General features: G+C 35.8%; 3 protein-coding genes, 1 long non-coding RNA gene and 2 pseudogenes across 4 annotated transcripts; 1 reads left to right on the top strand and 5 right to left on the bottom strand.

The window, feature by feature from the left end:
• Window positions 1-6545: 6545 nt before the first annotated feature.
• On the bottom strand, window positions 6546-11892 carry LOC108982564. The gene is made up of 4 exons (XM_018953974.2): window positions 11562-11892; window positions 8368-8833; window positions 7012-7089; window positions 6546-6920 (listed from the first exon to the last, which is right to left on the bottom strand). Exons 1-4 carry the CDS (start codon window positions 11890-11892, stop codon window positions 6812-6814), a joined length of 984 nt encoding a protein of 327 aa, XP_018809519.1. The 3' UTR covers window positions 6546-6811.
• Window positions 11893-19236: 7344 nt separating this feature from the next.
• On the top strand, window positions 19237-22410 carry LOC118348459 (annotated as a pseudogene).
• Window positions 22411-23134: 724 nt separating this feature from the next.
• LOC109018935 (putative disease resistance protein At3g14460) lies at window positions 23135-27930 on the bottom strand. The gene is made up of 2 exons (XM_019001128.2): window positions 24582-27930; window positions 23135-23405 (listed from the first exon to the last, which is right to left on the bottom strand). Exon 1 carries the CDS (start codon window positions 27834-27836, stop codon window positions 24612-24614), a length of 3225 nt encoding a protein of 1074 aa, XP_018856673.2. The 5' UTR covers window positions 27837-27930; the 3' UTR covers window positions 23135-23405; window positions 24582-24611.
• A 10399-nt stretch (window positions 27931-38329) lies between these two features.
• Window positions 38330-40222, bottom strand: LOC109018994. Its single transcript, XR_002000684.2, has 2 exons — window positions 39164-40222; window positions 38330-38881 (listed from the first exon to the last, which is right to left on the bottom strand). It is a non-coding gene; the product is annotated as an uncharacterized LOC109018994 (long non-coding RNA).
• An 8204-nt stretch (window positions 40223-48426) lies between these two features.
• LOC118348458 lies at window positions 48427-50000 on the bottom strand (annotated as a pseudogene).
• Window positions 50001-55743: 5743 nt separating this feature from the next.
• LOC109019589 (DDT domain-containing protein PTM-like) lies at window positions 55744-71435 on the bottom strand. The gene is made up of 11 exons (XM_019001914.2): window positions 69376-71435; window positions 68651-69265; window positions 66647-67805; window positions 65266-65554; window positions 65044-65168; window positions 63795-64255; window positions 60825-60853; window positions 59400-60011; window positions 58968-59179; window positions 57970-58298; window positions 55744-56550 (listed from the first exon to the last, which is right to left on the bottom strand). Exons 1-10 carry the CDS (start codon window positions 71073-71075, stop codon window positions 58284-58286), a joined length of 5217 nt encoding a protein of 1738 aa, XP_018857459.2. The 5' UTR covers window positions 71076-71435; the 3' UTR covers window positions 55744-56550; window positions 57970-58283.
• Between the last annotated feature and the right edge of the window lie 654 nt (window positions 71436-72089).

Genomic DNA, 72089 nt, shown 5'->3' with positions numbered 1-72089 from the left:
ACTACGTGCCTGCAATTTGGAAGTGTATCCAGGTGGATGCCGTTCAGGTCTAATTTGGATCATAACATAATTCTCAACCTTAAATTCAACATGTCGTTTATGCTAATCAGCTCGAAGTTTATATGATGCATTATTGGCCTCAAGCTGTTTATTGATCTCTATCTCTATATGCGAATCTTGAAGATGTTGAACAAATGTCACAGTTGACACAGACACACTAGCATGTGGGGACATGGGAATAAGGTCTAAAGGCTTCCTAGGCTTATAGCCATGAACAACTTCAAATGAACTCATACCTATAGACCGATTCACATAACTATTATATGCAATCTAAGCTGTAGGGAGGATCAAATCCCAATTCCTAAGATTTTTCTGGACTAGACATCTTAATAAGTTGCCAAGACTGCAGTTAACAACTTCAATTTGACCATCCGTCTAAGGGTGGTAAGCGGTGGAGAATTTCATTTTAGTGCCAACCATATGCCATAGGGTTCTCCAAAAATGACTAGTGAAACGAACATCCCTATCTGAAACAATAGTGTTAGGAAGACTATACAACTTGACAATCTCATTAAAGTATAACCTAGCGACCTTAGACACATTTGGAGTCTTGCGACAAGGGATAAAGTGAGTCATTTTCGAAAAACAGTCCACAACAACAAAAATAGAATCATGCTTCTTTGGAGTGTGTGGAAGTCCCAACACAACATCCATATTGACGCCTTGCCAAGGACAACTAGGGACGGAAAGGGGTGTGTAGAGACCAGTATTTTGCTGCTTCTGTTTGGCCAACTGATAAGTGTTACAGGTGCTAACTATCTTAACCACATCTTTCTTCAAGCTAGGCCAATAAAATTGACGTTCAATCTCTTCTATGGTCTTATCACGTCCAAAATGTCCAACCAATCCCCCGCCATGAATTTTCCAAACTATAAAGTCCCAGACTGATGTCCAAGGGATGCACAACTTATTGGTTATAAAAAGATAACCAGCCTCCAGACGGAAACCATCAGTAGTATCTGACTGCCCACTTTGCAATGCGAGAAAAATATCCCTAAAATCAGGACAAAACTCGTACTCTTCCTTAAGTCTTTCAAAACCTATGACCTTGATATTCGTGATTGACAAAAGGGAGATGCAGCAGCTCAAGGCATCAGCTGCTTGGTTCTCAATACCCTTCCTATGTTTCAAACAACAGAATAGGCCTGCAAATGCTCGACCCAACGACCATGCCTAGAATTCAACCGTTTCTCGGAGTTAAGGTAGCGGAGGGCCTCATGGTCCGAATAAAGCACAAACTCCTAGGGCAACAAATAATGGCACCAATAGCGCAAAGCCTGCACAACTGCATACAACTCCTTATCATAAGTAGAGTACCGTTGTTTGGCATCATTTAACTTCTCACTGAAATAAGCAACAGGATGACGTTCCTGGCTAAGGACTCCACCTATTCCTAGCTCTGAGGCATCACACTCGACCTCAAAAACTTTGGAAAAATTGGGAAGTCGCATGACAAGATCTTCCGTCATTCGCTTCTTGACTAACTTAAAAGCCTTAGCCGCTTCCGGTGTCCTACGAAACTCTCCTCTCTTCATGCACTCCATGATAGGAGCCATAATTGTGCTAAACCCCTTGATGAAGTGACGATAAAAGGTACCTAGGCCATGAAAACTCCTGACATCATGTATAGTCTTGGGCTCTGGCCAACCAACAATGGCCTGAATCTTTGTGGGGTCAGCAGATACTCCTATAGAGGATACGATGAATCCTAAGAAGACAACTCGATTGGTAAAGAAAGAACATTTCTTCACATTAGCATACAGACTTGTTTCACGAAGGGTAGAATAAACATGTGTGAGATGATCTAGATGTTGCTCTCTAGTCTTATTGTAAACAAGAATATCATCAAAGTAGACGACGAGAAACTTACCCATGAAAGGCCGAAGAGCTTGTGTCATCACTCTCATAAAAGTACTCGGGGCATTGGTTAGAAAAAAAAGGCATGACCAATCACTCATAAAGACCATCCTTCGTCTTAAAGGCAGTTTTCAACTCATCACCTGTGCGAATCCTAATTTGGTTATACCCACTCTTTAAATCAATCTTAGAAAACATTGTGGCACCAAACATCATATCCAACAGAGAAGAAAAGAACTAAGAAAAGACAAGAGAAGAATAGAAATCAGAAGATAAGAGAGGAAGAAGAAAGCAAAGAGAAGGGGTTGGAAGGAGGCAGTTGTAAGCGCTCAATTCTCAATTCTTCAAAACTAATCTTCAGTGTTTCATTACAAGCATTTAAATAGAAAAAATAACAAAACCCTAAGTAAACCTTAAAAAGTCTATAGGCTAAAGCCCAAGCCTAAGCCCATTAAAATAAATAAAACATAAGTAAAATAATCAAAATAACAATAATAAAAGATGTGCTGATCAAGTTGCCCAACTTTCTTATTTTGAGATGATTACTCTTCTGTGGTCATATTTATTTTTACATATTAAAAGGTCTGAGGCTATCAGCTGCATGCACTAATACTCTCTCTCTGTTCTAATCTAATGGCAAAAGTTGCCTATGTTAAACCCACTTTTTTACTTTGTTGGAGCTAAAGGGTGAGGTAAATATATTTAAACAAGAAATTTTATTTGCAAGTCAGTGTCTAACATGTCAAATCAAACAAAGATCTATTTCAAGTAGGTCAATTTTACATTTTTTTTTACTGCGACTAAGTATCTGGGAACAAATCTTGACTAATCCTATGTTGCACAGCCCTCGACAAAAAAATTTCACAAAAAAACTTAAATATCACATTTAGTGATGAATTTGTAGTACTCGTCGGAAATGAAATGACGGTAATAGAAAAAAACTTGACGTTTAGTGACCAATTGTCGCAAAGGCCTGTGGCATAACTCAACCTCTAAAATGGAAGTCTGGAGTTTGAAACTCCCTCTCCCAAATGTGTAAAAAAAAAAAAAAAAATTATCGCAAAGGAATTGGTCACAAAAAACTATTTTTCTTGTGATGATTTTTGCGGCGATTGAAAAATGCCGCAAAATTGAAAATATGCCCTAATAGAAATTGTATAGTATTGGAATCGTCGTATGGAACCATTTGCGACAAAGTTTAGCAGCGATCCAAATTTTTCTGCAAATGATAATTTTTAGTGTAAAATGATATACTATCTCCATGCACGCATCTCCAGTATCTCCATGTCTTATTTCAAGAAAAAAAGGAACATAGTCGAAAAGAAAATAGACATAAGAATAAATTAGATAATAGAGTAAAGGGAGTGGATGAGAGGGAGGAGCAGAGAGAGCTTTTATTATTGTTAAAAAAAGTTATTAGAAAAACTGTCAATGTATCTCACTACATGATGCAATTATTAGAACTAAAGTAACCACAAAGACCAATAGTGGGAAAGACCCTCCAAGTTTGTAACATTTATTTTGTCCTGACTTTATATTACCTTAGTTTTATCAATGCAGATCATTTGCTTAGAAGTTCTGAAGAGCTTTTGGATTTTGACTTCTACAAAGGCTGAAGTTGTTGCCTGTTGTGTATCTCACGGCCTTGATTTATATATTCTTTAAGGTATCCTGAAATCTAAAGATGTGCTTTAAAAAATTATATTTAAACAATATTTTATTCAACTTTTAACTTCATCTGTATAACCAAACCAGGCTGAAAGGAACTCACTCCAACACAATCTTTGCAAACGCTTTTAGCTTTGGTAGGATAGCACTCATATACCCAAATGTGCTCCTTTGTATTTTCTAGAATGCTACTTCCTTACGATTGCTTAGAGCATCTTCAATGGATTAGCTAAAAGTTAAATGCATCATATATTTAGTTATTAGACCTCAAAATATCATCACAATATATATAGATATATATATATATATATATATATATATGATCTTTCTCATCTAAACATCTTGCAGCTTGGTTAAGGAACTTGAACCTTGACCAACATTAACTCAGGAATTAAACACAATCATTTTGTCAATACTTGAGTTGCATCTCAATCAATATCATGATGTTATTGTTTTATTTTATAGCAAGTGGTAAAGGAGAGGATGAAGTCAAGAATAAAAGAAGAGAGAAATGTACGCTAAATCATGTCCATTTGTAAATCATATATTATACACAATATAGAGAGACACATTTACTTATATTACATTTGATTTTGTCACTCATGTCTCTCGGATGCCCCTGCATTCAAAAACAGCTTAGGGAGCATGACTATATTATAGGTCCAATCCATGGTTTGCTTATATCAAGTTTTGTGAATTGTACTTTTGAAGAGGGTGTTTTTGTAAACAATTATATATATATATATTTGATGTAATGATGTCTTTTACAATATTATTTAATGCATTCTATTAATTAAGAGATAAACTGCCAATATATGTGGTGTCCAAAGCCTATTTAACAACTTTCATTTATCTTTAGCTTCTCAATTTACATTGCCCATTTGTCTTTAGCTTCTGACACCCAAGAGCTTCCACTAGATTTTGTAAAGCTTGCAAACGATGCATATACTTAATTCACAGGTAAAATTTATGTTTACTCGATAGAGATTGGCTCTGTATGTAATCACAACCCTCAATAATTTATGTCTATAGGTTCTTAATGATGTTGTATCTGGTCATGTTGAGCTGGCCATGCATATTATTTGCATTCACTTTACATCTAAAAACGATGCCTTTAGTACTAAACCAATGTTGGAATGCAGGTCTGGACTTAAAATGGTAACAAACACTAACAAATCATATGCCCTGCATTGTTACCTTTCTAATGTAAAGAAGCTACGGTGCTTATTAACTAAGAACTTGTAGATTCAACAATGGCTTCCAGTTTATTTATGCTCGCTCATTTGATAATATTTTCTTCCAGTTTATGCAACAAGAACTCTGATGACCTGTTCTTTTACTGTGAAGTTGTAAAATGGTTATATCCTTATCAATTCTCTTAAATAATTGTATGGATGGGCGGTGTTAGCTAGGTTGCCCCCAAATATGCCCTCCAAGTTGATCCCCTCCCTCCTCCCTTCACATGGCCTTGCTACATCAGTCATTTTTTTTTTCTAAAAAAGAGAAGTGAATTATATACCAACAGGGGTGGACGATGCGATTGTTCTATCTTGCTCACCCACTCAATATCTTTTTAGAATCTCTTGTGAATTAGTTTTTTTTTTATAAGAAATAGACTTCATTTCATTCTATAAAGGAAGTTACATCTGTTACTCAAAATTACAAGTCAAACTAACATCTGTTATAAGCATTCCCGTACACAAAAACTTTGCTAAACAGTTTTTATTGATTCCACAATCCTTATAATTGTTAATGGTGATGAAAAGAAAAATGACACAGGAAACAATTTATTAGAACGAACACACACACACACACACATATAATGATCGTATCACCAAAACGGATGACATTGTATTAATTATGTTCACTTTCAAGTACCAGAAAATATTAACTGTCGATCATCTCTACTTGGGATGATGATGATGATGATGATGATCTATTTCACAATATTGAGGACGCTATATATGTTTCAGTTGTGTGATTAATGCTTGTAAATGCACATCTAGTTTGTACATAAAAATGGCAATGCATGCCACTAGTATCTTGTATATTTGTACATATTTATGAATTATTATCTGAATAATAATAAAGCACGCATTTATCACATTTATCCTATCATAGCTCAATTGCATAATCTTGAGTTTCACAAATTAAGTGAGAAGGGAAACAAAATTTTCATGTGAGAGTGCTGGGGGCACATATATCCTCCTGAATATATATATATATATATATATCATGAAGTTTTCTGTTGTATTTAGTCCAAATATTGTCGGAATTAGTAGAAATGCTCAACATTTAACTGAGGAGTACATATCTCTATGAATTTCTAATGGTCAGGGTTTAGTTTTCCTTATCTTACAGAGTGGAAGCTTCAAACCCATTTGAAGGGAGCTCGAGTTCTTAGGCCAGTCTTTTGCTCTAGTGTTGCTTTGACTTGGAGATCCTTCCAGTTATCAGCCATCTCGAGTGTATGGCAGCACTGTAGGAATTGTATTGTAATTGTAAGACAGCACTCCAAAATGTGGTTGTGGAGTAGTTTGTAGAAAGTGTAATTTGTAATTTGAAGCTTGAAGAATGTTGAAATTTGTCGTTTTTATCAAATTGTGGTTGTAAATTTGCAGTTTGTAGTTTGAAGAATGTTGTATCTTAAGAGTCAAGATCTCCAAATTATACTCGGAACCTTTCATCTTGAAAGTATGAAAACAGCTGGCTGACTTGTGACAATTGTAGCATGAAAATATTACCCATCGATAGCCATGATATTGTTTTACTTTTACAAGTTCTTTTCTTCTTTCTTTTGTTGGATTTTGTTTTTTAAATTGGTGATTGTGGCATCCATTTCCATTTTGGTTTGATGACTTGGATGGCCTGATGAACAAGAGGAATGCATACATTTATGCTAGCTTATTTTTTAGCTAAATAGGAACCATTTATTTAGATGGAAAAGTAATAATATCTTGTGCAAGCTATATTTAGGCAGAAACTCACATCAAGGCCAAAGGCTTTTTCAATACAAATGTTAAAGTGATTTTGACATGATGCTTCCGTCTGTTGATCCGAACCAACCAAAAAAGTTACATATTTGATTTTGACACTATGCTTCCTATTTGATCCAAACCAACTAGAAAATTACAATAGATACAACCCAATACAAAAAGAACCATATTCATGTACACAACCCTCCGCTTTTCAAGTTCAACCTCAACCTTGTGAACATTTGTCTCTCTTACTTTATCTTCATTTTCCAAGCTTCATACTCATGCAACAATACATTATCCTTCCTCTTCCAATCTTGGTTCTCTCTTGTCAGATTGTCAGAATGTTTTCCTCTATTACTTTGTACAAAACAAAATTTCATTAAAACATGCTTAACTCACTATCTACAACACATTGAATCATGAAAGTCCAAGGCTTGCCTTATCATACATGTACAAATTTCCATTAGTATCAAGTTTATCAAAAGCACCATCGCCTCCAAGCACCCATGCAACACTAGTGCAACAACTGTCGAAAAGAGACAAGTTTAATCGAACCAGACATTTAGACTACTTGAATAAAAATAGTAACAATAAAAATACTTGAAAACAGATTCTACTATGACGGAGTAGCAAACAATTGGAAGTCAAAAGAAAAACAAATGAGAGCAGAGATGGAAATAGCAAACCCCTGTACCTCATAGCTTGCATACCAGAAATAATTTAACAAAAGAAAAGACAGAAATTGTTTTTTTTTTTTTTGAGAGAAAAGATGGAAATAGTTACCCTAGGCATGAGAAGAAACTCTCCAAGAAACCGTAGGTGGCGAGATTGGCAATGGAGAATGTGAATAAGGAAATTATTCTGGTCATCAACCAAGAACACATGAACCAATATTGAAAGTGGTGACTGTGGAATGATTGTGGTAATTGTGGAACTTCATAAAGAAATGATTAAAACATAATGGTACATTCCACCTCTGACTTCTTGCAAATAGAAAATGGAAATTGAAATGCACAAGCAGTCAAGTTTATCAAACATATGTCCAAATGAAAATTCTGGAGTTGATATACCAAACATGAATTAGGAAGGCTTTTAGTATTTTGTTGGTACAAATGGCATTTTGGTGACAACCCCATTATATGCCTTTCCTCGAATCACAATCTTAACTTTGGTGCCTGCCTTGTGTGGCCCCACATACCCCATGGCAATATTCTTCTTAAGGCAGGGGCTAAATCCTCCACTGGTGACTTCCCCAATTCCTTTTCCTTTATCATCCTAAATCAAACTGTGGCTTTTGGGAGGTGGTCCTGAAGAGAAAAACCCGACACACCTGACTGGTGGACCCTCTTCAAGTTGCTTAAGTATCACCTCAGCACCAAGAAAACCACCTTCAGCTCTTCTTCTCTTCTCTCGACCATCGCTCAATAAAATCTCATATAATCTTCATTGGGAAGTTCACTCGAATGAAATGAAAACCACCAAAAAGTGCCATTGAAAAAATCATATAATCCATTACAGATACATATAGCAAACGAATCAATGACAGTCTTTCAAAAACAGACAGTGCAACCAGTCATCTGGATCTCAATACTGTTTCTCCACAACCTCATTTGAGTAAGCAACCAATCACACAAATCTTCTAATCTCATATAAGAAAAAAGGGTACGACACAAGGGCAAAGATCATTACTGAACAAACCCAGAAGACATTGAGTTGCAAAGCGAGGGAGAGAAGGAGATGGACGGGAAAAACACTTACAAATACGAAAGTTTCACTCTAGCGCTCAGGTTGGATCTAAAAGTACCTCAGCATCGAGATATTCAAGAATCGCGGCGAGGTAGATCGGAGCTTGTCCTCTGAGCGTAGCGACCCTTCTTCAAATACCAAGCAATCCGACCCATAGGGAATTGAAGCCCAGCCTTGATAGACTTCGAGACTGACTGAAGGAACGAGGGCTTGGGGACTGATCTCCTCTGGAGGGTTGAGGTCGTGGTGGGAGGGATGAGGCCGGTGGTTGGCTTCGAGGGCTGAGATCGAGGAAGACGAAGGGCTGAGGTCGTTCAGGAGGGGGAATTGATGGGCATGGTGTCGGGGGAACTGACTGACTGAGGGCTGAGAGACATGCCCAGCAAACCAGTCCAGTGGTGTTAGTGAATCCAGTCCACACGTCAGGTGTGTTATGGCTGCTACCAATAATGAGATGATGCGAAGATTATTTGATTGGGAGTACCCAAAACTCCTATACTCTGAAAAACTCTTGGCATCAGCCACTGTTTAGTATTAGCCAAAAGCACACCTTACGTGTCTAAACTAGACACAAGCCCCGATCATCTCTCTCTCCCCCTCTTCTCTTCAGCCTAAATCCTCTCTTCTCCAGTGACGAGACCTTCCTCTCCCATTCAAAATCTGCAGCCCTCGGTTTCATCTCCCCATTCGAAATCTACTGTTCCCTGAGTCCACCTTCCCTCTTCTACAGCGACGATCCTCCCTCCCTCTTTTGCAGTGATGACCTCGTTTGACGATACCACCCTCCCGCAGTGTGCTTCATCCCTCTCGACCACCCCACGGAAGATCCACCACCTCTCGATCACCCCTCCAGAGATCTGCGGCCACAAAGGAGTTTTCCCCACTCGAGTAAACTTAAAAAGAAAGAACATATGCTCGATTAGATTGGGTTTGTGAAAGAACATTTTGCTAGTACTACCAATGCTGAAGTGGCTTCGTGGAAAGCATAGAAAAGTAGGAAGAATTTTTTGTTTGGGTTTGGGATTGGGTGCTTGTAGTCTCTCATTGTCCATTTGATCTCGACTGGTATGGGTATGGAATATGTTTATAGAATGATAATTATAAGAGAACTGCGTGCTCAGCAAAATAAACAAAGCAAAAGAAATATAGTTATTGCATGCATGCACGTATGACAAATATATAATCTCCAAGTAGAATGTGATTCTCTCTTTTGCCATATATTGTTTTCGACTCAATATTTTCCCTTTCCACAATAGGCTGAACCGAGAGTTACATATTACTTACTATATATGGGCCAGATTATACCACAAGCAATATGCTCAAGATATGTTTTTCTCTGAGTATAGACACCATTGCAACACCTTTTGATTGTCTCTCATTCTCGTGGACTTTGACAGATTACCACTTCTAAGATCATAGACCATGTCTTCTAGATTGCACTTCTAATTCCTTAGTTTCCTCTTGATCTTTATGTGAACTTTGGTGGGTTTTAGTTTGAGGGTTTACCGGTTTTAAAGGATTTGCAATCTAGGTAATCAAGTAATTGGATATTGGTTTCTGGGGTCAAATTCTAATGGATTTTCTGTTTGGAGCTAACATTTGAGTTAGTCAGGTTTTAATTGTAATGTGTTGATGATCCAACCTTATTGTGCTCTAATCAATGTGTTTTTTTTTTTTTTTTATATATATATATATTGTTTTGGACAACTTTGCTGGTGTTAGTCATGGGATTTGATACTGGCTATGGTGATAGAACCTAGACAGTCATGGGATTTGAGGTGTTAGTCATGGGATTTGAAGTGTTTTTTTTTTTAAATTTTATTTTTAGGGAGAATCTGGATCGTCAAATTTAAGTGCAGGGGTAGTTGTGCCATATTACATGAACTCTTTGAAGTGTTTATATGTGTTTAGCAGAACCTGAATGTTGCTTCTTGTCTTTAGAAGATATGTAGCATATATGTATGAAGACTGGAATGGGTCAGAATTTGTGGTCATCATTCTTGTAATGAATTTGTGGTAATGAATTTGGAAGTACTATCAATTGTGGTTGTATTTGTAACCAATTTTTGTTTCATCCTCATTATGGCTTTCAGTATTTGATCTGTCTATTTCTGCCATTTTTTCAGATCTAGTTTTGACATTTGGTAAACATTCAACTCAGAGGATGATGCTGGGGAGTTTGCAGAATTTCTTTACCCCTTCTCGATTTTGCACCCGAGAAGCAACCAACTGCTCAGCAGTGTATGCAACACCCATGGCTCAATCTCAGGAATTTAACAGAGGATGAGATGAAAAATGAAGCTAACCTGGGAAATGTGAATGTTGGGATGAGCAACCTGGAGATTAAGATGGGTTAAGTGAACAGGGCATGAAAAATATTGGTACAGCCACACTTTTTTTCCAGAGTCCCTCCCTTATTTCATCTGTATGACTGACTATTGATTGTATTTTTTTTTTTTTTTTTGGTACACTTCTAATAAGATTGATTTTTCTAATAAGATATATTTTTTGATTTACTCTATAAGATGAAAAAGTGGTGATGATTCTATAAAGGGAATGAGAGATTTGTCTTCAACTGTAAATACTAAATACCCTCTGGGAGCTAACCGGAACATTAGATATATATGTTATTCACGTGTTTAAGTTGATACGACGATCATGGATGATTGTTTTGTTTTGTTTTATGCTCTCCTCGCAAAGTCCACACGTGGGAGCAGCCTTTTATCACCCAATATCCCTCTTCATTAAATTTAAATTTAACAGGATTTCCATTTCTAAATCTAATAGTACTGTATTTACGAAAGCAGCAACTAGTAACATATATATGTTACTTTGATAAGTAACGACACAGCATATAAAAGTAAAACAATCAACTTGAAAAAAGAAATTATATAACCAATGATACTCAGAATTCCATTGTTCATTTCTCATCGATTCTATGAGCAGGACGAATATGCAACATGTTAACAAATACTTTTCAATTTATTCCATCACTTGAATCCTAACTTGAAGCTTTGCTTTTCTGTAAAGCACGGATGCAAGCAATTAAATATCTAAATTTAAACTCAGTCAGTTCATCTTCATTACAAAGCCAGAAAAAAATGAGCAAAAAGGATAAATCAAAGAAAGCCATTTCTGTAAAAAAGAGCACCATGAACCTACCTCAGTTATCAATTTCTATCACAGTAGCCACCTGTCACGACTGTAGTACTTTTGAACATCACGACTGTAGTACTTTATTTTGTTCGGCACAAGTTGGGACTTTGAACCCTTGGCATTTCCACACTGGTGTAGCCCCAATTGGCATCATGCCATCAGCCGAAGGCTGCATTGAGAATAATGTTTTACTGCCAGCAGTCAGGCTGCCTACGTTATTCTCAGTCATTGGGGTGCTTCTCCCATTCGTCTCCTCCTTGGGGTTTGACCGATCCCTAAAAGTACAAATCCTTAGCAGCAACCATTTTAGCTTCACTCTTGCCATTTTATCCTTCCGAGCTTCCAAGCTTCCGAGCTTTGCTTTTTCAATCCAACAAGCAGTCACTTTGAGGAGGCAAAAGGACATCAGCATCCAAGTGATTGACATCACAGATATTAGCCTCCATTATTCCTATTATTTATTAAATTTTCACACCCAAATGTTGAACAATTCTCCATATGTATAAATTGGTGTCTCCATTTACATTCAGGCTAAAACAAACATACGAAAAACTGCACTTTCAGTATAAGTCCAATATGCAATCTGTACTCTTGACTTCACGTTTAGCGTACATTTCTCTCTTGTTTTATTCTTCTAAAACACGTATGGAGATTAGAACTCTTGACTTCATCCTTTCCTTTACCACTTGCTATAAAATAAAACAATAACAATATTAAACATCTTTAGCTAGTAAAAAGGATCAAGTACCAAGACAAATAAGCCTTGATTTCTATGTGAGATATATGCAAGATCAGAAGCCACTACCTCTTGTGCATTGAATGGTTCAAGAAATCGGAAAAGAAAGAAAGGTTATAGCCTCTATTGCCGCTATTGTGTGGCTATCCATGAAGAGAAACTCAAAACTGAAATTGGTCCAAGTCTTGGATAGAGTTCGTCCTAGCAAATAGGTAAACCCTTCTCGGGAATCAACACCAAAAAATTGTGTTAAACTTCAACAACAATTATGACTATAATGTTACACATTCAAAATGGACGGAGTAGGTTGAAAGTTTGAAAACCAAAAGCTCCTAAATTCTAGTCATGGTCAAAACCCCAGGAACATCCCTTCTTTAATCACATGGAACTGGTGTGCACAATTGTAAGTCTAATTCGTAATTGTTAAGGATTTGTTTTGTGAGTTGTTTTGTATGGTTTTGAATATCATGCATTTCAATTTTGGGAAGACAATAATATGTTGGTTTAAAAAAAATAAATGAGGAAAGCTTGACAAGGTAATTAAATTTCAGTAAAAACGAGCCATTGATTATCATTACAATTTTTTGTTTGGAATACTAGATATGAGGGAGAAGAACAGTAAAACTTTTTGGAAAGAGAAATTTTAGATTTTGGCATTGAAAACTCAAGATCATCATCATAATGAAATGGACAAAATAAAAAATTGGTATTGGATGGGGTAGGAATTTCACACATAAAATGGTGTGGTGGCTGAGGAAAATGTTCAGATTATGTTCTTATTTTTGCAGACCAGGCTAGATTATGTTCAGATTACGTTCAGATTTTTCGTGATTTTTATGCTAAACAAGGCTATATTTGATTGAGGAAAAAATAGTTGAAATGTATCTCATCCCACAATTTTTTTATACGAGTTGTCTGAACTCTCAACATCTATCTCATCCCAGATTTGCAAATAGCTAATTTCTTCAAGTATAATACACTGGAGGAATATTCAAAAGTACTGAAATATACAATAGGGGTTAAGCTCTCTAGGCACATGGTCCTCACCTGATCCATCAACTCTTATCAACTCTGATCCATCAACACTCGGGATGAGTACTCGGGATGAGTTGTAGACTCAAAGTGTTAGGAATTTGAACCTCCTAAATTCACCCCCTAGGATCCACCCTTTGGTGAAATATGAAGAAAAATAGAGAAATAATAACAATACAAGAATTTAAGTGGAAACTCCCAAAACAGGAGAAAAAATCACTAGACCCAGAGAAGAAAATACACTATGTGAAAAATTATTACAATCACACAATTTTCTCCTCACCCCAAATGACACCCACAAAGCTTCCCCACTAGCAAAACTTTAACTCTCACCTCTTTCCCTTTTACAAGAAAAGGCTAATAGAGGAATTTTACTAGAGTCACAAGTTACTAAATAAGCTTATGATTTGGTGTAATTAACTAAGAGGCCAAGCACCCTTATTTATAGGCCTTGAGGCCTGCTCCTTACTTTTCACCCACCGGTGTGGGACTCCAAAGGAGCAAACCCAACAATCTCCACCTTGCGACTTTGGCTGATCCCACAGCCACACTCTACCGCAATGAAGATCTTCATAACTTCTTCTATCATGCTCCCCCATAAAAGCATACCCACTCAGAATAAACCAATTCCAAGCATTTCAATTTCGGCCCATGTCGAAAATAACCTTGCTGAAAAATTATGGTGCAACTTCCACGTTTGGCTTTCCTAGAAGTTCATCAGCCAACGACATAAATTTCCACCACACACCCTACATTAATGCCAAACCAATGCCTGTGTGCAAACTTGTGGACCCGCTAACATTAACACATCCTCTATCATGGCAACTTTGGGAATTAACGGCATGCCATTCGGATGTACATGTCCCAGCTTTAACAGACATCGTCTTCCATGGAAAGGGACACAACGTTAGTTTCATTATCAGTATCTCCATTTACTGACTTGGAGCCACTTGCCGAACCTGCTCCTACTCTTGGACAATTTTTCTTGACGTGCCCAGATTGTCCACACCCCCAGCAGACTACTTTCATCTTCATGGAGTTCTTCTTCTTCCCATTACCAGCTACTACCAATGCTAAGTTCACAGGTGGACCATTTCTTCCCCCACCTAGTCTTCTCTCTTCAGAAAAGAGTTTACTGGTAACCTCTGAAAAAATTATTTTCTCCTTCCCATGTATCAAAATAGGCTTCATATGCTCATAGGAAGATGGAAGAGACCAGATGAGTCTGATCAAGGCTTGATCCTCATCATCAATTTTAACTCTAATAGATTCTAGCTCAGAGACAATGTCATTGAGAACACTTAAATGATTTGAAATAGTCGTACCTTCACTCATATGCAGTGTATGAAATTGCTCCTTCAGGTACACCCGATTTGAGACGCCCTTTGTTTGATACAACTCTTCTAGCTTTTTTCAGAGTTCCTTTGCCGTAGATATTCCATGTATATTTGTAAGAACATTCTTGGCCAAGCAGAGATGTATCGCACTTGCTGCTCTCAAATCCAAATCTTCCCAATCTTCATCGCTCATTACAGATCTGCTCTTTGTTTCATCAGTCATGCTAGTATCACTGCGGACTTCAGGGGTTGGTCTGCCCTTCAACGCCTTGTGTAATCCTGATTGAATCAAAACATCCTTGACTTGAACTTGCCACAAGCCAAAATTGATTCTCCCATCAAATTTCTCTACCTCGCATCTGATAGAATTTGAAGCCTTACTTCCTGATATTGCCTCGATGAATTTTACCGTAAAAATGAATGGTACTCACTAAGTAAGTTCCCAGGAAAGATTATTCTTTCCTAGACAGAACTTCAAGGTTCCCAGGAATGATTGGAGGGTCACACTGGACCACTTAAATACCAATCTCCTAGACAGAACCTCCTTAAACTGTACGTATCCACACTACCACACCAAAGCTCCACCCACCAAAAAGAACCTAGTGGCTCTAATACCACTTGTTAGGAATTCGAACCTCCTAAATTCACCCCCTAGGATCCACCCTTTGGTGAATTATGAAGAAAAATAGATAAATAATAACAACACAAGAATTTACGTGGAAACTCCCAAAACAGGAGAAAAAACTGCCAGACCCAGAGAAGAAAATACACTGTGAAAAATTATTACAATCACACAATTTTTCTCCTCACCCCAAATGACACCCACAAAGCTTCCCCACTAGCAAAACTTTAACTCTTACCTCTTTCCCTTTTACAAGAAAAGGCTAATAGAGGAATTTTACTAGAGTCACAAGTTACTAAATAAGTTTATGATTTGGTGTAATTAACTAAGAGGCCAAGCACCCTTATTTATAGGCCTTGAGGCCTGCTCCTTACTTTTCACCCACCGGTGTGGGACTCCAAAGGAGCAAACCCAACACAAGGATCCTGTGTTTGATTCCTCCCTAGGAGTTTCCTTGGATTACTTTGTACATGATTCTTTCAGGTTTACCCCCTACGGGTAAGCCCAAAGTGCCCTTCTTTGGTGAAGTTCCACATGGTAAAAGGAAACTTGTCTAGGCTTTGACTCAAGTCATCTGTTGTGGAAGGAAATCACTGATTTGATAGAGATGCCTAGATATTGGAAATATTTTTTATTCTGGTCTTGTATGTGTTCACACCTCCCCCTTTTTAAAAGCCTTAAATAAATTTTTAAAAAAAAAAGAAAAAAAAAGAAGAACGTAGCCAAGGGTGATGATAGCTAGAAACAACTTTCCTCTCCTTTGTCTTTCTGTTCTCTTCTTTTCTCCGGATTATTTCAATGAATAAGCAAAGAAGAAGGAAAAATGCAAGGCCATGGGTGATGATAGATGATCTTTCTTGGCTTTGGCACACTTCATCACCAATATCCTTTTCCATTCCCTTATAACTGACTGATTGTTCTTCAAGTTTCCATTCCAAAATATCAATCATCCTTTCATCACTTGCATTTCGTAGTAGTTGTCAGCAGTTTTAGATCGTAATCATAGTTATTTTTCTGTAGTTGTTATTTGATCATGAGATATTTTATGGTGGTGAAAGGAACTCCAATTACTGTTTTTTGTTCTGTTTTTCTCCTTTCTAAATATCTCATCACACTCTTTTGAATTAGTTGAAAGAGTTGGAAGGAGATGTTTTCTGACCAAACTAATACTTCTTGTATTTTGCCTTCCAACTTTCTGAGAACAGTTTCCGTTTATTTTGTTTTAGCTTGTTAAGATTGTGAGGCTGGTAACACTTATGTAGATTGAGCATTTGGGCAATTACAATAACTTAAAAAGGGCCTATCTCAACATAATATTTGAATATTTACCTGAAAAATGAGAAATGCTAGTTGTACAAAGAGATCTTATAAACATCAATTTACAAACTGAGATGGCTTAATTTAATGTGTTAGATCTATTTACAACAAAACATAATTCACAATCAAATATATCATATTAAAGTATATCTGTTTGTAAACTTTTTTTTTGTAAGTTCCCTTTGTAGACCAAGCATTTCTCATGAGAAATATGTACAATTTTGTCATGCTCGTAATGCAGTTTAACAGTTTAATAATTCCTTTTGAATGCTATAGATTTTCATGGTATCTACCTTTTCAATTTCAGGACACATATAATTTCTATGGCAAGAATCTTGAAAGATGTTCAGGAGATAGATGCCACTAATCCATTTAGAAGATTAGTGTTTTTGTTTCCTTGGAAGAATGATAACCCAAATAGATCACTCGGTAGGCTTTTTCATTTCAGATTCCTGATGTCCCTTTAAAGGTTAGAAAGCTCATTGTAAAGTTATGCAATGCGGTGACCCATAGAGCTGCTAGATTGGCTGCGGCTGGTATCGTGGGAATCTTGAAAAAGATAGGCAGGGATGGTAGTGGCGGCATCACAGGTGGAAGGACTAGAACTGATGTTAAAATGAGAAGAACGGTGGTTGTTATTCAAGGGAATTTGTATACAAGCTATACGATGTTTAGGGAAAACTTGCATGAAGCTTTGTGGGAAATATTTGGGGAAGGCATTGCTCCACATGTCCTTGCCGCCACATATTCGAAGGACAGTGTGTGTGGATAGCGTACAGTTGCTATGAATATATGTTCAATTACATACAAATAGCCCCCGTAAATGTTGAGTTATTTTTCCATATAATTTTTGTTTTTCCTGAAATTTCCATCCATTGATAGATTGATGTTGGCAATGTGAAAATGATGTTTTTTATTAAATTTTCCTCTCCCAGTTTTGGATTTTCCATTCTGAGTCTTTGATTATCAGACATGGGAAGTGGGTCTTATAATCTTCATTTATTATGATAGAATTGTTCGATAGATATTGTAGGATTTACTTCATGTCTCTATCACTTGAAACATTACAATTTGGTAATATATGAACTTGGGGCGGATTGAAATCACAATAATTGAATTTCTGAATCAAGAGGATTTTTGGAGGAAATCCAAACCCCCTAAAATTTATTTATATGCAGAATGCAATTCGACCAAGCAAACGACTTAAATCCAACAGATCATGACGTAGCCAAACGTCGTTGTATCCTGAAAGTAATCTAGCATTTCAGAACACTGCTTCACGGAATGTTTCAGTTCCATTTGTTATCTGCTAATATCTCAGCTTCTCATCTCACCTCTTCTCAGCTTCCAACTTGTTACAATTTCACAAGGCAAAAACTTCAGTGCAGATGAACAGCCATTTTTCCCACATTGATCATGTCACGTGTCAGCAACTTAACAAGTGAAAAACAGTGTCACGACCAACGACAATGAAAAACAAAAACAAAAACAAAGCAAGGTAGTCACTTGCTTTTACAATCATCCAAAATGTTTTTTCTATCCAAAATTAAATAAAAGATTTGATACTAGACTTCGGATCAACATAATGGTTTTGCCTCCGATCCCTAACATGCTAATATCTCTCTCTTTCTTCGTCTTTCTTGAATCTTTCTATCCTTTTTGACCAGATTTGTTTTAGGAATTTGATAATTGTTCATTCATCGCTTTGGTTTAACTGTTGTTTTGATCTTTTTGTTATCTTTTTACACTTTTGTGTTTCTTTTTGGGCTTTTAATTTCTCTATGATTCCCTTTTACTTTTATTGTATCGAAGTCCGTCTCTATTTGATTCCCGTAACAGTTTTGTCACTATTTCTTTGTAATAATTTTGTTGTTTATCGATCGAGTAACTCCACTCCTGTGACATTATATATTCTTTGCTTTCCCTCCCAATTTCACTTCAGTGGTGTTCTATTGTCACTTTCTCCTGTGTATTGAACTTTTGTCTTGGTTTCGTTGCGAATTTGTCATTTTTTGTTGTTTCGTTTTATTTTTTCTGCTGCTATTTCATTCAAAATTCTCTATCTATCTGGATTTTTTTTGTTTTTGTTTTCAAAGAAGTGCAGGTCTTCTTGCTATCCTTTTACTCTATTTCCGGTCTTCTTGATGTATTTGGTAGGCTCTTTTAGGAGATAGTACTTCTACATGGCTTTTAAGATTGGGATGTTTTGAAGTCATTAACCTTACCAATCTAGATATATTCTCAATATAGTTGTATATGTCGGTTTGACAATCCAAAATTGTGATTAATTCGTCCACTATATATGGGAATTGTTTTGTTTGGAAAATCTAAGAAAATGGTTTACAGAAAAATTTGAAAAAATACATGTGCGTAAATGCGAGAGAAGTTTCATAGGAATACTGCATTAGATTCCAATTGCCACTAACTGATCGTGCACTAGCCTTTCATTCGATCAAATTGCAATTTGGGGCTTTGTCTTGCCCTGAGTTCTCTGATGTTTATAGGTGCCATTTTGCTTCATCTAAGACATAATTTTGGTTCAGGATTCAGTTACAATAAAAAAACTTTGGTTCAGGATTCATATTTGAAGGAGTAATAAAACATGATTTTATTGCTTTAATGTCCGCATTGGTTTTATTTGTCATGATGCATGCAATGACCATATTGTTCCCATCGCTGTATGAGCGGGTGGTACTGTCAAGATCTTGCATTTAATGCCATGGTAAAATTGACATTACCTTTTTCATCCGGAGTGAGAAAGGAACTTATTATGCTAGATATTGGGGGTACTAATTTTAGTGTCATGCGGGTTCAGCTAGGAGGTCAAAGGTCCTCAATCCTGGAACCGCATGTGGAACAACAAGCCACCCACATCTGATGACCAGCACTAGTGAGGTCATTGACTTTGTAACTCAAATATTGTATCTATATTTAGAACTACTGTGAAATGTTATGATGTGTTGATGTTATGCTACTATCATGTGCTTTTATTTCCTGCAGAACCTCTTTGATTTAATTGCTTCAGCAATAAAGGAGTTTGTTGATAGAGGAGAAGATGGTTCCAAAACTCTAGTTAGCGCCTAGCGGAAGAGGGGAACTTGGATTTACATTCCCTTTTCCAGTGAAGCAAAGATCTGTTTCATCGGGCATTCTGATTAAATGGACAAAAGGGTTTCACATTGAAGACATGGTTAGTCAGGTTAATTTCATGTACTTTTCACAGTGATCCATAATCATGGGAAACTTTGTGAAAGTTGATTGCCTAGATGCTTTTGTTGATGCAAGAATTGGAATGGTAGTTTTTCAAGTCAAGCTAAATTTTGATTGAGAATATGCTAGGCTCTTCTTGCTAAATTAAGCTGTGGTCTTAACAGTTCTTTCAATATCAAATTTTAGCATAATCCTATATGAACATTATACTGCATTTCTCATAATTTGTTTTAGTGACATATTGAAATATGTATATTTTTTTATCTGGTTGTCAGGTTTGAAGGGAGGTGAAAGAATGCTTAGAACAAGCAATGAGCTGAAAAAGACTGAATATGCGGGTAGCAGTACTGGTGAGTACTCCCTGAGCATCCTTGACTAATTTATGTCGTATTGGTCTCTAACTGTGCATTGAGGATCAAATAGCGTGTAATTAATTGGTGGAATGATTGAAATTTTAAATTGTTGAATGTGATGACATGCCTGAGTAATAACTTGAATGAAAATGCGATAACATGTCTGTAATATTTTGCACAAAGGATATTGAGCATTAATGACCTCATTATGTTGCATTCTTTTTCTCCTTTTTAATAAGTTGTGCTCGTTATGATATAGTCAATAGTGACTATATCATAAAAAGGTTTGTAGCCAATCAATAGTAATAGCTAATTGTGGCTGTAGCTATGGTTGTTATGACACCCTAAATGGTGATGTACTGACTGTTTTCAACTTCTGGAGACATGCATAAGATTGACATGCGTGCAGCCAGACATGTGATTGGCTTGTTTTTATTGACTACCATGGTTGTGCGAGTGACTGGTTTTTTGAACATGATTTCATTCATCTTTCTAATTAGGTCAATGATACTGTGGGAACATTACACTTGGACATTATCACGATGACGACACTGGTGCTGCAGTGATATTTGGTACAGGTACAAATGCCTGCTACTGGGAGCGGACAGATGCTATCATCAAGTGTCAAGGGCTTCTCACAACTTCTGGAGGCATGGTATCCTTTCTTTTGTTTCTATGCAGACATCATCTGACTCTTCATCTGACAAGTTGATTTACTTTGTATATTCTTGTTCATGTTGAGTCATCTTTCTTCTGATCAGGTCATCAATATGGAATGGGGAAATTTCTGGTCATCTCCTTTGCCGAGAACTTCTTATGACACGGACTTAGATTCCCATAGATCTAGTCCAAATGACCAGGTAAGGTTCGATTGCTTACCCTTTTTGTTGCTTACTGTTTTGGGATTAACTCAAACCTAATCTTTTTGGATGCAGGGTTTTGAGAAAATGATATCAGGAATGTATCTTGGTGAGGTTGTGAGGAGAGTGCTTCTGAGAATGTCACAAGAGTGGGAAATATTTGGAACTGTTCCTTCCAGATTATCAGTGCCATTTATTTTTAGGTGCTCTTTCTCTCTCAAACCAACACCCCCCCCAAAAAAAACACATGCACAAACACGCTATGGTACGTGTTGTCATATAGATCCTTCTTATGTTTTTCTTTGTTTTTGTCATGTTACCAATTGACTTGTAATGCTATGTAAACATGCATATTCAGCTTCCTCAAATATACGAAAGGACTATTAAAAATTTTGGATGATAGGAAATAAAATGTTGACCTACCTGAGCTATACCATATGGGTATTGAGCTTAGACTGTGCTTCTTTTGTCTGTGCGTGTGAAAAATTTTATAGTTTGCTCAATGCTGTTCTGAATGGATTGATGTTATTAATCTCCATGATTGCTGATGCTTTGTTTCTTTGTCCGTTTCAAAAGGAATAACTAGTTTTTGAACCTTATGGTAATTACGTGTCTGGGCATTCTTGCACTTGTCAGGGTGCAGCCTAGTGGTCATAGGCAGGTTTGGGATGAGTTGTAGACTCAAAGATCCTGTGTTTGATTCCTCACTAGGAGTTTCCTTGGATTAGTTATTACATGATTCTTGCAGGTTTACTTCCTACGGGTAAGCCCAAAGGGCCCTACTTTGGTGAAGTTCCATAGTAAAAGGAAACTTGTCTGGGCTTTTTTTTTTTCTGTTGCCTTTATTCACAGATGGCAGTGATTTAATTGAATGCTGTAAAGCCTGTGAATTGGAACAAATCCTCAAATCCGAGGAGCTGAAGACAGATTTAGCGTGATGGAAACTGTTGCACAAGCATGCGAGACATACAATTATCTTGCATGAATATAGATGCCTTGATGCTTGACATATTTTAATTCTGCACATGATCTGCTACTCGTGTATGTGCTCACTCCTACCCCTTCTGAAAGCCTTCAATGAATAAAAGTTATATGAAAAAAAGAATGAAGCCAATGGTGATAACCTTTATCTTTCTGGGCTGTGACTCAAGTCATCTGTTGAAGAAAGAAATCACTGATTTGATAGAGATGCCTGGGTATTGGAAATATTTTTATTCTGGTCTTGTGTGTTTTCACCTCCCTCCATTTGAAAGCCTTCAATAAAAAAAAAAAGGTTAAAAAAAAGCGTAGCCAAGGGTGATGATAGAAACAACTTTCCTCTCCTTTGTCTTTCTCTTCTCTTATTTTCTCCAGATTATTTCAATGAATAAGAAAAAAGATGGGGAAAAAACAAAGCCATGGGTGATGATACATGATCTTTCTTGGGTTTGGCACACTTCATCACCAATATCCTTTTCCATTCCCTTGCGAATGACCAATTGTTCCTAAAGTTTCCATTCCAAAATATCAATCATCCTCTTGTCACTTGCATTTCGTTGTAGTCGATGGCAGTTTTAGTTTATAATGATAGTTTTCTGTAGTTGTCATTGGATCTTATCTGAAACTAGTTTTTTTTTAAAAAAAATTAAGAAAGAAAGAAACTAGTTCTTAGAATGAGCATGAGATATTTAAGGTGGTGAATGGAACTCCAATTACTGTTTTTTGTTTTGTTTTTCCCTTTTATAAATATCTCATGATTCTCATCACACTCTTTTGAATTAGTTGAATGAGTTGGAAGGAGATGGCTTCTGACCAAACTAATGCTTGTATTTAGCCTGTCATCATTCTGAGAATGGTTTCCTTTAATTTTGTTTTAGCTTTTTAAGATTGTGAGGCAGATAACACTTATGTAGGTAGAACATGTGGGCAATTGCAATAACTTGAAAAAGGGGCCATCTCAACATAATATTTGAATCATTATCTGAAAAATACAATCAAATATATCATATTAAGCCGCATCATTTTGTAAATTATTGGGAATACTTGCATGAAGCTTTGTGGGAAATATTGGGGGAAGACATTGCTCCACATGTCATTCTTAAGGTAATCGAAGATGGACCAGGCATTGGAGCAGCTCTCCTTGCCGCCACATATTCAAAAGACAATGTGTGTGGATAGCGTACACTTTAGAGCAGAACATGAGGGAGATTGAAATCACAATAATTGAATTTCTAAATCAAGTGGATTCTTGGAGGAAATCCAAACCCCCTAAAACTTATTTATTTGCAAAATGCAATTCGAACAAGCAAAGGACTTAAAGTTATATAGCATTTCAAAACATTGCTTCACATAATGTTCCAGTTCCACTTGTTATCTGCTAATATCTCAGCTTCTCATCTAACTCTTCTTAACTTCCAACATGTTACAATTTCACAAGGCAAAAACTTTAGTGCCGATGAATAGCCATTTTTCCCACATTGATCATGTCACGTGTCTGCAAATTAACAAATGAAAAAAAGTGTCACGACCAACGATAATAAAAAACAAAAACAGAGCAAGGTAGTCACTTGCTTTTACAATTATCCAAAATGTTTTTTCTATTCAAAATTAAATAACAGATTTGATACTCACTAATAGACTTCTGATCAACATAATGGTTTTGCCACCGATCCCTAAATTAACACCGGCTCCATTGACATCCAAAGATACAAAAGAAAAGTGGCAACCAATGGCGGAATCAGCAATTTTTTTGAGGGGGGCCAAATCTTTTAGTGTGTGACATATTGAGATAAAATAATAATAATAATAATAATAACTATATATAAAATTAAATCTCGATAATTTGTCATATACACGTAGAAATAAAATTCTAAAAATACGTCTTAATATATGTTTCAGATTTTTTACGATATTGTTTCATGAAATAATATTCATCCATTGTTATTTTTGTAATGAAATATTTTGAATTTATTTGCTTCATAGAAACTATCAAGTCATCTTTTACAATGACATCTTTCATTGTAGTATGTAAGTTAGTTTATTAAGTTTCATGTAAACTCTAGATATTTTCGATTAAGCATATAATACTATAATAGAGATCTTAAATTAGTTTCTTCTTGCTCAATGAAGTCTATATATAAATTATTTTCTACATAGATCACCAACCTAAAATTTTTTTTCTTGTATTCTCATTTTGGATTCCATATTAAGAAGTGGCCTAATATTGTATAACAAATAATTTTGGGATTTATATTAATAAGTTTATTATTTCTCCTAAACTTAGTTTTGATTTAATTTTGGTGAGACCACACTTTTGAAAATAAATAATATATAGAAATTGTACAAAATTCTTGGACTATACGAAAAAATTGGAGAGACATTTTTAAATATATTGAAATTTTATAAAATTTTGCAATGCATATGGCCAGGATTATAAATTTTTTTGGAGGATCATTTTCTATATCTATAAAATTATGATTAAAAATTAGGGTATATTTATTTTTCAAAAAATTTCAAAAAATTAGGGGATTATAAATTCTGGTGGCAACTGATCTTTACTATTAATGCTCTTTATGTAGTGTGGGATTCATCAAAAACTGCGTCTAAGCAAAGCTAAACATAAGAGATCAAAATGGTATAACATCTATCAAAGAGTAAATAGCTAACGTACCCTTGTTTTGATCATATACTTTTGGTTGGCTCACTCAATCAATTCATCGTCAACTTTTTTGATGGGGATGTGAGCAAACTTGTGCCACCATTCTTTTCCTTTTCTTCTTTCCCACCACCTTCTCTTCGTTAATAAAGGACAATTCTCGATCTCTAGGAAAGAAAGGGAAGTGAGGTGTTGAAGCCCCTCTTCTAACATGCAGTACTCCAACTTTGGACAGTTCCGAATTGTCAGGTTTTCAAGTGAGGTGAGGCGCTGAATCCCCTCTTTTGAGATGCACTCCAGCTTTTGGCATTCAGTGATATACAAACTTTTAAGAGAAGTGAGGTTCTCAAACCCATTCTTGTTGAACGACGTCAAATTTGGGAATTCATGAATTCCCAAACTGATCAGATTTGTGGGAAGCAACCCCTTCTTCGGAAAAGACACCACATCTAATTTCGATCCACCTCCAATTGTCAAATTTCTAAGAGAGGCAAGATTTTGCAAACTCCACCCCATCCGACTCTCAACGAGTTTCTCACAATCCCAAATACAAAGTTCATTCAGACTGGAAGGCAAGCCCCCTTCTGGAAACGTCTCAATATTTGTACACAGTTCTATCCATAATTGAGTAAGAGATAGAAGGAGCATGTGCATCTTGTCAGGAAATGACACAAAATTAGGACACTCGTTGATAGATAGAGACGACAAGGCCACTAAATCATGTTGATCTTGTTCTGCAACTGTAAGATATTCTAGATTCCTACACTTCCGAAATTCCAGACGCCTAAGATTTGGGAATAAATCCATTGGGAAGGACCAGAGAGAATCACAATTGGAAAAGTTCAAATATTCAAGGCCTGAATAGTACAAGTTCGTTGGGAGCCCCAACTTCTTATAACTGTCTATTTCAAGCATTTTTAATGTAGAGGGTAGACCACCCATATCCACTTCATAATCTTTCAATATCAATTGCTGTATAGCCGGAGCCCTTGGGAGTGAAGCTAGCATCTTCGGACAGTCTGTAATCTTAAGGATAACCAAAGAAGGAAGGTGAATGGGCAAATCTCCCGTTAGCTTTGGGCATGACCAAATAGAAAGCTGCTCGAGACGATTGAAAGCTCCTCCTTCATTTTCATCACCAAACGAAGACCATTTCTCCCAATTCAACATCTGCTGAAATTTTAAAAATTTCAATGCCCCAAATGGCTTAATAGAAGAAGAACCAGTACTTCCGTAAAACTCTTCACCCACTGCTACAATTCCATCAAAACCAACAATAGAGAGGTTTTGTAAAGAGGGTAGCAGCCCAAGTGCTGGTAAGCTGCAACAATATGTACAGTTTTCCAAATGAATAGACGTTACATTAGGGAAGGAATGATCCCCTACCCAATTTGGAAAACTTCCACCCATGTAGTAATTTATAGTGAGACTTTTCAGGTTTCTGTGTGGTTGTAGACCGTTGAGTACATCTCTTTGACTTTCCGAAATCTCAGTATTTGAACCTACTTTCCACGTTAATGCCAACTCTTTAAGGTCCATTTTATTCCTCAAGCATGCACCTTCTGCATCTTTGAAAGATTCAACATTTTCAAGATCCAAGATAGAAAGTGCTCCTCGAAGATTTGCAAGCTCTCCCAATTCTCTAATGCTACATCCAGTGAGTTTGCTAACGACAAACTTGGTTAATGTCTGGAGACATTTTAGTTTGCCCATATGTATCGGCATCTCCATTATGCAGGGAGTTTGAGTCAAATCAAGATGGCGTAAATTAACCAGTTTTTGCATGTCTCTTGGCAATTGTTTCAGATGATAACAATGAGATAACTTTAATGTTTGCAAATTGTACAACTTACACACAGAATCAGGCAACCTTATAATTTTCATACGATGAATGTTCAAATAACGTAATTGCGTCATTTTTCCAATTGATTCTGGCAACTCCAACTTATACCAATAGTCAGATAGGGAGAGCACCCGTAAACAACTTAACATTGACAATAAATCACGAAACAACTTTTTAGTTGTGCAGTAACAAAGTTTATATGATTGTAATGCCAAAAATGTACGCAATTGCGTAGCTTCTTGAAGAGCCTCGAACTTCTTAAAGTTTTCATACCTTTCTCTAGCATACGACACATGACGAGTCTTGTTAACATTTCGATGAGAACGGCTATCAACCTCCAACCTAAATGTAAAGTCGCCAGACACAAATTTTGCCAAGTCATTGATGAGATCATGCATCTCAAAGCTAAACTCATCCCCACTCGACTTTTGAAATAATGATCTTGATACAAGAGTGACAAAATAATCATCACCAATTTGTTCCATTGTTCTGTTTTCAGTTTTGTGGAGAAAACCTTCTGCCATCCATAATAAAACAACTTGATCTTTCTTGAAGGCATAGTCTTTTGGAAATATTGAACAGTAAGCAAAACACCGTTTTATATATGAGGGAAGGTGTTTATAGCTTAATCTTAGAGCAGGAAGAATTTCATTTGACAAACTCCATATTTCACTATTCAAAACCATATCCCATTCACTAACATCAACTTTGTCTCGCAAGAGAGCCCCAATTAGCTTTATTGCTAAAGGTAGACGTTTACATTTTTCTACAATTTGTCGACCTAGCTCTTTAAACTCTAAATTCATAGAGTTAGCATCATGAAATGCATGTCTTGCAAATAGTTTCTGACAATCCTCCTCTTGTAACTCCTTTAGATGATGGGTTGCAAATGCACGCATAACTGATGCAACACCAAGATCGCGCGTTGTTACGATGATCCTACTTCCTTGTGCCCTAGATTTAAAGGGGTTGCTTAATATCTCCCAATCAGTATAATTCCTATTCCAAACATCATCCAAGACCAATAGGAATTTCTTTCCCATCAATCTCTCATTTACTTGAAGTTGAAGGCGATTTAGATCTTGAATATCACTGGTCGAAGAAGTTACTGCTTCCAGGATTGTTTTCATTACTTTAAACACATCATATTCCTCTGAAACACAAACCCATGCTACAAGGTCAAAATGCTTTTGGACCTTGTTGTCATTGTATACAAGTTGAGCAAGGGTGGTCTTGCCCATTCCCCCCATGCCGACTATGGCAATCACACCTATCTTATTGTCACTAGCATCATCAGGAAGTAACTTATTAATTATTTCATCCTTATCATCATTTCTACCACAAATATCTGAATCTTCTATCAAAGAAGTAGTGGGCAATCTTTCAGATGGTTTCCTTCTGACGGTACTAGCTTGTACTAGACACATGCCATTCTGTTGACTTGCTAGATTTTCTAATCTCCCAAGTACCCCTTTAATCCTGACTTCTATCTTCTTAAAAAAAAAAAGAAGTATGGATGGAGTTTCGTACCTTACTTGCAATATTGGTTCCAAATTTGCATCTAATTTGGATTGTGAGGCTTTTGTAGCAATCTCATCCAAGACGTCCTCTGCATCATAGACAACATGCTTCAGCTCATCAAGCCACTTTTTCACACTAGAATTCGTAACTTGTTTGTCCTCGGCATCTTCAAGTACAACTTCAACGGACAACAATATCATTTTCAACTTGTCCAAGAGCCCATCATTGAGTTTTCTCCCCCTTAGAAAATCAACAAACTCCTGAGATGCCATCCTATCAAATAATACTTGAAGGAAGACAGAGAGAAGTGTTCCTCCCACTAATTCGGCCATGTTTTCTTCTTTGAAAGGGGAAAAAGCAAATGAAAGCTGGAAGGTGAGATTGCAAAGGGCAGAGAGTAAGATGTGGTTGCGAGCAATATTTGGCAATGAGTATTATATGTGGGGGAAACAGCCTACTGCATTGATCCAACACCACCTGATTGCACCTGGTCATCTCTGCACGAACAAAGCAAGGCCTTTGGTCCATGTCATATCTCATTATTAATGAAAAAAAATTGGTATAAAATTTTGAAATAATTGTCATTATATCATTGTTCAGCTGGAAATTATTTTTTGGGTTTTTTTAAAAACTTGAATTATTGGATTAGTCATCTCATTTTCTAAAATGATAAAATAATATTATTTTTTTTAATCTACTTAATTAATGCAATATTTATTTTTTAAATACATTTTATTTTTTATTTTCCTAATTTCCAACCATCTATATATTAAAATACATAAAATCCATCTATCAACCTAAATTAAATTCATTTTGAAATACAAAATATTAAAATATACACATAATATATTCACAAAGGAATGAGAAATAATATAAAATTCCTTTAACTTAATTATTGTAACTTAACAAATTTATATACCGATGCTTAATCTAACAAATTATTGTAAATTTTAATTAGCTAAAATTACGTCACAATCCTTAGCGCCAAATTCTGAGTCTCCGAAGAAAATATCCCAACACTAATATCAATAAATAAAAAAATAGAATTTAAAATGAAAAAAGACTAGAAATTCAAGTTGGGAATGGTCTTCCTTTTCAGTGGCCAAGCTCGCATGTGGTGGACGGAATACAAGCATTAATGCATTGAAGTCCCCTCTCAACCGTTTATTTATTTATTTAGATAATTTAATTAGAGAAATGATGGTTATAATCAGAACGTAAGTGTCGTGTAATTATTTTGAAAAAAGTGAATAAATACGAGATCTACATAAAAAAAAATAATTTTTTAATAATAAATCTCACTCTTTTTTAAAATAACTGCACGGTACTTATACATTATACGATGATATGTAATATTACTCATTTAATTATAATCAGACGCGATACGCCAACAGATCCTTGTTGATCATCATCATGTAATGGCAAGGAGTCAAGGACTCCTTTTGGCAAAATGTATTCAATGTCTCCATCTATCAATACTACAGCTTTGTCTTCAATTTCTTATTGCAATTTCATCTGTCCATTCCTTTTAAAATAGCTTTATAGCAAAGGAAGTACATAGCCACTTGGTATAAGGAGTTGTGCTTTCAAAATTATCATTTGAGAGATGATATTTGAAGTATTAAAATCATTTCTCAGCCATAAAACGATATATAATTTGATATTTTCAATCTGGAAGGAAATTTCGGATAGAAATTAGACATAAAAATGAACCAAATATATATTGTAGGAGTAGTAGAGAGGAGCAGCAGTTGATGATAATTTTTCTTTTCCTTTTTCTAATCCCTCATGAATAATAATTGTTAAAAAAACACTAATCACGATAATACAATGAATATTCAATTGGTTCGAAAATAACTGACATTCTGAATATTCATCGCAGTGTGTTTAAGAAAAGAAAAATTTTATTCATCATCTTCACATCAGACAGTATATATAATTTTTTAAATTTTTTCTTTTATCAAATGTGTGATATATGGATGATAAGTAGAAAACTCAATTAATTTATGAAGAATAAAACTAAAAACAAATTTTAAAAAATAAATATTGTGTATGATGTATGGAGATCATAAATACTCAAAATAATTTATTTTATTTAATTAATAAAATCTAACAATAATTTTCTATATTGACATAATTTAATATGATCTGTTAGATTATAAATATATTTTTATTATAAAATATATATGACGGATCACATAAATTGACGTCAATTTATAAAATTTATTGTATAAAGTTTTTAAGTAGACTAAATATTCCCCTTTTAATAAAATAAGATTATAACAATATTGTTATTTTAAAAAATACCTTTTATTTATGTTTTGAAAAACATTGTCTCTTTATGACTGCAATTATTTTTCAGTACTGAGAAAGGAATCAAAGTAGTGGGTTTGGTGGGGAAAGAAATGCCAAGGAAAAAGCAGTGGTACCAATTTCGTGGACGTTGCCTTTGGAAAAGTGAGATGAGAACTAATCAACTTCACATGGTATAATAGGGCCTACCAAGAAAGAAAATGCCAAGGAATTAAAGCTACCAGTACTGCTAATTTCATGGACGTTGCCTTTGGAAAAGAGATATGAGAATCTAAGTTCACATGGTATAATAGGGCCAACCAAAATAGAAAGAAATCAGAATCTAACTTCACATGGACCATTGTTCTTTGGCAAGACCAAGGAGGTGACCGCTTTAAACTGTTTGATGTCGTCCAGCAAGGAGCCATGTCACGACCATTATCTTCAATTCTTCATGTCTTCTTTACGGGAAAGCGGAAACATAATCCGATGCCTAGAGTCAGAACGACATAGTCGCTAGCGGTTCATCAGTGTCACATGGCACTGTACCGATGCATGGGCCATGGGGCTCATGTGTCGACAATGGAGAGGCGATAATAGTTGTTTTTGGATGAGGCCACGGAGTTAGGGGTGTCAATATGTGACACGACCCATTAACTCAACACGAACACGACACTATAAAAGCGGGTTAGAGTTTACCTTTAACGGGTTCGGGTCAAAACGGGTTGATCTGTTAAGACACGATAGCTTAACGGGTTGATAACGGGTCAACCCGTTATGACCCGTTAAGAAAATTATAATTATAATTATACCCTTATATCTAAAAAATAAAATTGTTGGGATTTTAATTTCAATATTTTTATTGTTTAGATTGTAATTTTAGACTTGTAGTTAGTTTTATATTTTTTATAGATATTGTGATTTTAACATTTATATAAAATTATGTTAAACTTAACTAGATTAAAGAGGTTAATTTTGGGTTTGTTTCAATCCATTTACATAAATAGGTCAAAACGGGTTGACACGACACGACCCGTTATGTTATTGGGTCGTGTTAGGACTTGAGATTTTGACACGATAAGCTTAACGGGTCAAGTTATGGTTGACCTATATAGTATAATATACATGTCTTAACACGATACAAACACGACCCGTTAACACGATTTGGCACCCTTACACGGAGCCCATCTTATATTGGCATGTATAATATTTACACATGTCAATGTTAGGCTTGAATGTTGTATATCGGCGGCTTCGGAATTTCCTAGTGGCCAGGGGCGTGCATCATGTCGGTGGCCAAAAGCTATTTATTTAGGTAGCGTTTAGGCAGTGAGATATTTTCAGATATTCTGTAAATAATAGTAAAAAAGTAATGATAGAATATTGAATAAAATTGAATACTAGTAAAAAATATATAAAAAATAATAATAAAATAATAAATAGTAATGGACCATGTAGTGGGCAGAATACAATCATTAATACATTGACGTCCCCTCTCAACCGTTTATTTATTTAGATAATTTAATTATAATCAGGCTTGAGAGCGATAGGCCAACAAATCCTTGTTGAGCATAATCATCTAATGCTAAGGAGTCCTTTTGGCAAAATTGTATTCAATGTCTCCATCTATCAATACCAGTGTTTTGAATTTTGTACCATACTGGTCAGTATGGCCAAAATTTTTTGTACTGGCCAAATCTCGTACCAACCGTACTGGCCTCAATTTCGGCCTGTACCGGCCGATATTTTGGTATTTTTTTTTTCATTTTTTCAAACTACAAACTTATTTTTTAACCTCCAATTCAGACTAGACTATTTATAATTTATATATATATGTATTTATATATAATTTATTTATATATAGACTATTATTTTGGAATATAATTTATATATATATATTTATATATATAATTTATTTATATATCGACTATCTCGAAACGCTATCTTAAAACGCTATCTTGAAACGGTACCGGTATCGAAATATTTTATTCCAGTGCCTTAACCGGTATGGCGTACAAAACATTGATCAATACTCCAACTTTGATTCAATTTCTTTTTGCAATTTCATCTGTCCATTCCACTTGGTATAAGGAGTTGTGCTTCCAAAATTGACATTTGAGAGATGATATTTGAAGTATTAAAATGTGTATTTTTTTTTCAAAAAATATTAGATAAATTTGAGATCCACATAAAAATTATTTTCTTAATGAGGGACTCAACACTTTTTTTCAAAATAAAAATTTGTGTTAAGATGTGCCACGCGGCATTGTATCAATGCATACTGCATAGGGCTTGTGTGTCCATAGTGGAGGGTCGATGAAGGTTGTATCTAGAAGATCTGAGGCACTAGAGTCCATTTTATAGCGCGTATACTATTTGCATGTGCCGATGTATTGCTTGAAGCCTTAAGGTGTATATTGGCGGCCTCTGAATTTGCTTAAAGGGGGTGTGCATTACGTTGGTAGCCAGAAAGAGTAATATTGTTAAATATATTCATGGGTAGTGCAAGGACTGCACACTTATTTTAAAAAATAGTGAAGTCTATTATTAAAAAATTAATTTTTTTATGTGGGTCTCATGTTTACTCCATTCTTTTAAAAGCATTGCGCGATGCTTATGCACTCTATAATTGCAAGTATCATTTCTTAGCCATAAAACAGTATATTTGATATTTTCAATCTAAAAGGAAATTTCGGAAAGAAATTAGACATAAAAATAAACCAAATACATACTGTAGGAGTAGTAGAGGAGCAGGAGTTGATGATAATTTTTCTTTTCCTTTTTCTAGTCCCTCATGAATAATTCTTGTTAAAAAAACACTAATCACGATAATACAGTGAATATTCAATTGGTTTGAAAATAACTGACATTCTAACTTTCATTGCACTATATTTAAGAATTTATTGAAAATGATACATTGATAATATGATTATCAAATATGCTCACCAAATGTGTCCATTTCTATATTTTTTATTTTTTATTTCTCAATGGTTAAGGAAGTGACTATTAGTAAATTTATATTTTTTTTTTCTTAATGGTTTAAGGTTGTTTAGAAAATGCTTAAAAAAAAAAATCATTTGTACTAGTGTGCAGATGTAGTGGGAACATTTGGTAGACACATTTGCATTGTCATATATATATATGATCTAAGAGTCAGGCTACACCCTAAGAGTTAGGGTTTCTCTCGATAAGGTCATTTGGTTTTTTTTTTCATTCATTTCTTTATACCCTTAAACATTTAAAAAAATCACAATATCATTAAAAAATATTTACTTAATCACTAATTAAAAAAAAATTGTATTGGATTCCATTGTCGATAGAGATCCTCGAGACAACTATCATTATTCATGATCTAATAATGAGAAATGCTTTGGGACGGTCAGACTATTTTTAGCCCTTTAACAGCCTCCAATAATAAGGTTCCATCTCAGCATTGCATAAGTTAAAGCCACGAGGAGCACTGCATGAGATGCTAGCTAGAATTAAAAGCCCTACAAATGAATTGTTTCCCCTTCCCTCTTTTACCAGACAAGTTGGGCTTGTTGCTTCCACCAATCGTTGCCACCACTACCAGACCATCACTAGCAGTTCGACACGGCCAGTTCGTCGTCCTACCCAGCCAGTCCATGTATTCTATTTTACAGAAATCACCAATTGCAATAAACTTGAAACAAAACTCTTCAAATTGAAAATACATAATATTTTAGTTTTTCAGGTAGGCTATTTTACAGAAATTAAGAATTTGAATCACCAATCGGAACTAATACTTTTTTTTCTTCTCCATAGTCCAATATTGCTTAGTACGTGGGGTCCCTTTAACATCCTAGTTGTGGTTCGAGGAGACCCGCATCCATGGTTTGAGCACAAGACCCTAGACGAGCACCAATGTAACGATGATGGGTGGATTTCTATAGCTTTGCGGCGTTGAGCGGCGATGGATGAACGCAGAGAAGGGTTATGGGGTCTCTATGTCGAGGGCGAACGAGGGGAGAAAATCAGGATGAAGTTAATGGCCAAAAAACAAGGCCCTGACAAGACCATAAAGAACGACACTTAGTACCACAATCAGGATGAAGTTAATGGCAGAAAAACCCCAAAAATCATATAACTCTTATGAGAAAGTTATAACAAAAAATCATGCTGTGTAAGGGCGAACGATGAGGAGGGCTCGCAAAATCAGTTCGTCGTTCAAGATCCTGGGTTTGGGATGGGTGATTAGGGGCCGTAAAATCAGTCCATCGCGGCTCGGTGGGTCGATCTCCCTCTGTTGTGGCTTGGCAAGAAACAACCCGTCATAGCTCAGCAAGGTATTTTCGAAATCAGTTTGTCGTTCAAGACTTCATGACCCTTGGTTTTTAGCCCATCGTGGCTCAACAGGAAATCAGCCGGTCGCGGCAAGGTATTAGTTGGGTTTGGTCAGGGTGGAAGACGAAGGGGGACGAGACGAAGGGTAAAAGGTGAAGGAAGACGAAGGGGTTTGTCTCTGGGTCTGGTCAATTTGGAACACGATGAGGACTTGGGGGACATGATGAGGACTTGGAAGCTTTTTGTAGAGTTTTTGATCTTCTGTAGGATGGGTGCAGGATATGTAAATTGGACTACTTACATGGAGTGCTATTATTTGGGAGCTATTATTTGGGGGTTGGGCAGCCCGACCGATTTGAATGTATTCTCTCTAATAATATCTTTTCCAAGAAATAAAGATTTATCTACATAAAATAAAATTAAAACGTTTCCTATACCAACGGTCCAACACCACCCGATTACACCCGATCAATTCAACGACCAATGATTTTTTAGCCTTGATCACCAAACAAATAAGAAACATAACAAGCACTCATTTTTCTTACTTTAAATATTGAGATGAGATGAGATGATTTTAGATTAAAGTTGAATAAAAAATTATTAGAATTTTATTCTTTAGTATTATTATTATTTTGATATTTGAAAAAGTTGAATTGTTTCTTATATTTTGTGTGAGAATTTGTGAAAGTTGTAATAATGAGATAAGATGAGCTGAAATGAAATGAAACCATTTCTGCATCTAAACAGGACTTAAGTTTACTTCTGTACAAAGAGAACTGGGAGCACTTATATAGAACCATCACCTTGCAAAAATAGAGAAATGATAAGCAAAAATAGATCATTTGCAATTCCTGATGAATGAAAAAGTTAGTTTTTTAATGTGAGTTTCAAATTTGCCTACTTTTTTAGAATGAGAAATGATATTTGTAGTCCTACAATGTGCAAGCCCGTCACACTCCTTTTTGTTATGCTAACTATATTCTTGTGATGTACAAGTCTCCGATGATTTCTTCGTAAAAAAATAGTTTTTCATCATATGAATCTTAAATTTTTCTACATTTTCAAATAGAATATACGTAGCTTACACGCTTTAAAACTGTAAATCATTTACCTAATCCATCGCTCTTTCATAAAGGTTTTTATTTTTTGTTATTTGATTTCTCTTGCTGTGGGATTGAGGAATTGAGGAGAGAGAGGGGGACGAAAATCACTGTGGAGAGAGAGAGAGGGAAGAAAGAGAGAGACGGAGGGTTGGAGGAGGTGTATGGGAGAGGTAAGTTGCAGCCGGTTCTATTTTTCGATTTTGAGGAAACATGTGGCATAATATCACTGAATGGTGTAAATTTTCTCTTGGCACCACATCTGGTCCCTAGCATTTCTATTTTTTTTTTGAAAAAGATTATTTTTAAATAATTTAAATATATATATTGAAAAAATCAAATTTTCCTATATACCTTTACAAAACTCAATAAAAGAATATTTCCACACCTTTATGTATCAGGTTATACCTATAACTTCACTTTTATAAATGAATAAAGTCTATTTCTCATAAAAATAAATAAATAAATAAAAGAACATTTCAAATTTGTTCAAAAAAATTATGAAAACCTCGCTAACAAAACATGGTGTTATATATTTCCCTCCGTGTCTTTGCAAAAAATTGAAACATACAGACAGGCCTTAAAAAATGGAATGTGAATGGTTTTGGAAATATACCTACAAATATATATAAGATTGATCATATACTCTTTTCTCTTTTTTTATTTTTATTTTTATTTTTTATTTTTTAAGGAAAGGATTGAAATATACATAAGCATGATTTATGTGTCCATTCCTTTAAAATTACCTTTATATATAGCGAAGGAACTATCACGTAGCCGACCACTTGGTATAATAGGGCCTACCGAAAAAGAATTATTGCCAAGGAAAGCCGGCCACTAATTGCATGCCTTTGGAAAAGTGAGATGAGAATGAATCAACTTCAAATGGTATAATAGGGCCTACCATAAATGAATTCCAAGGAAAAAGCAGTGGTACTAATTTCGTGGACGTTGCCTTTAGAAAAGTGAGATGAGAAAATCAAGTCCGCATGGTTATAATAGGACCCACCAAAAAAGAAAATGCCAAGGAATTAAAGCTACCACTACTGTTAATTTCATTTCATGGACGTTGCCTTTGGAAAAGATGAGAGATGAGAGAATCAAGTTCCGCCATCAAGTCCTTTATTGATACTAAATTAGTAAGATGATAATACCTTCAAGGATTATAATAAATAGGTAACCCAACGATGTGGATGCCTCTCCTTCGATAACCGAGCAGTTTTGGTTGGAGACAGAGAGCTCCTACAGTACCCAAACCAATATATTCTATAATTATAAATATTATTTCTAAGTAATAAAATAATATGTTAAATATTTTTAATTTATAAAAAATTAAATTTAAAAAAAAAATTAGACATAAAAATTAATTTTTATTATAAATTATTATGATTCAAAATATATTTTTTTAATATGATTCGTTAGATTATAAATATATTTTTATTATAAAATATATATAACAGATCACATAATAAATTTACCTCAATTTATAAAATTTATTATATAAAATTTTTAAGTAGACTAAATATTCCTCTTTTAAGAAAATAAGATTATAAAACAATATTGTTATTTTACAAAATACCTTTTATTTATGTTGTAAAAAACATTGTCTCTCTATGACTGCTATAATTTTTCAGTACCGAGAAAGGAATCAAAGTAGTGTGTTTTGTCCCTCTCTGTCTCTCTCCTACTGGAATCCTTCATTTAATCTTTTGAAAGCTTGGTTTCATTTATAAACAAATATAATTATTACAGATTAATTCACAACAAAATCATAAAAAAACAAAAAACGAACCGAATGAGTGTCAAAATGAGAGGTTTTTGTGTAAATAATCAACAGAATTTTTAATATATTATATAAAAAAATTATATTCATTATCTATATTCTGATCATCTACTCATTATCTCATGATATGACATTAGATAATAGATTCACAAATGAAATATAGTAAATAATATCCAATCATCTAATACCATATAAAAAATCGCTAATAGAGAATAATCCAATAGAAATTGCTAATTTTGTTGATGAAAGGGTATGGATAGAGGATAGTCTAATAGAAATTGCTAATGATATACTTGTGGAAAAAGATTGTAATGACTGATTTTTTTTTATTATTTTGGTATTAATGAAGGAAGTATATGTTTGCATCAAAAACGAAAAAAAAAATACCACATCTTGGGATATTATTATTTAAAATACTCAAAATAATTTATTTTATTTAATTAATAAAATCTAACAATATATATATATATATATTAATATGACTAATCAAGGATTCATGAAATCTACCATTTTGTTTTTTCCAACTTAGTTTAAATCATATATAGTTTACTAATCATATAAAGATCATTTTATTAATCATATATAAAGAAATATAAAAAAAACACTAATTTTTCTTACCAAATTTACTTCTCTACGAAGAGAACAGCTGTGAGCTCATATATACAAATCTTTTATATATAAATATAAATATATATTAACGTAATTATATTTTTATTGTAAAATATATCTGATGATCACATAAATTGATGTCAATTTCTAAAATTTATTGTATAAAATTTTTATATTCCTCTTTGAAGAAAATAAGATTGTTATTTTACAAATTAAAATACCTTTTATTTATGTTTTGAAATACATTGTCTCTTTATGACTGCAATTATTTTTCAGTACGGAGAAAGGAATCAAAATAGTGGGTTTGGTGGGAAAGGAAATGCCAAGGAAAAGGCAGTGCTACTAATTTCAAAGTTCACATGGTACAATAGGGCCTACCAAAAAAGAAAATGACAAGGAATTAAAGCTGCCACTGCTGCTAATTTAAATGGACGTTGCCTATGGAAAAGAGACATTGAGAATCAAAGGTCACATGGAAATCGCGCATGCCAAGGATAAAAGAAATGCACGCCAAGGAAAGCGCGCAGTAGGACTAATTTCATGGACGTTGCCTTTGGAAAAGATGAGAGATGAGAGATGAGAGATGAGAGTTCCGACATCAAGTGCTTTATTGATAATAAATTAGTAAGATGATAAGACCTTCAACGATGATATTTTTTCATCATTGGCCTTACAATAAAGATAAGTAACCCAACGATGTTCGGTTTCACTGGAGGACCCAAAAGTGATGACGAATGTTAGGAAAAATATGTAACACATAACGAACCCAAAGGTCCATTCATAAACCATGAGCGGCCCATCAGTGAAGACTCTATGGGGCAACGTGACCCCTGCTCCAGCAGAGTACACGGTTCAAGAGAACCTGCACCGACATAAGATGAAGCTTAATCAGGCCAAGTGGGCATTCGATATGGAGTCCGGAAATTTTTTGAACTTTATGGTGTCAAAATGAGGGATCAAATCCAATCGTGAAAAGATTAAGTCAATACTGGAAATGAAGCCTCTAGAGAATCTAGACGAGGTTTAGGACGAGTGCTAAGTCGGTTAGTGTCAAATTGACAGACAAATGCCTATAATTCTTCAAGGTGTAGTGAAAAGCTCACAATTGGAATGAGTGCGACGAAGCAAACAATTGAAGAAGTACCTAGCTAACCCCCTATTGAGTGTCTGTCACACCAGACACAACTTTCGCTGTGCTAATCCAAGAGGAAGGCAGAAAACAGAGGCCAATGTATTACATGAGCCACGCCTTGAGGGAGGCCGAGACGCATTACCCGCGTGTAGAGTTGCTTGCGCTAGCATTGGTGGTGGCAGCTCGCTTGACTGAGGCCCCCCAGAAAAAAGTCTTACACAAGCCTGATACTTCCGATCAACTAGTAAATCCGTCGATTGAGCTCAATGAATTCAACACTGACTACGTTCCTAGAAACACAACAAAGGGGCAAGTATTAATGGTGTTCATTGCCGAATTTGCCATCTTCCCACAAGAGGCACAATAAACCTTGAAAGGAAGTCCTTGGCAGGTATATGTAGACTGTTCCTCATGTCTTTGTGGTGGGGTAGACCTCTACATAATCACTGACAAAGGGGAGAAGATCTATTACACCGTGAAACTGGTATTCAAAGTTACCAACAATAAGGTAGAATATGAGGTGTTGCTAACAGGACTAGCCATGGTGGAGAGGATGGGATCAAAGGAAGTAGAAGTGCATGCGGACTCGCAGGTAATAGTGAACCAAGTATCGGGGTGATATGAAACCAAAGGGGAGAAATTGAGATCGTACTTGCAGTGGGCGTAGGAATGGCATGACCGCTTCCAATACTTCAAAATTCAACGAATTCCTCAGGAAAGTAATTGGCGAGCAGACAAGCTATGGTGAGTCCCCCCTTAGGAGCAAAAAATTCACTTCCCCCTGGGAAATCACGACACAAACCTTGGAAACCCCCTCCATCGGAAGGGAGGCAGCGATAAAGGGACCTAGAGTCCTAGACTAGACACATGAATGCCAAGGTACCTAACTACCAGGGGGTTGCCGGAAGAAAAGACAAAAGCCAGGAAGGTGAAGAGTATGGCGTTCATGTTCACCCTAGTAGAAGGAGTGCTAGTAGAAGGGAGGTAGGGCTTTGGCACAAAAGCTCCTAAGAGCGGGATACTACTAGCCACAGACGCTAAATGATGCGAACCCGTTTGTTAGAAAGTGTGAAAGGTGCCAATAATTAAGTAACATACCTCATCGCTCGCTCGAAGAACTGACAATTGTGACCGTACCATGGCCTTTCTCCCAGTGGAGAATCAAAATAGTAGGGCCACTACTGGCCGGAAAGGGTAGGGTCAAATTCATAGTAGTCGCTATCAAGTATTTCACAAAGTAGGTAAACGCAAAAACACTCAAGACGATCATGGCTGGGAAAATAATCAAATTTCTAGGGAAATTGGTCGCGTGACATTTTGGCATGCCACAGATCATAATCTCAGACAATGGTCGGCATATCAACTATGACATTATAGAGATTGGTGCACAAATTTGGTATCAACGTAAAATACTCCCTGCCCGAATATCCGCATGCGAATGGGCAAGTGGAGCATCTTAACCCGTATAAATAGTCAACAGATACGTTTTAGAGATAATTGATTCATGATCCACGAAGAGAAGTGAGTTCCTCTCTGCTTTAAGCAATTTCGGAGGTATTCCTATTGGGTACCGGACAAATTTACTCTGGTTGCTAGTCATTAGAGCACAACGTAACACTGGAAATTGCATTAACATCGGTCACAAAGCCCATCCTAGGCCTATGAACGACTGCACCTCAACCGAGCCGTCTTCTCTTCGGTTCAGGATAAATACGTAACAACGGTCACACAAAAATGCTTGCAATACGGTGTTGATGAATGTGATGCCACTAAAAGTTAAAAGGTCTAACTGTACTTTTTTTTTAAAAGAAAGGTCGAGTTGTACTTGTCCAGCCATAGAAAATTGAAGTATTTTAAAAGTTCCCTAAACTTCGATACAAATTAGTACTCTACAACATTTTGTTTCAAGGAGGTGTATGTGGATAATACAATTGAAAAATTCTATTCATTATCCCCAAACACCATACACCAAACTTTTTTATGGTGTGTAGAGATGATGAGTAACAAAACTCTTAACATGTATAGAACAATCTATTATTAGGCTAAGCAATGATCTGTATTTTTTTTCTTCTCTTTTAATTTGGTTCTTGAGTCTTATCGGTGTATAAAAATTTGATTATTAATTAATTCTCTGTAGCAAAGAATTTGTTTCTTTGTGATGTCTACACTACTAACTATTTACTATATATATCTTTGGTTCTTGAATCTTAGATGTAGACGCTTGTGCAATAGCTTTAGCATCCTCTTTATTTCTTTCATGATTTGGCTATAGATGGAGCTAGCTTAAAGCCTAAAGGCAACAAAATGATCCTTAGATGTGGATGTTTAAAAAAGGTAGCATTGCCTTATTCTAGAATATTCTTTACCCACCATCATCATTATCCTAGAGAAATCTACTACAGTATTAATATATATTCAGACATTTAAAATGCTAGAAACTTCTAGAGTAGTCGACTTACCGGCTTTAAATTCCTATACAAGTAGCAGCTCATCATTTGTGAAGGTTAAACCGAGTAAAATGTGAAAGTTGTGAGTGATTCGGCAAGAGTGAGAAAAGTTATGTTTGGTTGTTAAAGTGATATCAACTTGTTTCAAATTATTCATTCATGGATTCATTATTTTTTCAACTTTCTATAAAAAGTTAAACTTCTCTCAACTTATTTTATATATTTAAACATATAATTTTATTTATTTACATTCATACACATTTCAATAGGCTCAATAGAGGTAGCAAGAGCAGTTAAAAATGAATGATGTGCATGTGAAAAACGAGAGCAAGAAAGAAAAATAGATAAGGGATGAGAAGTACCTGAAGATTGTGCAGCGATTGAAGAAGAAGTGGACTCTGGGGGAATGGTAGGACAAACATAATCTAGAAGGTAAGTAGGACGAGTGATAATACGATGGGGACGAGAGGGGATAAGGGAAGTGGGTGTCGAGTCTGTAGGTGTGGCCAATGTGGGAGTGGTAGAGGAAGTAGGTTCTGAAATAGGTAGAGTCGAAATATTGGAATGGCTAGGATATGGAGTGATGGATTGCTGGAAAGGAAATTGGTCTTCATGGAAAGTGACATCACACGAATAGAAAATTATGTCAGTATCAAGATTGTATAATTTGTAAGTTTTACAGTTGCTAGGATAGCCAATAAAGATACAACGAGATGCTCGGGGAGAAAATTTGTCGTGATGAGTAGTAAGGGTTTGAGCATAACAAAGACAACCAAATACACGTAGATGGGTGTATGTGGGTGTAGTATGGAGAAGAATTTGAAAATGAATTTGATTTTGAAGAGACCGACTAGGTGTCCTATTGATGAGATAAATAGCAGTAAGAACACATTCTCCAAAAATTTAAGAGGTAAATGTGCTTGAAAATGGAGACTCCGAGCAACATTCAGAAGGTGTCGATGTTGACGCTCTGCAACACCATTTTGTTGAGACGTTTCAACACATGTATATTCATGAATGATGCCATGAGCATTAAAAAAAGTTTGAAGATTTTTTGAAAGGAATTCTTGGCTATTATTTGTGCGAATGATTTTAATCGGGGATTGATATTGATTTTTGACAAGAGCAAAGAAATGCATTAAATGATTAAAAGTTTATGATTTAAAATGCATTAAATAAATCCATATGGTGCGAGAAAAAAAATCAACAATAGTAAAAAAATAATGAGATCTACAAATAGAGGCAGTATGATAACCTTCCCAAATATCACAATGTAAGTGATGAAAATGAAGTAAAATTTTATTCGCATGAACTTGAAAAGGTAAATGGGTGTGCTTAGAACGAGAACAAATATCACAATGGGAAAGAGTACATGGACTATAAAAAATAGCAGGACTAGTAAAACTTAAAGGGTGACCTAGACGACAATGGCATAAGATCTTATTGTCAATATTTTGAATGAAGAAATTAGCATTTTGTTGGGGCTGAAAAACATAGAGTCCATTGCAAGCTTCACCCGCTCCAATCAACCTCTTCAACTGTAGGTCTTGAAAAAAATAATGAGAAGATAGCAACACAAGATAAATGAGTAGTGAGATAACGGATATAGAGGAGATTAAAGCAAAATTTAAGGACATAAAGGACATTTTGTAAGGAGAGGGTTTTGGATAGAATAATAGAGCCAATTCCTTCAATAGGAATGGTCTCTCCCGTGGGTAGCCGAATCAACCGAGCCATGGGTGGTGGTCAGAGGTTCCAGAAGGCAGATCGGCAATGGCTAATGTGGTCAGTCGCGCCACTGTCGATGATCCAATGTTGCTATGGGTCAAAGGGGAATTTCAGCGTGGTGGATTTACCCACAATTGTTCGGCTGGAAAAGAAGATTGAAGATGAGTCATAAGTTGCTGGTAGATTTCCAGAGAGAGGCCTGGTACCCGACTCGAGCTAGCACCTACAAGGTTAGCAGCAGTAGGAGGTTTTCCAAGAAGGGACGGTTTGCGGTTGTTGTGTGTTCTCGACCTGGAGGATATCCGATGATGAGGCAGCAACGAGTACGGGTGATATGAACCCGCGGGAATGGAATCCCTTGAACCCACAGTCAATTTGAAAACTTCCCAAGAAAGCCAAAATCAAGTCTATGGATGGAGAATCTAGACCCGATGAGAACTCGTTTCAAGAACCCAGATTATATTAAAATCTAGACCCGTTGAAGAACCCGTCTCAAGAACCCAGATTATAAAGGAGGAACGCCACAAAGGTTGTGATTTACCTTTGATAAGTTCAAAAGTTCAATTAAGAACAAGAGGAGTAAAACTCAACTCACAATGAATAAAACTCATCAAATTTCATAAATTTTATAATCTGAATAAAATGTGGCCACATAGAGTATTTAAAGCAAAACATAATGAAACCCTAGCCAAAATAAACCCCCCATCTTCCAAAAGTGCCCCTGGATGAACAGTGCCGCGGCTACAGTACGGAGCTACAGTAACTCGCTACAGTACCCTAACCCTAGTTCAATAAAATAATAACTTTCCCAATATGCCCTTGCATAGGCATAAACCCAATTATTCTAAGCAAATAAAATAGGTCCTTGAAATTAATTAAATAAGTTGAAAGTCTTCAAGTGTCCAAAGCCTATAAGTCATGTTGTTGCCCTTTCCATAGCTTATGAAATGAATCAAAGCATAATCTTCATCGTTTAAGCCCTTGAACTTGTATTTGGCCCATCTGGTACTTGCAACATATCTTTAAGACTAGGCCCACCTTGGTTCCCATCATTCTACGGGTATGGCCTTCTTTGCCACACTCAGTGCATTTGAAAGATGGTCTGTCGGGATGAGAGGCCCAAGCAATAAGAGCAATATTTTTGGAGGGCATACGGGTTACATGGAGTAGACGTTGTTTTTCTTGTTGGAAGAGGATGGAGAAGACTTTGTTGAGAGGAGGAAGGGGTTTGGTGGCAAGGATTTGGGTGCGAAGGGCAACAAACGAGTCGTTGAGTCCCAGTAAAAACTGAAACACTCACTCGTCTTTAGCCCTTTTCTCTAAGGTATTTGCATCAGTTGGGGTTGAAGATTGCCAAGTTCATCCCATAATTGTTTGATGCTGTTATAATAATCTGGGATGGAAAGTTGATTTTGGTGAAGGTTTGAGATTTCTTGTTTGAGATGGAAGAGATGGGCATTGTTGCCATGGCAAAACCGAGACTCAAGGTCGAGCCATACATCGCGCGGGTCATCATGGTAGTCCAGAGAGTTGGCAAGAGATGGGGCTATGGTGTTTAGAATCCAATCCAAGTAAGAACCATGTCTTTGGTCCTATTCCATTGAGCATATTTAGAGGAGGTGGTGGCTGGTGGTTTGAGAGTGGTGTCAACAAAAGAAAGTTTGTTTTTGGCATTGAGGGCTCGACGAAGAGCACGTTGCCATTTGGAAAAATTATCACCGGTGAGATGACCAGAGACAAGTATGAGATTGGGAGAGTTAGAGAGATGAAGAAGGTATGGAGAAGAAAGAGAGGAATCATTAGAAGAGGAAGCCATAGAAGCTGGGCACATGTATGTTAGGATTGATATTTGGCTGATACCATGTTAAGAAACAGATTGTAGGAAAATATTCACTTACTTTTCATCGATGTCATTCACGTACATATAAACTTTGAGTAGAGTTATCTATACATGGAAAGGAAAATAATTTGTTGTACAAATATATTGTGTAACGGTCAACCAGCTAAATATGTGGGATTGCTGAAATTGTGGAAGTTTGCTGTGATGGGGGGATCTTGATTCGATAATAGAGAATGAGTTGTTTGAGCACATTTGAAGTGCTGTCACACAAAGGAAGAAGCATGGGAGACACTAGGCACCCTTTTCTTCAAGAAAAATGATTAATTCAAGAGGGATAGTGAATTGGATAAAAAAAAAAAAATTATATATGAAATTCACAATATAAAATGAAAACATAACACTAAGCAGAAGTAAATATAAAGAGTAAATATAAGAGAAATACAAACTCAGTATTTTAACAAGGTTCAGTCGGCCATATTCCAACAAAACTCGTTGATGCAGTAACGGTTACAAAAGGAGAAGAGGATTTGGATGATGAAGATAAGAAATCTATTCGATTAAATGCACAAGCCCCAAACTGGTTATATTGTGCTCTTGATGGGAATGAGTTCAGCAAAGTAATGACTTGCAAATCTGCAAAGAAATTTGGGATAACTTGGAAGTAACATATGAAGAAACTTTGCTAGTTAAAGAATCAAAGATTTACATTCTTGTGCATGAATATGAAACTTTTAGAATGACTGATGATGAATCCATATGCACTATGTATACTTGTTTTACTAACATTGTAAACAATTTAGCAGCTCTTGGTAAGACTTATTCAAACTTGGAGATGATAAGAAAAATTCTCTACTCTCTCCCAAGAAGTTGGGGATCAAAAGTTAAGGCGATTGTTGAAACTAATGACCTCACAAGACTCAAGATAAGTGAACTCATCAGATTATGACTTATTATACATGAGGACACATTAAAAAGGCAAGCAGAAGAAGAAAAGTCGAAGAAGAGATTGTTACTTAAAGTTGTTCCACAAGAAAGCGAAAGCGGAGAAGAATATGAGGAAAATGACAATTAACCATAAGATTTTGAACGCAAAAGACAAATAATCTTTCAACAAAGCATTTGCTCTTATACCAATTATTGGCTCATATGACTAACTCAATAGGGGCTAAATTGGTTTTGTTTTAAGAAATCAGAAAATTATATATCAAATACAAAATATATAAAATGTGAATAAAATACTAAACAACAATAAATATAAAGAGTAGTAAAAGTGATGCAAATTCTGTATTTTAATAAGGTTCGACCCTATTGCCTACGTCTTCTCTTCAAACTACCTCTTGAGGATTTCTAAATTCACTATTCAAACTTATTTATGTGAAAATTAAAACCTATTACACATTTTAGCAATACTGCTTCAAATAATACCTTATATGTTTACAATCATCTAACGAGTGGTGATTAAGCTATTATCTATGTATATATCTTACTACACTCACAAGGTACACACCCTTTTAATGTCTATTATACAAGAGCTGATAGTATTGGGTATGTTATCATAGTACACTCTTCAATGTGAAATGAAACAATAGAACGCAAACTATATCTCTCAAAATTAAAGAAAATAGAGATTTTAAGAGACTTTTTTATGAATGAATATTGTAAGGCTTGAATTGTGTTGTATTTTTAAGATCCCAAAATGAGAGTTCTTTTTAAATTTAAAAAGAAAAATCCAAATGTAAAAAATGAGTATCATTCATTTTTCAAAATTCTTAAACAAAAATTTCACATTGTTGTAATTATCAAAGACATCTTTCATTTTCCGAATTTGAAAATTTCAAAAATAACATGCATATGTTGTAAACATCTTTTAGATTTTAAAACTTTAAAATTTTCAATTATATCATGCACATGTAAAAAAGACAATTAAATTTTTTAAATTTTCAAATTTCAAACTTTTAAAATTATATCAAGCAACAAAAATACAAATTAATTTTTTTAATGAGTAATAAATATTTTTTTGGCCTTAAAATCTTTTCAAATTTGAAAGAGAAGTAGAAACAAAATCAGCTTCATTTTTTACTCATTCTTAATTTGCTGATGTTCTCAATTGTTTGGAAAACTTAAAACTTCTTTATACTTGTACTTATTTTTTATTGTCAAAATCTATATATTTATAATTATATAATGCACCTTGGCCTTCATTCTAAATCTAGTTACCATCAATCAATCCATGATGATGTGACACATTTTAAATGATCTTATGGGCTAACTATTAAAATAACAAACTAAAAAAATAAAAAATAAAAAATGAAGAAAAATCATTTCTCAGCTTCAAAGTAGAAACTCTTTTTGTAGACCAATAGTAATTAATAAATAACATTTTAATAGATAACTAGGATTCTTCCAACTTACTCTAAATTTTCATAAGCAATATGAGAAGCATATGATTTTAATAGACTAAATTTCAATGCTACAAATCTAGAAATCACCATTTCACTTCACCTACCAAGAGATGCCCTAAAATGCAGGAAGAGATCGCCTTTTTGGCATTAATTATCTCAAGCATTTTACTCATAACATTAGTTTGTTCTTATAAAAAAGAGTAATGCTACATACAGTCGTGGAGTGCGCAAGCGCCGTGCAGTCGCTTTGAAAAAGAGTAGGTCTACTATTAAAATATTAATTTCTTTTCGTGTGGGTCTCATATTTATTCATTTTTTTCAAAACGACTGCACAACGCTTGCACACTCACGACTGCAAGTATCATTTCTCTATAAAAAATATGAGTTTTCAGAAAAATAACATGTGGGTCCCAGATTGATTTACACTATTTTTCAAAGAGGGTACACGAGACTTAGACACTCTAAAGTGAGGTTTGGACAGTGAGATGAGATGAGATGATTTTATATTGGAGTTGAAAACTGAATAAAATATTATTAGCATATTATTTTTTAATATTATTATTGTTTTGAGATTTGAAGAAGTTAAATTGTTTATTATATTTTGTATGAAAATTTAAAAAAATTGTAATGATGATATAAGATGAGATGAATTTAAGCAATTCTTTGATAGAGATTAAGAAGAAATGTATTTCATTCTCATTGATTATAGCATAGCGATACAAGTTGATATATATACACACTGGACTCAACAAAATTCACATGGACAAAGTGTCGAGCAGTTGCTATGCATTGTTGTATAGAGAGATTTGCAGAGTTTGTTACAAAATGAATCTTGCCAGAGCACTACATTTACACAGAGGCAGCACACAACCTAGTCTACATAACACCCGATTCTTTTGGAAGACTAGCTGCTGAGGTGGAGATAATTTGTTGTGTCATCTATGAGTTGGAGGAAAGAGTAGACTGCTCAATATTCTTGAATCCAAACCTGGCTACAAACATCATTTCCCTTGTAAAATAGTTATGAATATAATTACTTAAAAAAAAAAAAAGAAATGGACTGTAGATCCTAACACAGGACCCAGCACAATTCTAAAAAGCTGAGGTTGGAGCTTTCAAAATCTTTAGTCGTGATGAAACAGCATAAGGATAAGAATTACCTCCAAGCAGACTTTGGATAGATAACAAGATGGTTCTGACATCATAAGCAGATGACCATTTATCCTACACATAAACATTGCACATAAATTCAATGCTACATGACAATTCGGGTCAAAACATTGCTTTGAAGATGAACTAAGCCCGGCAAATGACATGAAGAACCGTAAAATGACATGAAGAAGCCCAGCAAAAGCACAAAAAGACAAAAGAACCTGAAGAATATAGACCCTTTCTAGCAGAATATATTGTCTTCAGGGTAGGCAGATATTCCAGACTCACCACTCATCTAAAATTGAAGTTATAAAATAAGAAAATTAATCAAAACCCCTATACCGCAAAAATAATTTCAAGGGACATTGAATAGCACTTCCATTTTGCAAAACTTTTAGGCAATCGAGGACATAAATGAAGAATGAAAAGGTTCTTACCATTAAGGCCACCAACTCAGATTGCAACCTGTTTCATAAGAACAATAACGCAAGAATTAATAGGGTTAGAAACCCTACAAAACGAGAAGATAAAAAAAAAAAATACAACCTCAATATACATTCCAAAAGAGATGATAACCAAGTAAAAAACCAAGCGCTTTTAAGCCCCCTTTCAACAGAAAAGGTCATGGAGAAGATCCATACAACTAAAACATAGACAAAAACTTAAATCAAAAACTCAAACACTCACAACCCAAACAATAGTCACCCATCTAGCTTAACATAGTAAACAATATTCAACCATCATCTAGTGAAATCATTATTTATCTCAAAATGTTAAGAAAGTAGCTTTTATTATTTAAGTTCATCACATGCAGGTCAAACTCTTTCTTAATGAGTGGGCATAACAAGTATAATATTTAATTAAATAAGATAGAGTATAAAGTCAAACTCAAACTTAAGACCTTTGCTCTGTCACTATGTAAAATCATCATTTTTCCATAAGGGATAGATTTTAATACTTGTATTATGTTCTTAACATTCTCCCTCATGTATATGCTAGATTTTCCTCAAAAAATAACCTCAACAAGTATAATATTTAATTAAATGGGAATAGAGTACTAAAGTGTAATATTTTAAATTTAGGACATTTGTTCTGATTCTATCAAATCATCATTTATCTCAAAAATTTAAACCGATGTAAATTTTATTATTTAATCTATATCTTAACATTAACGAGACAAAAAAATTAACAAAAAAAAACCCAATGTACTTTTTAATAACAGACTGAGAATCAACGCTCTTTGCTTGAGCACTTTCAGTGTATCCATTAATGGTTGCCATAGATCCTTCTGCTATTACAATTTCCTGATTGCAGGAAAAAAAAAAAAAGAAGAAGAAGAAGAAGAAGAAGAAGAAAAAAAAAAAAAAAAGAGCAAACAATTATAGATTGAGAACCAAATAGTAGGCAGGCTTTGTAGAGACAAAGTCGGAAAGAAGAAAGAAGGTTAGAAAGAACCGGGTATAGAGAGAGAGAGAGAGAGAGAGAGAGAGAGAGAGAGAGACGAAACGACAGTTAAGGAGATAAAAAGTAATAGTTACAGAGAAGGGGGAGTGTAGCGGCTTGAAGATTTGGGTTTAAAAAAGTGTGTGGGAGACAGGAGACCGACGACATCTAGTTGGAGAATTCAAAAGTTTTTTCGAATGTTGCAACGACGGTGGGAATACGTTTGGAATCTCCTTTTTCCGTTGGCAACGGCTACTTTACAAGTTTTTTCCTAACTCTAGACAGATAAGAAGTTGAAATAATCTACTCAACCCCTGGTCTATTTGTCGCACACCACACACCCACGTGGCGAACCCGGTCAGTATGTCAAAACCCCAAGTTTTATGGCTCACGACCAAGTTGTCAACCATGCCATGACAAGTCTTGATGGGCCCATGACTGATGCCTTGACATTGTCACTAACAAGGTTGGACAGCCCCACAACCCATATCTCAACACTATCGATGACATGCCCCGACAGCCCCACTGGCCAGGCCTTGACATTGTCGCAGACAAGCCTTGACAAGCTTTGACACTGTCATTGACATGCCTTGACAGCCTCACAACAGCCCCACAGGCATGCCATGGCCATAACCAGGATAGCACCATAGGCATGGCATGCCCCCTGCCATGGCATGCCCAGGACGCCCAGCAAGGCTAGCGAAAGCCCTACCAGCGCGTGCAACCCATCTAGCACGCAACATTCCAGCAGCACGCGCAGTACGCCCACCAGCAGGCAGCCCTAGTGCCCATGATTGTTACCTAGGCCATGCCATCAGCAACACCAATGCCCAGGCCCCCTACCTGGGCCATGCCGCAGCAGCAGCAACAATACAATCCCGTGCCCAAGCCTCTTGCCTTGGCCATGCTAGCCAAGCAATGCATGCAAGCCAGCAGATAGGCCAACGCCCAGACCCATGCATGGGCCATGCCAGCCCCACGCTAGTAGCCATGTTAGCACCCAGGCCATGCCTGGGCTGTGTTAGCCACACACATGCCAGTCATGCCCATAACCCATCCCATGGGCCAGCTTAGGCAATCAAGGGTCAACGTATGACACGGGCCATCATAGGGCCACCCAAGACCTATTTTACAAGGGGTTTTAAATAGGACTATTAGACATTTCATTTTGTATCTTTTGGCATATTTTCGTTGTTGATGGTTTGAGTTGTGTTCTTGAGATTTTTTATGTGCTTTTGCACTTGGGCTACTTGGGTGCAATTTGTGGATCCCAAGGAAATGATCATCACATTGCAATTCGTGAATAGGTGTTGTTCCATTTATCTATCTTTGTTTCATCACCTTGCAATTCGTGAATATGTATTGATTCATTTATCCATCTTTTGCATATTTTCCATTCTCCATCCAAATATCCAAAAATACATTGTTGTTCATATATTTTTTAGTTTGTTCATATATTTTCTTGTGTTTCCTTACCTCACAAACAAACATTAAACCTCCATCTTTCTAATCCCATATTTTCCATAATTTCTACTTTCCAAAGTTAGCCTCCCTTCATCCAACTAAGCCCTAGCCGAAATCCCTAGAATCCCACAAGGAAATTCCTACATTTTAGGAATCATCATCTCATCTTCTATATACAATCCCTAAAATCACTCAATCCCTAAAATACTCAATTTCTTGAATCACTCAAGTCAATCAAAGACCTTCATCATCTTACCATATTCAAATCCTATATTCCATCCCCAAATTCCTAAATTTAATGAAAACCCTAAACTCATTCAAACAACACCAAATCCTTCCAAAATCCTATCATCCCTAAATTAATTCTTATAAGTTAGGAATCCTAGCCTCACTCATCCACATCCTTCCAAACCCTAGCACCTCATCATACACTCCAACCCTAATCCAACTCTTTCCAAATTCGTAATTCTCCTTAGCCACCACCCAACCTCTAGCCTAACTTTACCATACCAACCCTAAACATCCCCCAAGTGGCTCCAACAACAAGGACCATCATCAAGTTGTTCCACATTGCATCAAACACACAAATTCATCACCTAGATCACCAGAACTCATCATCCTCATCAATTCCATCACTAAACACCATACCTTCATACCTTCATCAACCTAGGGACCCTCCATTGCCATAATACGTTCAAGGCCAAACAAGTTAGCAAAATACATTCGATCATCACAAAGCAAGGCAAGCTCTCGGATTCTTAATGTTTAGGGACTAGACCGAGGTCCCTAACACTGTAGCCCACATCACAGTTCTTCTCTCTCACCCATCACGCTTCCCTCGGCCATCCCTCTTCTCCCTTAGACTCCTCTCCTCCCTCAGACTCGAAATGAACAACTTCTCCCTCACCCCCAGCTCGTTGCAGCACCCCAACGCCCCACAGACCACACGAAGCAACAACATCTCTTCTCCCTCTCCCCAATCGTCAGACTCTTCCCTCACCCATCAACCCCCCGACGCCCCTCACCCCAGCCCCTTCGCGTCTCTCACCGCTGAAACCCTAGTAGATCTCTTCTCCCCACCCCCAACAAAAATATGTATAAATATTACAATATGTGGACTAGTTTTTCTATCTTCCTATTGTCACTTTCTTCCTCTTTATCCCCCCTTTTTTCACACTTCTCTTTTGTACCCATTTTCTTAATCATTGTCATTCTTCACAACTCAAACCATGGAGGAGGCTAATGGTAAGGTTCTCTGTAACTATTTTTCTTTTTCATGTTTTCTTTTCTTTTCTTTTGTAGTCAAGTATTTGAGCTCCCTTTAAAGCTTTGCAATTTATCTTGGTTGTCATTCTCGCTTGTCTATATTGATTTATAGTTGAGAGTTTTTTTCTTTTTTTGGGAGTTTGCAGATGGGAAATTAGCTGTATTACAAGCTATGGTTCTTTAGATTTTGGGAAATTAGCTGTTAGCATTCTGGATTAGACCTCTTCTATTTTCTGGGAGCGAACAGATTTGAGCATGCATGGAATTATTCATACTTTTATGTGCATTTGGTGATTTTCTTTTCTCCACACATGAATTAAAAAGAAATTCATGTCTCTACCTCTTTGCTTGTAAAGAAGGTTTTTCCTTACAAGAAAGGAATTTAAGTTATTGATGGATTAACAACTGCTAGTGTCTGCCAGTAAAAGAAGTTTAAGCCGAGTAAAAGTATATCCATGAAGCACACCTACCACTCACGGCTAATGTCTGCCACTAAAAGTATATCCAATTATATTTCAATAAATAACTAATGAGTTGAGCCAGATCCAATAAAAATAAAAATAAAACATCAGGCTTGATCCACACTAGAACATTATACATATATGCCCGCCAATAAAAGCAGAGCAATTGATCAAGTTTCAATTGTAAAACTGACTTTGAAATTATGCGCAATGTTCACATGGAGATCAGCTTTGGTTATTGATTAATAGACCATTAATGCAACAAGTCAAATATAAATTGTAGCTAATTGAGAAGTTTACAAAATGTTGCAATCTTAAAGAGTAGTTTCAGCCATTGTTGTGTTAGGAACATGTTGTTGTTCTCGATATTTACCAATTTTGGTCCCACCCACCACACACATTTTCAAGAACGTTGTTTTGCACCTCTCCTGAAGGTCAAGGTTTTGGATACTTTTGTGGTTTTCTCTGATCAAACTGATTAAACCACTATCTAAACCACCACTTATATTACGAATATTTGGGCACTGATATTGGGCAAATTGAGTTTAACTAGAAAATTTTCACGACAAAGTATATAGATCCTTTCACAACAGACCACTTTTGACAACAAAGTTTTCATAACAGAGAAGGGAAACAAAATGGAGAGAAAGAGAGAAAAACAAAAACCCAAAAGGAACAGACCACTGTCCGTGCCATTCAGAAGATTCACGGTGAGAAGCAACACTGCAGGCTGTGGGATGAAGCCGTACGGAAGAGAACCTGCAACTGGGGTGAGAAAGCTGGGGGAGGGGGGAACACGGGGAGGGGGGAATGAAAATAATTGATTGAATGGATTAAAAGGCACATTTGTTTATTGAAAAAAATTACACATAGGCGATGTGTGGAGGTTGTGCTACAATGAGCAGGTTGTATAGCAACACTCTAAAAAGTTTGATTTAACGGGATCTATTGAATGGTTTCCCAAGTTTTCAAATTTAAGCAAAATTTTAGATATTTAATCGGGTTTAAATTACTCTGATCATTGAAAAAATGTTTGTTTGCAACGGATTTTCATCAATATAAAAACAAATTTACAAGTTTGTAATGATAAAAAAATATGCATAATTCTTTTTTATAAGAATATTTTAAGATGAGAGTATTTTCGTAAAATAGTGATATTTTTATGAGACTATATTTCACTTATGAACCTATCATCTAATGTCACTTCATGGGATAATGAGATGATGAGGAGAAAATGGATGGTGAATAGAGTTTTTTCTATTTTTATAAAATATTTGATAAAAAGACTTCATTTAAAATATAATTAGGAAAATAATTGTTAAAATAGGTTATAATATATAGGTTACTATTTTTGTCTACTTTTTTACTATGTAATTTTTTTTTATTATTGTTATTGAGAAAGACTATTATTTGGTCAAGAATAGTTTGTTGACAAAAACTGTTATTTCTTGTAGATACTCATCTATATATTAAGAGAAATGTGATATCAATTGAAAACATATAGGTTGTAGCATATATGAAGAATATATATTATATATTTTTGACAAATGAATAATAATACACCTATAATCACATTTACAACCATATTTAAAAAAATTGACGTTATTTCTATAAAATAGTTTTATTTTTATAAGTTATTTTACGAAAATGTTCTTCAATTAAAACATAGTTGTGTAGTAGATTTTGAATAAAAGAAAAATTACATAATATGGTGAAGAGTACTTGTGGTGGTACAAGAGTGTGGGAATGCTCCGAAAGCGACCCTAATCCCTTCTTAAATAAGGTAGTGTATGCTTACCAAAACACACTCTATATAAAACTATAAATGTTTTAACCAAAAAGATTCTATAAAAACAATCTTATAAATTATCGTAGTATGTTAGATTGTTTAACTATTTTTATTGTAAATTAAATTAAACGGATCATATAAAATCATATCAATTTATAAATTTATTTTTATAAAATCTATAACACTTCCATAAAAATGTAAAATCCATTATGCATTTCATAATTCTTGGAAAAAAGAGAGATATTTTTAATAAAGAAAAATGATATTTACAGTTATAGAATACGCAAATACCGCACATTCATTTTTAAAATGTGACTAAATAAAAAACTCACATGAAAAATTATTAAAAAAAATTAACTTTTTAATAGTTGGCCCCTGTTTTTTAAAAGGAATATATGGTGCTCACGCAACTCATGAATATATCTAATATTACTCAAACAAATTTATTAAAACATCATTTCACAAGGTAACACAACATTTTCTTCAAGGAAAAAACATAAAAAGTGAGAAAAAATCTATTATATTTACATTATAATTGAGACCAAGATCCCCTAGAGCAAAGTCTAAGACTCAGGAATAAGAACAAGAGAAAAATATACGTAAAGACAATACTTACTGAGCATTTAACACAGAAAAAAAAGATTCACCACAAGAACAATAAATATTATGGGATACATTGTATTGTGTATTTTCCTCATACTCTCAGTCCAAGAATTTCAACAAAAAATAAAAAACCAGAACCCTCTTTAGCTGTACTGTAAACGTAAGTCATAAATAGTGAATTTTTTTTTTTCCTTTCCTGATAAATCATTCCTTGACTTCGATCTTAACAGCCACAGCTGCTCAATTGAACCTCTGGCATTTGAATCTAAACAAAAATTCCACAGCCGTTCAACTCAACCTCTTCATTGATTTCTTTTCCCTGAACATCTACATTTATCTAAAAGAAAAGGATCTTATTCCCCCACCCTCTTTGAGGATAAGGTTTCACAAGAACAAGGCAGTCCTGCCTACAAGTTGGAAGATGAGTCTCATTCTATTAAGAAGAACCAATTAAAAAGAGAGAATGATCTAAATATACCTTTATGATTGATGTTGCAAGAATATCGAGTACTATTTGATCTACACTGTCTAACATCCCCTGAGATGAATTAATTCTACTTTTTTGTCAAGTCCTTTGCCTTTCAATTGCATCAATTGTCAGTCCCAATTGTGGAACAAAACCTAGACCAAGTCAGTATGTTACCACAACCCGTCCCACCTGAAAAAGAATATTAAAAAGGTTCTACGATTGAACATAGCACTGATGGGCAATCTCTATCAGGAAGAACTTAGAACCCAGGAGGACACCCCGGCATTTTCGCCTGAATGAGCATAAATTATCCTTTTCTGAAAATCAATGAAAACCTGCAACAAGTCCAAGATATCAGAATAAATTATAGATTTTCTCGGTGACCAGAAAATAAGAAAATCAATAGATTTTCAAATCCAAGGAAAAATAGCTTGCATCCAAATGATAAAAAGAAAATGCTTTAACATATCTCATTCTTGATCCGTAACAATATGACATCGAAAAAAAAAAAAAATTAGAAACACTAGCACAACGATAATAATCCAATATTAAATGATCCCGAAAACCGCCATAGCCCCACCTCAATCGATAAAGAAAAGAAAAGGCCCCCAAACTGAACAATGGACACCTTGAGACCAAACAAAAAGGATAAAACCATGGAATGTAATCTTCCTATATGTATAAATATAACATTTATATATATTTCCAGAGCCACAAGGAATTCTGGGAGAATTATGTGGCTGAATATGACATCACAAGTCAATAGTCGATAGACATAGAAGATTACCAAACTACAACTCTTGTGGAGAAAAATGAAAACATCCTAACTATATATACAAGTATGGAGAGCTTATGATGGCACGATACTCCAGGGATGATTGGATTGTGTAGATTTTGAACCTCGCACGATCATATAATTCACAGATCTACACTGTCTATAACATCCCCTGAAATGAATTAATTCTACTTTTTTGTCTAGTCCAAAGAATTATTATTTTCTGAAATGAATTAGTGAAGTGGCGAACTACATCTTCAAGTATTACATAAATGAGCTAAAACCGACTTCTTTTTCCCTTCATACAGCTGCATGGGATCATTTGCCATGCCCTCCCTCAGCTAAAAAATTTTGCAATCAACACCCTGATGCGAATATTAATTTAAATTGTCCATTCAACTAATAATCAATGAAAAAAATTAGCAAATTAATGGAATGGGATGGACAATGCAAATTAATATGCCCTAATATGTAAATTTTGATATATTAAAGAGCCTCAATTATACACTGTCTTACTAAATTTTGACACCGATTTGGGTGTTGGAATAGACACTGCAAATGACACCAGAGCTTAGGGAAGATATCGACAAATGACCTAGGTGTTTCTGGGTTTGTATCTATAAAACGCAACTCACACAGTGCACAGTACTTGATCCTATGATCTTATCTGCCACCCTATTCCATTGGCGTGGAGATGAAAAAAATTTACAGAAGTTTTTTCTGTCATCATTTATTCAGTTAAAAACTATGGAGAGAATGGGTTTTTTTTACAAGTAAATGTGGAGAGAACACGAGGCATCACTATTTGTCATAGGATCAAACATAAATGGTTCTCAAACTTTATTTCTCTTTCTCTTCCCCGCTTTTGGTGAGATGGATGGAGACAAATGCTTGAGCCTCGAATGAGAAGAGTTAAAAACAAAATATATTTCAATGCTTTTTGTGAAGACTAATAACTTTTTCAAGGTATGAGCCATACCTGTCCTTCCTTCCTAATGCAGATCCAGTTCTTCCTAGGAATGTCTCAATACACTGCTTTGCTGCCGCAACCTTCTACTTGGTCATTCTGGCTTTGCCCACTAGCATATTCGATATTTCTTTTCCGAACCAAAGAGTTCTTAGTCGAAGATCTCCAGTTATCTAGTAGTTGTAACCTTCCAAACCCACTCGTAACTATCCATTCCTTCACTTTTTTACCCGATGTGTTTCTTAACAAATAACAGGCATCCCTCTTTATCAGAAAAGATCAGAATCAACATATGCTGAAGTATTCACCCTCAAATGCCAAGAGAGTCAATTACATGCAATCTGCAACAAGTAATCAAATCACACGTAAGAAAATAGAAACACTAATTTCCCATAAAGTAAAAAATAAACCTCGTTGCTTCCAACCATATTTTTCCAAGATAATAGATCAAAAGGCACTTCCAAGAGAGGTTGTCTTGTCAGTGTTTAGTAGAATCTATAAATCACTGAATACATTTTTCTTTTTTTTAATTCCAAATCACTGAATACATAAAACCAAATGAATAGATAATATAAAGGCATACCATCTAAAGAACATACTAAAGAGATCATTTCTATTACCTGAAGCCAGTTAAACAAAATATCATTTAATTCAAAGTTATCAACAAAACGGCATGGGAAGAACTGGTGGACTACTTCAAGCGATTTTTAATGCATGCAGAGTATACAGAAACATAATGGTGGTGCATATATGGGGGCGCATAGTTGTGGACGTGGGTGCAGGAGGATAAATACCTTAGGTTTTGGATATAACTGTTTGTGCAAAGGCCAAAAAAAAAAACACAACAAAAAAGTAGTACAGATGCTCAAAAATAAAAAATCCACGAATTAATAGCTGGTCCTCCGGGAAAACAATATATGTATATGTATATATATATATATATATATATATATATATATATATTATATACAAGGTGCAAGCATTGGAGCCAAATTATTCCAAAAGTATACCTCACTCAATGGTGGAACAGCATTAGATACTTCTTCGTTACAATCAACCACAGCATTACTTTGTGCCTCAACCAACTGTGACACATCACTCTTCACAGCCTGCACACCGGGGCAGATAGGAGGGTCCCTTTTGCGACATACATGGCACCTAAATCCAATAAGCTTATCGATGTTCTCTGGATCAAGTCCAAAAGCATCTCCATGAAACCACTCTGCATAATAAACAGGTGATGAAAAAATATATCAGGTAGCAAAATGTATGAAAAAAGGAATTAGACAAGTCAGTCAAAATGATATTATTAAAAAGCTAAAAACAATATGATTATTAACATGCATTCTGTTCCTCATCAGCATTCAAATTATTAAATATAAAAATCAAACTATCACAGAGTTAACCAAGAAAGATGGGGAAGAAAACTAAAAAAGAAGTACCTCCACATATTTCGCAACCAATATAGTTTAATGTAGATGCACAACCTGGTTCACAACAAAGACGGCATTTGGGCTGATCAAGAATTACCGACAGTCTTTCAGAAGAGGCAAGAACATTTTTCTCCCTAAAACGCATTACTCGTTCATCATTTGGCTTCCTAGACAACAGAAGACCATTGAGCCAGTAACAGTGGTAAACATCTGTTCTCTTCTTCTGCCAAGAAGTAACTCTCTTTGGTTTCTTATATGCTGTTTTCTTGGATTTGATCTGCTTCACTTTCCTGCGTCCACGCTTTTTATTTGGCAGTGACAAGCATTTAGCTTTCCTAGGTGAACGACGTAGAGGCACGACAGCTGGAGTTTTTTTACTGTTTTGTGATTGTTTGTGTCCAACTGTCGAGGCTTTTTTACTGCATTTCAGTCTCACTGACCTGCGATCTTTTGAGGCTTTTTTATTTTTCTGTGACATTAGTTTCCCTCCTTTTGTGCCAGTTTTCCCTCTTTTTGCATCAATCTTGGCACGCATCCCATCCTGGCATCGGTGGCATGTAAATGTACACTCAGCAGTGATGGCCCCAGCAGACTTCCTGGCATGCCTTTTATGAAAGTATTCTGAAATAGGATGATAATCAGGTACCAAACTCAAAATGTATAAAGGAACTACGTGACAAACACCAACCTTCAAGCAACTAATTAACAATCAATCACCATATAACCTCAGAATATATCTCCCTTCCTTTTTCCTCATTTTTTTCTAGAGATACCAGTATTTTTTCATCATTGTAGGGCCCACTTCAATGGTGTGCTGAGTGTGTAAAAATAAGCTTGCAATTTTTATTTATTTTTAGGGTGCCAGGGGAGGATGGGGTGTCAATAGCAAGAATTTTCTCCAAAACTCAGCATAATTATTCAAAGAATCTCTGGGCACAGAAGAACTAACACAGACTGTGTTGTTAACATTGAATGTTTACTAGGGAGCTACAAAATAAATATCCCTGATTCCCCATGAATTCTTGTTTACATTTTGAGATAGCCAATGTCCTCCTAGGCCAACTCCAGAACTATAACAATCAAGTGGTATACGAAGTAGCACATTGCTATGCATGGTCACATATACATCAACAACTACAGAAAAAAGGATGGAAAAGGGTGATTTCTGTTAGTACATTACACGAGACAAGTATAAAATTGGAAGAAATAAAAGTATACAATACAGAACAAAGAATATCAGAGCAACATATAGTTTGATAAGAAAGACAGTATGCACAAACACATCGATAACTACAAATTCAAACATATATAAGCAGCAACTACCAAAAAATAAAATGAAAAAAAAACTAATATTTACAATAAATTGTTTATAAACTGCATGACAAATGAATTAAGTACAAAAGGAAAAGGCCTTATGAGAAGTTGCAAACTCACCTTTGCAGTACTGGCAGCTCACAGCCTCCCTGCCAATATTAAAAACAAAAAATGGACGAATAAAACGAAACAAGAAAAAATGAAGTCAATAACGATAAAATAAAATAAAAAATGACAAATTATGCAGGAAGTGATAAAATGTTTAATAAGATGACAGTATGCATGAACAAATATTTAGATGAATCTCTTGTATACGGCACCCTTATATCATTAAAATAATTTACCTTATCAGAAAAGAAATAATCAATGAACATTGTAAGCCAATTTAGCATAGGTGGAGCTATAGTCGAGCCGAGTCTAGGAAAATATTGAACGTTCAAGCTTTATTCGTTCAATTTCTATTCGAACATGAGCTGAGCTGAGCTCAAGCTCATCATTAGCCCTTAAAAATGATACTAGTGCCATTGCAACACTTGAGTGGCTACTCTAATAAAATAACTCAATTCAAAATTATTAGTCACCCTATTTTTGTTCAATAGGAACCTCAAAATCTTGACTGACAGCACAACCTATAACCTACTTTGTTCTTTTTATCTCACTATCCCATATTACCTAATGCCAGCCAACAAGCCTGAAAGAGACATTCAGAATTGCAGGACACATGGACATTTAAAATGAAGGTCAAAAGTGTGATTACATCTGGGGATCAGAGAAACTAAAGTTCAGTAACTATCAGAACAGCTTACTGAGATAGAATTTGATTTTAAAAATCATAGCTTTCACACCATAGGAAATGAAGAAAAGATTTTACCAGGAAAGAAGATTTCGAGGATAATAGCAGTGGATAAAAATATACCGACACAAGGTCCTCAAGCTAACAAACACAAGTAGAACAAGTTATTGAGGTCAGTCTTAATTTTCCCTAGGCGATGGGAAGTGGGGATTTGGCCCCAGATCTCACCCAAGAGGTCACATAGTCAAACCATTATATGTAGCCCTACAAAGGTTTCAAAGATTCCAAGCATGGGAATGAGTGATTAGCCATGTCAAGGCATCCTTCAGAAAGACTCGGCAGCAACTAAAACCTGGCCAAAGTTGTTCAATCCCACTGCTTTTGATGTGTTTTTTCCAAAGAAATCATCCTTTTCACTTATTTCTACTTGTTTTACCCCAACATAGCGATGGGTGGATTGAACAACCAACATAAAACCCTGAAGTGACCACATGTACTACAAAACAAAAACACAGGCCATCAAGGAATTTCACATTTAAAACCTTCGAAGAGATAAGTTTCTAACTAAAAACCTCATCATACTAAGTGCCAAGGGTGCAGGGCAAGAGGGTGGGGGACATTCACAAAAGGGTGGCACCAAGAATCCCCACCGAGGGATTCTCCCGACAAGGCAAAGTGCCTTTTTCTTTCATACATTTTTTTTACATTCTTAAAAATTAAAAAAAAAAAATCATAACATCAATAAAAAAACACATACTTAATTACTAAGTAAAAAAAAAATGAAAAAAAAAAACTATCAGGAGAAATGCTCGGGACCCATTATTTGGATCCAAAGCATTTCTCTTCACAAAATATGTAATAAATTTTAAATATTATGTTTCTAAAAAGAAACCTCTGGATATATTTGCTTTTTCACTGGAAGTGTTTTCGAGCAATAGTGAAATCTATTCACTTTTTTAAATTGTTTTAACTGAAATACTTCTACTAAATTAGTCTTTTGATAAGTAATAATTTTTTTTTAAAATTACAAAAAGGCATAGCCCAAGTACATAGGAAGTATTTACTTCTAAAAAAAAGTACATATGAAATATTTCAAAAAACTATATATCTACTTCGGTCGGTCTAGTCCGGTCCAAAAAACCACACCCTTGGACCAGACCGAAAACCGAAATTCTAAATATAGACCAAACCAGACCAGTATACTTATCGGTCTGGTCCAGTCCGGTCCAGTCTAGTCGGGTTTTCCATTCCAGACCGAATAACTTACACCCCTAGGTGGAACACCCAACCAGAATTCTCCTAAGTTATTATCATTCCATCAGCATAGCACCTTAGAATTTTAACTTATTGCAACTTTTCTACTACTAAACTTGCCACTGGTTATAAGGATAACTAATTTTATGGATGTTCTTCATTTTTTTTCTTTCTTAACATATGAAAGAGCCCTTTGTCCCACAAATCCCATACCCACCCTTACAAGCATGGCAAGTGTCACATGCCACAAATTTGTGTGCGCTTTCTTCTAATTTTTCTATTCTTAAGCCTCGTTTGTTTTCACAGATGAGATGAGATAAGATAAAAGTTGAAAGTTAAATAAAATATTGTTAGAATATATTTTTTTAATATTATTTTTATTTGAAGATTTGAAAAAGTTGAATTGTCTATTTTATTTTGTATGCGAATTTAGCAAAGTTATAATGATTAGATGAGATGAGTTGAGATAGATTGTGAAAACAAACGAGGCCTTAGTATTCGATTTCTTTCGGCATTATTTCTTATTTGTTATTTCTTATCTTGCTATATGTATCAATATGTGCATTGACTACAAAGTCCAAAAGGCGCAACTAAGGTACACAAGATGTATACAAGAGGAACACCTATCTAGAAGTAGAAAAGGATAAAAGAAAATCATGAAGGCTAAGCCCATTGATATCAATTGTAGCTATCAAAAGGAAGAAAGTATCGAAAAGAAAGTCCTGAGCTCCTCTAATGTCTGTTCTCAATCCTCAAAATTTCTATCATTTTTCTCCCTCCAAATACACAGTATGAGGTACTAGGGACCATCTTCCACACTGCCACAATATGTGATTTCCACTAAAGCCTTTAAAATAATTCTATCTCAAAATTGAATGATATATATAATATCCTAACATCAAGGTTCCAAAGCAGAAGAATCGAGTGCAGAGAAAGAAATTCATAATACTTATCAGAAAAAGAGAAAGAAATTCATAAGCAGCAAAACATATATATATATATATGTATGTGTGTGTGTGCGCAATACAATGAATATTTAATACCTGATCGGCACATCTTTATTGCAGTGCCGACACTGATAATACTCAGATCTTTGCGCTTTTGAAAACAAATACGAAAATCCCCTTTTCTGGGGGGATATCTTTTTTACTCTACCAATCTCAAGAAGCTTTGCAGATTTCATCTCATTAGATTTGCGGGCAATTCTTTTCTCCTCGAAATTTTTCAAAAGATGCAATGGAATAAAACATTCGGCCAACCAATATTTCTTCTTTTCACTAGAGGATTCTTCCACCACAGACCCATGTCTTTTAACAATGTCAGGGATAGCTCTTCTCTTGCCAAAATCAAGAAGGTACTTCACCACTTCCCCTTCAGTGCATTTCCTTCTAACAATAACTTTCTTAAAAAGCCTGATTGATTTTCTAGATTCCTTGTCCAATGCAAGGAGAGGATGTGTGTTTTCAATGTCATCCCACTTAATGTTCAAATCAAGCTCTCTAACCTGTAAACATGACATAATTAGTGGACTGAAAATTGCCATTTCATAAGGTAGCAGATTCATGAACAGATATAAGCTAGATCTAAAAAAATTAGGCTTGGCATTTAATATTATTTGCACTCATGCTCTTATTTCTAAGAGCATACCAGATATCATGTAACACTGCAGATATACTGTAATATCCCAAATTCAGTATGATGGTATTGAATGGCCCAATACCCCAGATTCAGTATGAAATGGTAATAAATGATACAACATTGCCTGAGAGGGAGAAGTTCTTGCGGTTTATAATGATTTTGAAGTGCTCCAGCCGTAACATTGATCATACATTTTAGAGTATAAACCCAGATGTAGTTTGGTTTTTCCTTGGGTCGTATTTATACTCTTATGTCTTATGGCCAGTGCCCATTCCATTCAAATCCAAAACTACATGACTATTACTTTCCATTTTGATACATTTAATATTTCTAGCAAAATAGATCAGTACAAAAAATACAAACAAAATTTCAAAAGTGGCCGAATTGAGAGATCTAAAACAAATGTCTTTCACATGTCAAGTCATACAACTTAGTTGCATAAAGAGAAGATTTAGGTAATAATGGTCCAGAAAGGGTATCACTAGATTAGACTGATATATTCTTCAATCGAACTAAGTATGTAAATCCCACCCTGATTTCACCTCTAAAGATAATAGAAGTGCAGAAATGCAGGTGCATCAAATCAAAAAACAAAGGCCATTGCAACTCATAAATATCTGATACTAAATAAAATTGAACTACTGGGAAATATACCTGGTAAGCAAGCTGCTCTACACTAGATGCCATCTCAACAGCAGCTCGCCAAGCAACAAATCTGCTTCTCTTTGCATATTCTGAATTCTCAGGATATAATATGCCTGGTATCTTTGTGCACCCAGCTGCAGAATATTAAACTTCAAACAAATTCAGAATAATCATTCAGTTTAAACAATCTAACTCCAATTACATACTAGAAAGAGAAGACAATATGCAGACCTTGTCTGGCAGCCTTGGAAGCCAAGGAGCAAGGCAGAACCTTCCAATTAAACACCTGACGAGAAAGCCTACCACCCCTCCACCAGAATATACCCAATCCACTAGCAGCATTCGAAGAAGGATTGGACTCAGGTTCTGAAGGCCTAACCCTCTTTCGGCTAATCCCTTGTTTTGAGGATGCACGCATTGAACTTATTACAACATGAGAAGCTGAACCCATGGTAACAGCAGAATCCACCTGTCTTGACCACTCAGTTGAGAGTGCAAGAGGACGCAAATTTGATTCCAACTGCAGACATTCCATGACAACATAAATTACCCCAACAGTATCATATAATGAAACCAAATAGCTTTTGAATTATCAGAGTCAGAAGATACTTTTAGGTTACAATTTGGGCCAAATTCAAACTAAGGACAGATTAACCCAACCAAGTAACTATGATACCCCATGTGATAAAGATAAGGGTAGGTGGTGTATGGGACCCCACATTGCTTTGGAAGGAGAATTTTTTGCTCCTTATTGGGTTCCAATGGGGCTCCAATTGTATCATTGACTAGTCCTTTTGGAGTATAGGCCATGTTGTTTGGGACTTCCATTGGGGGGCATTACAAATGGTATCAAAGCCTATCTCAACCAGAAATGTGAGACTTGAGTTATGTCACCTATGATGGACTGACCCGACAAGGACGTCGGGAATTTAAGGAGGGGAGATTGTGATATCCCATATGATAAGGGTAGGTAATATATGGGATCCCACATTGCTTGGGAAGAAAAAGTTCTTGCTCTTTATAGGATTCCAATGGGGCTCTAATTGTATCATCGACTAGTCCTTTTGGAGAAGAGGCCATGTAGTTTAGGTCTTCCATTGGAACATTACAGTAACAGACAATGAAAACCCGGATTAAACTTGCTTAGTTGCGTAGTGGAATCTGGAATGTTCAAAACTGAACATTCCAGATTCCACCCTTTTCCATTGCCACCGGCCCACCTGAGACCTAGGGCAAGAACCAAGGACCCAATAAAAGGAGGGCAAATACACCTCTCCAATCCCCAAAGGAAAATATGGCCCACGTGAAAAAGATACACGCAAATGAGATAGCTTCAGCCTAAGGAACAGAAGCTAGAAGAAATTTTGAAAATAGGGTTCAAAAGTCTAAGACTACATTTGAAATTTGAAGATGCATATATTCAGTAAACAGAACGTCAGGCCCAGCAAATTTATAATGAAGTTGCACCACGGATATTTGTTTCATAATTAATTGAATATTTCATTCAAAACTGGCAAGGGCACAGCCCAAGTATGAGTTGCATGGCAAATATTCAGATTGACAACCCATGTTTGATTGTCTAATACAGAGAGAAAATGAAAAAGATACTCACTGTGAGCAATAAGTTTTTAATGGACACTAGATCAGAAGCCTTCAGAATACTTTTATGCCAGTACTTGATATGATGTTGGTTCAGCCATGGACCCAACAAAAGCCCTTGCAGACGACCTTCAATGGAGAGAATATGACACATGACATCTACAAGATGGCCTCTCCTGTTCTTTTTTGATTGAAGACCAAAGACATCATTTTTAACACCTTCCTGAACAGGCCCCAAATACATTTTAAACAAGCAATCTCTTTCATCGGTTGGATTTTTACACGAAAAACACCATCCACACTTCTCTTTCCTTGCATCTACATTTAGTATCTGAATATTTGGCCAACAAAACTTGTTATACTTTTTCAAAATGGCCTTCATTTGTGCTGAAATTATATCATCCTCAGACAATATTGAGTTTTCATTGACTTTCTCTGATGATTTATGCATCAAGTCCTCTGCAACTAATGAGGCAGTTTGTGCAAAACTGTAGTAGTTCATATAGCCAATCCCACAATTTGCTTGTGATGGGTCCCCTTTTCTAGTGGTTATAGAAAACGTGTAATGCCGAGGATCTGCAGATTCCATACCATTTTCTAGTCTGACATCCATGCTGGCAGACGTCAGAGAACTGTCTCCCAAAAGTGGGCGCTTTATCGGTACTTGCGACAGAGCTAAGAATTCAGCAGATCTATTTGAGTCATGGGGCCCAAAATTTTGAAAATTTGGAATGTCTGCATTCGATTGTGTGGCTCCAGCTGATCCTTCTGAAGTTATATATGGACTTTCTGTGGCAATCACAGAACCTATGAAGCTCACAGGCTTTGAAAGCTCGCTGCCAAAATGACCAGGGCATCCATTAATAGAATCCACTTTTCTTACATCATCAGTCTCATTATTAACTGTATTTGTTTCTGAAGATGTCAGTGGTGCCAAGGGCATTAAAAAAGCCAGGTTTTGCTTCTTAGTAAGAATGTTTAAGCATACAGAATGGTTCAGCGAGTCGAAATTACTAGCTTCATTCAAGTTCAAAGGGATTTCCCAGTGCTTGTAGATAGCCATTAAAATATCACTATAGAAAACATCTGAAGCCTTTAAAACCTCAATAACAACGTTCAGATCATTCCTGTGGTAGTAACTGAAAATGGACTCAGTGTCACAAGACTCTGACCTGCAAGTTTAAAATCCATACTTTAACAGAGGAACATATTCCAATTCAAACAAGGGTAAGAAATTGCTCATCATGAAACATATATTAATGATCAGGAGGAGAAGAAGATGCACTGCATTAGAGTAATGCTTGACCAAGAAGAAAATGAAGTATACTTGCTTAAAGAAAAATAAAATAAAATTCCTTGTCCAACATAATTAATATATTTTGATTTTCAGACAAAAAGTACCATTCTTCATTTAATTTTCTTTTTCTTCTAAAAACAGCATGGTCAACACCACCGACCTAAGGACCAAAGCAATCAGTTCAATTGAAATCTAAAACTAAATTAGGCAGCCACTCTATGTGTTTAAATCCAAACAACGAAAAAGGGCAAAAAATAAAAAACTAGTGGCCCACATTATCGTGGCCTCTGAAGATCAATGGAAACCTTACAGCTGAAAAATGTAAACTGATAACCTTGTAGAAGTCCTTTTATTTTGTTCCTTGGAATCAACTAGTTCTTGATAACTAACTAATTTCTTGTAGCCCTAATCCTAACTAATTGCAGATACATGGATTATTTTCTTCGCATACGTCTCATAATTGCAAGATTCACATGTATAATATCACCACATGTTTACATTTGCAGTCTCACTACAAACACCATTCCTTTTCCCATTGGCATAAACTATCCTTAATAATTTCTGTAACCCCTATAGGTGTTAGCTTTTTATGAGAAGGATTTAATAGCAGATGATTACAGAATTCAATATCAAGGTAAGTGACTCATCATATGAATTAGAATGATTATTAGTAATAGCAGTACACACGTTGCAATCATATTCACATAATAACCAACTTACACCAACAAGTAGCCACAGCTGCTAAAATATAGCCGACCATGAGGATCAATTCCTATTAACTCTGCTCCCCGCAGTGACTTCCGTGGTTTCATCCAAGGCTTATGTCTTTCAATTGCACATTCAGGGCAGTACCAGTCACCCTCTGGCAAAAGATCACTTCGAATTCCTACACACCTTGAATGGTATGCAGCAGGACAACCATCACAGCATATTAAGCTTCCATCCATCTTACAAAGGCAGCAATCATCACTATTCCAGTCAGTGGTGTCCTCCACAATATCCTCTGTTAAGCAAGAGCCACCAGAAACATCTATGGTAACCTTCCTTTTCTTGCAAACATCAAGGTTCATACTCCGATCGACAACCATATCAGGCTCAGCTGCCAAAGATCTTCTATTAAGCTCAGACCTTATAGCTTCCACTTCAATCATATCATCAGACAGACACCGAAGTACCTCAACCTTTAAAGAAACAGGTTGTTTGTAGTAGTCACATCTGAATAGCTTTACGCGACTGATATCAAAACCAGGTTTCAATTCTGAACCATGAATCAGTAGATACTCGGCCATAAAAATGGGCCATGTAATTAAGTCTAGCAAATCCCAGTCAAGACTCCTACACCAGAATTTGCATAGAAAATGTTAAGCACTAACATAATTAAAAAAATTAATTTAGAAGGAAATTAATTTAGAAGGAAATAGCATAAAGGAGAGAGAAAAGGATACCTTAAGCAATTAGAAGCAGACTCGGACCCTTCATTTGAAAGGTACTCCAAATGCTTCCTCAGAGTTTGCAAAATAGAAACATGAATGCAATCAAACAATGTACTAGGAGAATCGCACTTCAGTGCCTCTACAAAATCCTCCAACTCAAAGGGACTCAGGAATAGCAAAGTACTAAACGATCTTAAACACGCATAGACAGAAAAAAGGTCAATAATGGGAATGTCATCTAAATTCAAATTTTGTGAAGAAGGGGGCAGCTGCGGCTTTGGAGGAAGAACACTGGACTTTTCAGATGCTTCAAAACTTGAAATTGCTGTAATTTCCTCTGTTACGGCACTAATTGCAGGGGACAACAATGGGTCATGGACAGTACATGCAACAGGATTCTGAGAAGACCCCCTGCGAGTACTCCTTCTCAAAACTGGATCTGTGGTTGATCTCAAATTATCTGATAGTCTTCTTCTTTTTCTACGGCTACTTCCTTTTATGCATGGAGGGCCCTGATGACAAACTGTGGCACCAGCCTCAGAAAGACCATCCTCCAACTGGACTTCCATAGAACTACAATCCTTAATGCCGCTAACACCCAAACCACCGAGAGATTGATGGACTTCCAGATATCCACTATAAACACTAATTTCCTGCTTAACTCCTTCAGCAAACACTAAAGATGCATCTCTGGCTGCAGGCTCAAGGGACCCACCGATATCTTGCGACAAATTACCATTATTAATATCTAAATTAAGTTTATCCAAATAGTCCCCATTTACACTACCATCTACGTTGAATTTTCCTTCAACATCTCCAGTACCCTCTTTCTTTGGGGTTTCTTCGACCAACTTAGAAGTATTACTAGCCCTAAATCCTACTACACCGTCACCATCACCATCCGTATCCTTAATTTCCTCATAAATATCCAAATTCAAATCGAAATCACGTTTCCTCTTCTGGGTTCCCAAAGCCGAACAACCCAAAGAACTCTGAGTCAAATTCTCGTCAAAATCACCATTCACGTCTAAATTCAAATCAATACAATCCCTTTTCCTCAGATTTTCCTGAGACTTAACATGTGCATCACACCCATCATTCAAATCCTCCTCGTTTAAATTAAACCCAGAATTCAAATCAAACCCGTCGTTCAAATTATCTTTTTGATCTGCTTTTCCACAAACAGAAACACTCGCTTCCAAATCCTGCCCAAACCCGCTTTCGTTTTCTTGGGTTTCTTCGACGTTAACAATCGAATTCCGGTTCACCTCTACACTTTCTCTCAAATTCCCTCCAAAACTACGTCCCATTTCCAAAATCCCTTCAAACCCGTCCTTTGAATTACCATTTCCGTGTAAATTCCCACTCGTCCCCAAAGTTTCATTCAAATTCCCTTCAAGCCCATTATTTAAATAAACAGTATCTAAATTACCTGACTCGTTTCGAACCTCGCGCTTCCGTTCCATACGTAGCCGCTTTTTGGGCTTCCGGCCAAGCAGCGGCTTCTCGTGAGCCAATTGACCGGCGGCGGTAGCGGCCTCTTCTCCGCCCTCGAAGAGCGAAGCCAGTTCGGAGAACTCCAGCTCCTCGAAATCTCCGTCCTCGTAGAGGATCTCGAAGAACCCAGAGGAAGCGTCGTAGGATATCACGGTCCCGGAGAATACCCCGAAGCCCTCGAACTCTTTCTTCACGGCCCTACCCACGAACTCCATTGAAGATGTTTGTCGCTTTTTTTTATCTGTGGGAAAGCAACCAACCCAATTAAAGATGTTTCTCGCTTCCCTCTCTCAAGAATTGCCTTTAGGCACAGAGCGTGTCTCTCTCTCTCTAAAAACGCTTTTGACGTGCACAGAGAGAGAGAGAGAGAGAGAGAGAGAGAAGGTGGGTGGCAACGGCCTTGGGCAAGACAGGATGAATGCGACTTTCTCTTCTGTACAAGATGGTAAAATGAACTAATACCAGGGGGGAGGGAGGGAGAGAGAGAGGTCGGAGAAATATCAGGACGGCGGGACGCAATTAAATTGTCATTTGGAAGGGAAATCACGGAGAAAGGAATCAAACTGTAAAAAGTGTTTCGGTAGGTGGGTGGGAATTCGGGAAACGGAAGATCACGATCCTTATTTATTTAAATTTATTTATTTTTTAAACTTTTATTATATATTTTTTTTTATTTTTATTTACCACTATTTCTCTGTATGGACCAATCTGCGGCAACTCATCCACCCCGGAACATGAAAATAAACAACAAAAACGAAAAGCCCTCTGTATGGACCAATCTGTGGCACTTTCTAAGTGATCTCAACCACTTTACGTTAATACCATTTTCCAAAGTACTAACTATTGGTTTGAATTCGTTATTAAAAGTTAGAATTTGGAGTACTCCTTTTGTTAAAGATTTAAGACCAACCCTTAAATATCATACTCTGCCTCTCATAAACATTCTGGAAGCCCTTATGAAGTGAGGGTAGATTATGGGATATAATGGCTTGAATTAGTATGAAAATCAAATTATTTTCTTTTAGATTATGCTTGGGACTTACCCATTTAAGGTTTATCTTTTCCCTTAATTTCTCAGATATTACTTTGTAATGAAAGAAAAGAGGTTGTGTAAAAGTTTTGGACTATACACTTGTAAGGGAATGCACATTGCTAAGAATATATTTTCCTGATTAACCGTTGCAATATCTTTTCTTAATTATCAACAGTTAAGTTAAACTTCCTTCTAT

The sequence above is a fragment of the Juglans regia genome, chromosome 5 (genome assembly GCF_001411555.2).
Source record: "Juglans regia cultivar Chandler chromosome 5, Walnut 2.0, whole genome shotgun sequence".
Lineage (NCBI taxonomy): Eukaryota > Viridiplantae > Streptophyta > Magnoliopsida > Fagales > Juglandaceae > Juglans > Juglans regia.
The sequence above is the reverse complement of the archived record's forward strand: the minus strand, read 5'-3'. Positions and strand labels throughout refer to the sequence as shown.

What these genes read in the sequence shown, in the direction of transcription:
- LOC108982564 (XM_018953974.2), bottom strand. Translation starts at nt 11,892, where the DNA reads ATGTCAATCACTTGGATGCTGATGTCCTTTTGCCTCCTCAAAGTGACT. An exon ending in AGGGTTCAAAGTCCCAACTT is followed by an intron (nt 8,834 to 11,561) that starts GTGCCGAACAAA and finishes AATACTAAACAG; the next exon opens with TGGCTGATGCCAAGAGTTTT. An exon ending in TTGAATATCTCGATGCTGAG is followed by an intron (nt 7,090 to 8,367) that starts GTACTTTTAGAT and finishes TCTTTTCGACAG; the next exon opens with TTGTTGCACTAGTGTTGCAT.
- LOC109018935 (XM_019001128.2), bottom strand. Translation starts at nt 27,836, where the DNA reads ATGTGTCTAGTACAAGCTAGTACCGTCAGAAGGAAACCATCTGAAAGA.
- LOC109019589 (XM_019001914.2), bottom strand. Translation starts at nt 71,075, where the DNA reads ATGGAGTTCGTGGGTAGGGCCGTGAAGAAAGAGTTCGAGGGCTTCGGG. An exon ending in TTAAAAACTTATTGCTCACA is followed by an intron (nt 65,555 to 66,646) that starts GTGAGTATCTTT and finishes GAATGTCTGCAG; the next exon opens with TTGGAATCAAATTTGCGTCC. An exon ending in TGGTTGCGAAATATGTGGAG is followed by an intron (nt 59,180 to 59,399) that starts GTACTTCTTTTT and finishes TTTATTATGCAG; the next exon opens with AGTGGTTTCATGGAGATGCT.